The following is a 50622-nucleotide window of genomic DNA, read 5'->3' on the forward strand; positions in this document are numbered from 1 at the left end:
GTCAATAAGTCAGACCCCTGCACAGAATAACCCAGTGTGTGTTACTGAATATTTATAAGACAAAGTGAATGTGAGCTCATCATTCGTGTGACTCTATTAATGTAACATTCCCTGTACCCACAAGACTGCTAGCAGGCTGGACTGAAATCTGCAGAATAGATGTCATTATGTGGAATGCTTTATCTGTGCAGTCAAACCAAGGAGCATGGGAGGCAATGTGTTAACCCCTGTGTTGCCATCACACTAGTAATCACTGACTGTCAGTTATCAGAAACAGGAAGGGAAATGAGAGGCATACAGCTGGTACTGACACATAATTGTATTTGGACGATAAAACAACAATAAATCACTATCAACATATTCTAAAATTTCACCCCATCCCTTTTCCCAGATTGCTGTGACCCTAGCAGGTGTCTCTGCTCTCCACATCTAGCTCCAGCTATGTCTCTTGCTGTTGTCGATTCACATTAGTGGGCCAGCCTAGAAAGATGGCAGTTTACAGGCAGTGAGCCAATGGGGTTTTCAGCTGTGCAAAAGCCAGTGCCATTATAAAGCATAGATAAACTTGCTATCAGGGTACGCTCACAATACATACATTTCTGTATTTCTATACAGAACAGATATTAGATGATGAAGGAACCTTGTTTATAAAGACACTGCTGGGCGAGCTAGAGACATCAGGATTTGCTACCTCTGCTACTTTGCTTTCTCCGAAAGACTGGTTTTCAATCCCATCTACTTGCAGTTGGTCTTCTATCTGCCCAGCAGTGTGTCTCTCTAGATATTGGATTGCTTCAAGGCCCATCTTCTCTTCTCCTGAAGACTGGTCTTCTGCCTGACCAAGGTTCTCTTCCTTTAAACGTTGCTTTTCTCTATCCTCTAGAATATCTTCCAGTGCGGAATGATTTTCTGCATTTGGACCCTTTATCGCGTCCATGCCTATGGAAGGATCAGCTGCTGGGCCTTGGGCTGGTTTTGTTTTATTCACATCCACGTCGTCTACTTCGCTTGGAATTAAAACTCTTTCCATGGACTCCATGACTTCTTCTCTAAGTTCATCTTCAGATTCTTCAAAATTGCTTTTAAAAGATAAAATGTCATAGGAATTCAATTGTATTACTTAGAGATGAAAATGAGTTAAGTATATTTTGCATGCAGGCAGTACTAATTCTAACCTTTTGATTTTGATGCAAGATTTATATATTGACCACATGAATGGTGGTAAAGTCATGTATCTGGTGCAGACAAGTTTCTGGATTATGGCTTAGAAAGGTATTATTCTAAATGTGTGTACTCATATTATACCGTTATCCTTCTTACTTGAGATGCTCTATTCACCTTGGTTTATGGAGATTTGTCACCTGCAGTTAAATCTTCGCTATAATGGGCCACAAATCTTCCGAAAATGCTATCCCCTTCACTATCACTAAAATTAAATTGCATTACTCGCAGTGATTTAATCATGGGAAAAATGGGAAAATGCAAAGGAAGGCATTGCCCCACAATTAAGCCATGAATAATGTAATTTACTTGCTCTAGTTATCGAATGACAATTTCGCATTCAATTTGAGACCTGCAGCTGGCCAGGTTCCCACAGAATGCCCGCAAAGCGATCGGGATTCGGCCAAAATATACTCCATGTCCCCATTGTGTGGGAGGCCCGTGGGTATCCTTTATCTGCAGTGGGGTGGGTTACAAGCGGCCATTGAAGGGGGAAACATTAAAAAAAAAGGTCTATGCTTTACAATGTAAAAAATCAATTGGTGTGATGTCACTTCCAGTTTGTGGGGCATCACTTCCAGGCATCACAGTGCTCACTGCAGGAGTGGGGCAGAACCTCATGGGGATGAGAAAGTGGGTTAGTGGCTCCGGGTCAGGCTTAGGTAACATACATAGTAACATAGTAAGTTAGGTTGAAAAAAGACACATGTCCATCAAGTTCAAACATTTAAAGGAGAAGGAAACCCTGTAAGAAAAAACCCCGTACCCCCCATCCCACGTAGACCCCTCCTCCCCCAGGCTAAGTGCCCCCCGGGGGGAATGCCCTATACTTTATTCTTACCCCCTCGTCGCAGATTCTGACAGTGGAGTTCCACGCTGCCATCTTCTGGGTCTTTGGTAAGATGACTGGGAGATCGGCAATCTCCGTCAATTTCGGTGCATGCGCAGTTGTCGAAAACCCGGCAAATTGCTCCAACTGCGCATGCGCCGACATACCAATCTCCCAGTCAGCTTATCAAGGACCCAGACTCTATTTTAACCTGCTTAACTGCCAGTTGATCCAGAGGAAGGCAAAACACCCCATCTGAAGCCTCTCCAATTTGCCTCAGAGGGGGAAAAAATTCCTTCCTGACTCCAAAATGGCAATCGGACTAGTCCCTGGATCAACTTGTACTATGAGCTGTTTCCCATAACCCTGTATTCCCTCACTTGCTAAACACCATCCAACCCCTTCTTAAAGCTATCTAATGTATCAGCCTGTACCACTGATTCAGGGAGAGAATTCCACAACTTCACAGCTCTCACTGTAAAAAACCCTTCTCAATATTTTTCTTCTAATCAGAATGGGTGACCTTGTGTAAGGTAAGTGGGTATGCTTGGAAGCGGGTCTAAAAAACAGACTCATGCAGGTCTCTAGCCTGTGGCTGCAGTTTTACTTTGGGTGACAAATCTCCCTACGTGCCATTACCCCAAAAGAGAATGAAGAGCTTACATAAAGTTTCCCTGGACAGCCCTCCCTATTACATCACCAACGTCACCAGTTGGCCCCGCCCAACTTCACCTTGTACATTGCAGCGGACTCTGTTAGCCTTCGCCAAAACTGAGCATACTTCTTATCTGCATTCACTGTGCATGGTGGCACACCCGCTGCACTTTATCTCAACATGTGGAGTGAAGTAGGAATTATTTGTGGGGTGAACTGGTGTGGTTCAGGAAGGGGGCTTTCTACTACTACATTTCATCTAAACCATTTTGTTCCACTTTAGGTTAAAGTGGCTGCTAGTGATGAGTGAAACTGGCCTGTTTCACTTCACCACACCCGTGAAACCATAGACAAATTTGCAAAATATGAAAAAAAAAATGCATTGGATTCAAGGGGCATTTTTATCCTTGCATCAAGTGCAACAAAATGCCTTTTTTTTAAAAAAATTTCACCATGAATGTATATCAGCCAAAAAAATATGTTGATCTCTAGTGGCTGCTGTAGGCAAAACTATACAAACAGGGGTTAATTTACAGATGCTAAGTTGCACCAGGATAGTTACCAATAGCAATGAGTTTGATCTTTGCTTTCATTTTCCAACTTACAATATACTGTTCAAAGCAAAATGCTGATTGGTTGCTATTAGTAACTGCACTTGTGCAATTTAGCACCTATTCTAGTATATTAAACCTCTAGACTCAAAAACAAATGCTTCCAAAAGGTTTTCGCTACACTATTTTGAAACTCGGCAAAAAAACAATGCATCCTTTTCTAATACCACTGGGAAACGTTATATTTTAGCCACAACACAGGTGCATAGCAACCTTTTACTACAATGTGGTCTTATTATAATACATAACCCTTGGAATGTTACAGCAAAAGCACAATTATATGAAATTGGTCACTTGTATGTATGTAATAGGCACGGACATTTGTCAGGACACGGCTGCATTTATACATATTATGATGTGATATACAATATCTGGTAGTGAGAAGTCTAGAGCAGCTTGGCTTGCTGAGTAACCCTAAATACATTTCAACCCCCATGCAAACGGCTTCTTTGGTTCAACAGAGTAGTAGTGAATATCTCCACATTTTAAACTTAAACAGCATGCAGCAGTCAGCATTTTCAAGAGACTCTCACATGACCTGTGAGTTCTCCAGCGAATCCAGAATAGCCTTAAAAGAAATAGGGAAAGTATTCAGCAGTGTTGTTGTCCAGTTGACTTGTATCTATGTGGGTGTAGGACTAAACATTTACAGTTTCCCCCAGTCACTTTCAATTGAAATCGCCTGAAAGTGCTGGTAAGGTTTGCTTAGCACTTAAAAACATTTTAAAGATAATGAAAAAAGTTCACCAGTGTGTAAGGCTATAGTAAATTGAGCTGCACCGTTACTCTATTAGCTTTACCCCCTATATTTGCTCCGGATGAGACTTATTATCCTCAGGAGATGAGTGTAATACACTGTTATCAGTAGAATTTACAAAGGGTGACAGTGGTTCTTTTAACATTAAGTATAACTAATCAGAACAAATCCACAAGAGAGAATAAAGTGACAATAAAGAAGACAGTCATGGAGTAGTCAGTACATACTCACAATAAGGGAAGTGGCTGAAATTGCTAGTGGTAAAACCAACATATCACTATGTCGCCCAAAGTTGCCTCTGAAGGAAACGTCAGACGACTTAGCGATATGTTGGTTTCACCTCCAGTGATTTCAGTTATTTCCTTAGTGAAGTGGATCTGTCATACATGTTGTTTTAACAGTTGATTTTGGGCCTTTGTAAGATTTTTTTGGGCCTATGCCCAGGGGCGATCCTGGCCATTATGCCGCCTGAGGTGGCTTTCGTTCTGCCCCCCCTCCCCACAGCACTCACATTTGCAGCGCCGGAGGGGGATGGGGCAATTGCGCTCTCTGCACTAGAAGAGCTAAATTTCCGGGTTGAAAAAATGGAAATTCGGCTCTTAGTTACCAGGAGCGGCATTTTTGCTGCCCCTGGCAACCAGAGGGGCACTAATAAATTTTTCTACTTTTTACATTTGTTTCTTTATTATTAGAGATCCTCACATCTTTTTTGGATACAGTGTTTTTAGACTTTGCACCTTGGGACTGAGGTGAACTGTGAGTGTATTCTCCTTCATTATTTCTACCACAATTTTGTATTTTTGATTTAACATTTCTTTGTTGAGTGGTACCATAGATACTTGCTGTAATGTGGCAGTAGCACAAACCTTGTTTCTACACCCCTGCCTATGCCCTTTTACCCATTTGCCCAGAAAAGTGTGAACCTTGATGTCAACATCAAAGGTTAAAGATGGTTTCTGTAATCTGCAGATTTTGTGGTCGCCCCCGATTTTCCAATGTTACAGCATTCTCCCCAAAATGGTTGCCAATTTGTTTATGAAGATTTGAAATAAAGGAGCCGCTCAGAGAAGAAGTATTTAAGTTTGCTCAGCAGTTGTGTTAGACTTACCACCGCTACATACTGTATATCATCACCTGGATGAAGCTTTCACTGAAATCAAGGCACAACAAACACAGTCACACTGTTCTTACGTATCATCATCATCTGATCTTGGCTCAAGTCTCTCTTCATCCAGATCATCATCTGAATTTATATCAGCTTCAGAGTCCTGCCTCTCTGGCAGCCATGGTTTCAGCGTCCCATCTAAATGCGAAAACAAGTTTCTTTTATACCGGAGTGCACGTCAATGCAGCTCTATGACAATAACTCCGATTCATGTACAGGCAAACTCACACTCATTTTGGATGTAGGGAGTGGCAGTTCAGCAAAAAGCTGGAGGACCAAAGGTTGCATATATTCTGGCCAATACCTAATCTGAAGCCATGCATACAATTTACATTTTGTTTTTGGGTTATACATACACAAAAGACATGAACATCTTGTAAATGATATCCTTATAAACGGTGACTGGTGATGTCATCAGTTATAAACGGTGAGTAGCGATGTCATTTTTGTCACATGACTCACTGAAACATGTGTATTATAATAAATAAAGTACCCCCTGAGGATATTAGAAGTCACCTCGGAGTTCCATGACCTGTATATGGTCATGGAACTCCTTGGTGACTTATAATATCCTTATAATTTACAGGAAGGGGTCCTTTATTCACTATATATGCATGGATGGCTCTTACCGCACACATCTTCATTCACATCAGCTTCTCCCAAGGCCCTCAGTAAGGTTTCAGGTGCCACCTGGTTCCACTGCTTTCTGTTCCCTGCCAGTTCTTCAGCTTCCTCATAGAAAACAACATTTTCATTAGATAAAAAAAATTAAATAGACGCTTGTGATGAAAAAAACAACATTATACACATTATTTGTTGTACAGGTATGGGATCCGTTATCAGGGAACTCGTTACCCAGAAAGCTCTGAATTGCGGGAAGGCCATCTCCCATAGACTCCATTTTATCCAAATTTTTTAAAATGATTTCTTTTGTCTCTGTAATAATAAAACAGTATCTTGTACTTGATCCCAACTAAAATATAATTAAACCTTATTGAAAGCAAAATCAGCCTATTGGGTTTATTTAATGTTTATATGATTTTATAGTAGACGTAAGGTGTGAAGATCCAAATTGCAGAAAGATCTGTTATCCAGAAAACCCAGGTCCCGAGAATTCTCGATAACAGGTCCCATACCTATAATGTAATGCCTGGAGCAGAACATTCATTTCAAACTATGTGAGCCAGTGAAGAAGTGGGTTTGGAAGACACCATTTTTATTAAACAGACCCCTCTCTATGCAGGTCCCTATAGTTACACAACTGCTTTAGACTAAAGGCTAGAGGGTGTTCTAGTAGCCATGATACAAAACTTTATGTATGATACAACACTTTTTAAAGTAAGGGAAGTGGTTGGGAAAGTGCCGACTAGCCAGGTGGTGTTAGCAGGTACTTTCAGCTTGATAAAGGAACTAAAATGTTCTGAAAGCTTGCTTTGTTTATCTTAGTTAGCCAATAAATGTATCACTTTTATACCAGCTTTATTTTTTTATCCTGTGACTGGCCAACACGATACCACAACTTTACCAGGAACTTTCTATAATCCTATATCATACCTCCCAACATTCTAAAATAGAAAGAGGAACCATAAGATTGGCCACACGTAGCACCTCAATTTTGGACCATGCCCGTTTTTGTGACCACACCCCCTAATTACCATGTTCCTTTTACAAAATTTGGCAGGATATGAAAGATTGAACACATTTCTGTGGTTTTGTTATGTGTTATTACAGTTTAGCTAATGAAGGTGTATTGGCCTTCAGGGTAAGGGCACACGGGCAGAACTGCCTTTCCTTCCGCCGGCTATAATGAAAAATCGTCCAGCGGGATGGCACTTGTGGAGCTTCGGAGTTTCCTTGTGAGCGATTTTTCATTATAGCCGGCGGCTAAGGTAGGGGAAGGCAGTTCGGGGAGATTGTTGCCCTGAAGAAGAGTCGGTTTGTCGCCGGAGCGACTAATCTCCCCGAATCTGCCCGTGTGCCCTTACCTTTAAGTGGCAAGTCACAGAGTTTCTCCAAGAAATCTGCTTATCTTAAATTGTTACAATTGTTTATTTGCTTATCTTAAATTGTTACAAAATTATCTAAGTGCACCTGGCACATATTCTGGGCTCTTTGCCAAAAGCCAATTACGTTTAAGAAACTTTATATTTTTATCTGGCTGTTCAGTGCAGGAGATCAAAGAGAAAGTCAGGAAATTTCAGTAACAATTCGGCACTGCAGGTTGAGCTGTCAAAATCAAGACTGCCGCAAAAAACAGGACATTCGGGAGATATGCTATATTCACTGAAACAAAACTACAAATGGCCTTAACTGGAGTTTTTGTTTGCCGACCTCTGGATCAATAAAAAAAACAACCTTGATAGAGCAATGACCTTTTACAGCCACAGGCTCTATGTAACTAGGCAACGTGTGACTGCTGTGCACTTATAATGATATAATAGCAGTATTCTGGGAAGTATTCTGGGGAGTAACAACCAATCAAAATATTCCTTTCATTGTTTTATTTGTAGCTGGTGAAACATAGCTAGTTACTGATTGGTTGCCATGGATTTACTGTCCAAGTGCAGGTTTGCCCAGCTGTTTCCAGTGGTACAAATTGTGGCACAGGGAATTGGCACAGAGGAAACAAGGAAAACTATATAGTCAACTCTTCATTAGCCTTTTTAAAGGGCATTGGAAATGGTGACGTTGAGAGTGATATTCTGAGACAATTTGCAACTGGTTTTCATTTTTTATTATTTGTGGTTTTTGAGTTGTTTATACCTTTTTATTTAGCAGCTCTTTAGTTTACAATCTGGTTGCTAGGGTCCAAAATACCCCAGCAACCATGCACTGTTTTGAATAAGAGACTGGAATATGAATAGGAGAGGCCTGAAGAGAAAGATGAGTAATAAAAAGTAGCAATAACAATACATTTGTAGCCTTACAGAGCATTTATTTTTAGATGGGGTCAGTGACCCCCATTTGAAAGCTGGAAAGAGTCAGAAGAAGAAGGCAAATAATTAAAAAACTATAAATAATAAAGACCAATTTAAAAGTTGCTTAGAACTGGCCATTCTATAACATACTAAAGATGTCCAACATTGGCCCTGATATTTGTGCCAAATGTCATTTGGTTGGTGGAGACTCCTCTGCACAGTATAACTAATAAACATGGGCAAAAGTGTAAAGCCTCGACAAAATACTGCCACTCACAATAGAAAAAATATGTAAGATATTAGTTTTGTGTGACATGCCTCAATAAGTGTTGTGGAAAGTAGGGATGCACCGAATCCAGGATTCGGTTCGGGATTCGGCCAGGATTCTGCCTTTTTTAGCAGGATTCAGATTTGGCGACTCCTTCTGCCCGCCCGAACTGAATCCGAATTTGCATATGCAAATTAGGGGAGGGAAAACTCGTGACTTTTTGTCAGAAAACAAGGAAGTAAAAAATGTTCCCCTTCCCACCCCTAATTTGCATATGCAATTTCTGATTCAGGATATGCAAATTAGGGTTCTGGTTCAGTATTCGGCCAAATCTTTCACAAAGGATTCGGGGGTTCTGCCTAATCCAAAATAGTGGATTTGGTGCATCCCTAATGGAAAGAGAATAGAATTCAATATACCAGGCAGACCCGGACTGGCAATCTGTCAGATCGGACTAATGCCCGAGGGGCCGTTTTGTATTTTGTTCAAGTGGGCCGCTGCAGTGTCTCTGCCGCACTATTGACTCGCCCCTTCACTGACACTCGGCACGTAAAGATGGTTTCCTACAGCAAGCGTGACAAGCCCCCCCCTTGCAGCCCAGGAGGTGAAGTTGTGAACTGAAGCTGACCCAAGTCGCCCAGGCAGGGAGGTAGAAGCGTGTCTGGCAGCTGCACAGAGAAGGCAGCCAGGCACGTAACAACAGGGGAGGCAGACGCCGCAACCTCGGGCGGGGAACAGGGGGGCTCTATTTTGAAAGGCTCGGGAGAAGTATAGGAGACTTTATACAGGGGTTCCATGTGTTGGGGCGAGCGCCCTCAATCCATCTCCACCCACACACACAGATGGCACACAGCAAGCAGTGGCAGCGCGTATACTCCGGGACTCAACCATTGGCGCATGCGCAGCGCAGCCTTTCCTGCATCATGCGTGCAAGCTCAGCCCAGCCTCACCTTTCCTACAGACAGCTGCTTCCTTTTTATAAAAAAAAAACTTTATTTGGTGTATGGCTACCTAGGGTTACAGATGTCAGTGGAACATATAACCGTATTGGTAATGACCATATCTTTAAATAAAAATAAAACATACTGAGAGTAAAATAACATTTAAAATAATTACACAAAAAAGAAAAATACAAGAAAATAATTAGCACCTTACTAGAGCACTAGGCAATGTTGGGTTGAAGGTAAGGGCGGGTAGATGGCCTACCTTTCATTTGAGGTTGTTGAGTGATAAAATTCTCAGTTTTCCCACACCTCATCATATTTAGGTCTCGTTATTTTGTTTATTTTATCACTCATGTATTATAAGGGATAATGTACCCCCTACTGTAAATGATAAGGATATTAGGAGTCACTGAGGGGTTGTTCTGTGACCATATAAAGGCACAAGGCTGCAGGCTGAGTTATACAGGGAACTCTGAGTATCACTCATGTATTATAAGGGATAATGTACCCCCTACTGTAAATGATAAGGATATTAGAAGTCACTGAGGGGTTGTTCTGTGACCATATAAAGGCACAAGGCTGCAGGCTGAGTTATACAGGGAACTCTGAGTATCACTCATGTATTATAAGGGATAATGTACCCCCTACTGTAAATGATAAGGATATTAGAAGTCACTGAGGGGTTGTTCTGTGACCATATAAAGGCACATGGGTATAGAATATTTAACATATTTTACATGAATTACACTTAAGTGAGAAATGCAGCTCTTTATGCACATTATGTTTTGCAGTTTTACTATATATATATATATATATATGAGTAGATGAGTACAAGACCATCGCACGTGTACGTGGGCTGCTTTGATTTTTTTGGCCGGGCTGCTTATAACTCCCAGTCCGGCCCTGATACCAGGGAACCCTGATAGAATGGCTGACAGCCCAAGATTGCTATGAAAGACAAACAGAGGCAAAGGGCATTGATTGTTTGCTATTGGCAGTTGTCAAATAAACTTTGTGCAGAGTTTACAAACTATAAGCAGAGGATGAACTAATTTCCAAGGCAAAGGCAGGACAGAGCTGAGGATCACTTAAATACAGGTATGGGATCCGTTATCCGAAAACCTGTTATCCAGAAAGCTCAGAATTAAAGAAAGGCCATCTCCCTTAGACTCCATTTTATCCAAATAAGCCAGTTTATTAAAAACGATTTCCCTTTTCTCCGTTATAATAAAACAGTAGCTTGTACTTGATCCCAACTATAATATAATTCTTATTGGAAGCAAAACCAGCCTATTGGGTTTATTTAATGTTTACATGATTTTCTAGTAGACTTAAGGTATGAAGTTATGGAAATTATGGAAAGATCCATTATCCGTAAAACCCCAGGTCCCGAGCATTCTGGATAACAGATCCCAATACCTATACTACCATGTGTATTAGGGCACTATGCCATTCCCTGCTTCTTTCTATATTATATGGCAGATCTCTGAAGAGCCGCTAACTGAAGGGCAAACATAAACATTATCAATCTGAACATGTTTTGCCAAACTAATATTTGCACCTTGTTAAATAAAAGGATTCATTTATCTAAAGTGACAGTTTCAGAGTCCTCATTCTATTAAACCATCCCTACCCAGCGTGTTAGAATAGGGGAAATAAAATACATTGGCTGTGGTTCTGAATACTACACTGTTTTATTAAGAGCCACTGGGGTATCCATTACATTAACTTTCTGCTATCCTGTACAGTACAAACGTCAAGTCTCGGGTATTATGTTCCCTTTATAAATAGGTGAGGGCAGTATCACAGGCTGAAGAAGTTATGTGAGATTATAACTTATTTATTGGTAGAGGAGTAGTGATCTACATATGACAATTGTTCCAGAACAATTATAGATGTTCCGATAAAACAAGCAACATTACAATACATTAAATGGCATTCCTTTTAATAGGGACTGAATGAATTCTCACCACTCTGCCCATCAGCCATTGTATTGCATGTCGACGAGAAGTCAGCATCCCCCAGAAAACGTAGAAGTGTTTGGGGTGCTCCTGGGACCCACTGCTTCCTCTGGTCCACTGCCTTGTGATCAAGGGTGCCGTCATCTTCAGCTATAGAGAAGCAAAATATACACTGAAAATAGCAGTAATTAATACTATAGGCATCATCTCATACTACTACTACTACTGCTATCCCACAGCCACACTCCCTTCCCAGAGACTATTATCCCACTGCTACTATAGGCATCATCTCTCCCTACTATACCTGCTATCCCACAGCCACAGTCCCTTCCCAGAGACTATTATCCCCACTGTTACTATAGACACCGTCTCTCCCTACTATACCTGCTATCCCACAGTCCCTTCCCAGAGACTATTATCCCACTGTTACTATAGGCACCATCTCTCCCTACTATACCTGCTATCCCACAGTCACACTCCCTTCCCAGAGACTATTATCCCACTGCTACTATAGGCATCATCTCTCCCTACTATACCTGCTATCCCACAGCCACAGTCCCTTCCCAGAGACTATTATCCCACTGTTACTATAGACACCATCTCTCCCTACTATACCTGCTATCCCACAGTCACAGTCCCTTCCCAGAGACTATTATCCCACTGTTACTATAGGCACCATCTCTCCCTACTATACCTGCTATCCCACAGCCACACTTCCTTCCCAGAGACTATTATCCCACTATTACTATAGGCACCATCAATCCCTACTATGCCTGCTATCCCACAGTCCCTTCCCAGAGACTATTATCCCACTGTTACTATAGGCACCATCTCTCCCTACTATACCTGCTATCCCACAGTCACACTCCCTTCCTAGAGACTATTATCCCACTGTTACTATAGGCACCATCTCTCCCTACTATACCTGCTATCCCAGTCACACTCCCTTCCCAGAGACTATTATCCCACTGTTACTATAGGCACCATCTCTCCCTACTATACCTGCTATCCCACAGTCACACTCCCTTCCCAGAGACTATTATCCCACTGTTACTATAGGCACCATCTCTCCCTACTATACCTGCTATCCCACAGTCACACTCCCTTCCCAGAGACTATTATCCACTGTTACTATAGGCACCATCTCTCCCTACTATACCTGCTATCCCACAGTCACACTCCCTTCCCAGAGACTATTATCCCACTGTTTCTATAGGCACCATCTCTCCCTACTATACCTGCTATCCCACAGTCCCTTCCCTGAGACTATTATCCCACTGTTTCTATAGGCACCATCTCTCCCTACTATACCTGCTATCCCACAGTCACACTCCCTTCCCAGGGAGTATTATCCCACTTCTACTATAGGCACCATCTCTCCCTACTATACCTTCTATCCCTTCTCAGACACTGTTATCCCCACTGCTACTACAGGCACCATCTCGCTGATGCACTTTTTGTAGCAATTTTGCATCTCCAGGGAACTGACAAAATTAGCAAGAACAAATTATATCTTTTTTAGTGAATATTTCACAGTCTGGCTGTAAATCTAAATCATCTTATAAATTAGTCTCAAATAATCTAGAATCTTCTACCTGATTCCACATCTTCGATGCTTCCTCTGTGATCGTTGCACACTTTTTGCCAGTTGGTGCCCTCTAGTTTCTTCCCAAGCTCAAATGTCAATGTATTATTTAGAAGGTCAGTCTCCTGTGAAACCCAAGAGCATTATATCTTCAGACAGCACAACAGACTATTCCTAGAAAGCCTATCTAAGTTAATTTAAAAATGAACAACCCCTTTAAGGCTTTTTATGCTCTACATTCACACATATAACCTGCTCACATATACAAATCCAACATCAAAAATCATCTGCCTAAAGAAATCCTACCTCTTCCTCTTGATTTGTACCCTCATCTGCAGGGGGGCCATTCAAATTGATCTCAAACTTTACTCCACCCTGCAAAACAAATAAGGTATTAAATATGCAAGATATGGTTTGCCTTATTACCCTAGGAAAAAAAATTGTCAGTGCAAACAAAGTCACCTAAAATACTGTACATACTAAATGTAAAATGGCAAACAGTTGTTAGAAGGAACACCAAAATTTTATGTTCTTTCAATAACAAAACACAAGGAAGGAACCAAACAGATTAAGAATTGATTTCTGGAATACTGCTGTTTATTATACTGGCTGATAATTTGCTTACAGAGTTACAGTTTATCTTTCCTGTGGATTTGTTTTATTGGAATATCGAGAGCTCAGAGTGTTTATCTTTTTTTTAGCTTTATTTCCAACATTCCCAGCATTTTTATGAAGGTATTACTGGCTCAGATTGCAATATTTAGACTTTCCTAAAAAAAAAGGTCCCTTGTAGCCTTATCCCATATTCCTTTTATCCAACAATATAATCCCAATACAAGAAAGCTTAGCGGCCAGGGGTCTGGGGGGGGGAGGGGACTAGCTGAACAGGGAGATAAATGGCAGCCTCCATAACAGAGACAGCTCACTAGATTTTTTTTTATAACTTTGTAATAAGCACAATTCTGCATGAAAATGTTTAAGTTTAGTGGCCTTATTTGGGTTGCTGAGAGGTAACAGACTTTAGCAAACATTGCATCTTCTTTGTCATCATCATTGTCACCTTTTATTACATTAACCTGTAAATCCACAAATCAGTGGTGTAACTAGTTGTTACTGGGCCCCATAGCAAATTCAATTTAGGGCCCCAAAATATTTATAAGTTGGCCTATTTTACCAAGATATATTAAAATTGCTAATTAATTAGGGTCTCACTGGGCCCCCTACACTCCTGGGCCCCCCTGCAACCGCAGGGTCTGCTTCCTCTATAGTTACGCCCCTGCCACAAACTAATTGTAAATATAGAAAAAGCCACTGTTATTTAAAAATACCGGATTGCACTATTGCACTAGATTTTAATCTTACTGCCAGAAAAGAGGGACTAGTCAGATAATGTCACTTTCTTTTCAAAGGCTGGCCTTACACAGAAAGATCTGCAGAACTTTTCGGGCTGAATATCAGAAAGAGCCCTGATTACATATTGACTTACAACAAAGTTGTTTTGGGCCCATAAACAAGCCATTATATTGACATCTTGACACCAATGTCTGACTGTATACTAGTACAGGGATAGAATCCATTATCTGGAAAACCATTATCCAGAAAGCTCCAAATTATGGGAAGGCCAATAGAATCTATTTTTATCAGTTCAAATTTGTAAAAAATATTTCCTTTTTCTCTGTAATAATAAAACAGTACCCTGTAATTGATCCCAACTAAGATATAATTAATCCTTATTGGAAGCAAAACAATCTTATTGTTTTTATTTAATGTTTACATTTTTTACTTAGTAGACTTAAGGTATGGAGATCTAAATTTTAGAAAGACCTGTTATCTGCTGTCCTGAGCATTCTGGAAAACAAATCCCATACCTGTTGAATATTGATTGCATTGTCTTCTTAGTCTTATAGTGCAAAATGCAATTTGAGTGTTTTGCCCACCACTTTATTAAAATCTCCAAATAATCCCATTTTCTGTCAATGGGAAATTCGACAGTGTTTTTTTATATGATCCCACAGCAAGCAATGGTGAGTGGTAGGGGGTAATTTCCAAAATACCCCACTAATATTCGACTTAGGGTCGAATATCGAGGGTTTATTAACCCTCGATATTCGACCGTCGAAGTTAAATCCTTCAACTTCGAATATCGAAGTCAAAGGATTTAGCGCTATTCGTTGGATCGAACGATCGAAGGAATAATCAACCGATCGAACGATTAAATCCTTCGAAATGAACGATTTTAATCCATCGATCGAACGATTTTCCTTCGATCAGAAATTGGCTATAAAGCCTATTGGGACCTTCCCATAGGATAACATTGATGCTTGGTAGGTTTTAGGTGGCGAAGTAGTGGGTCGAAGTTTTTTTTAAAGAGACAGTACTTTGACTATCGAATGGTCGAATAGTCAAACGATTTTTAGCTCGAATCGTAGTCGTAGTCGAAGGTCGAAGTAGCCAATTCAATGGTCGAAGTAGCCAAAAAAATACTTCGAAATTCAAAGTATTTTTTATTCTATTCCTTCACTCGAGCTAAGCAAATGTGCCCCACAGTGTACTGTATATAAAAGGACATAACATAAGGTTTATGGACTGACCTTAATTTTAAATTTCTTTTCCAGCTCTCTTCGTTCCTCTCTGTTTTGCTTTAAAATGTGATTTAAATATTGAATTTCCTAAAATGTGAAACAAATTTGGTCAAATGAGGAAACATTCCTTATACTATACTATACTTATAAAACATACTTTTATGGGAATGTAGGGATTATTCATAAAAGGAGGGGAGCATAAACTCCTATTGGGGGCACACAGAAAGGCCACACTGCAGCCCACTACACTTACCTCACACAAGGACCCTGTGGGCTGTAATTTGCCACTGTCTAGTTTAATCAAAGGTAATCAACACACCCATACAAAAAATGTCGTGTGGCTCTTGTGCATGGGTGAGAGTAAAGGCAACTAGGTCAGCTGATATATGTGCCCACTATGAGTAGAAATAACTGTAAAGAATAAATAAGTGGAATAATGGAATAACATAAAGATATATACAGGGAGTTTGTATTTTATTCTAAAGGAGAAGAAAACAAACTGCCGCCAGTAACTGTGGCATCCTAGCCATTACTATGTTGAAGCACCAAGCAATACCTCAGCTGGCTCTTTACTGTCAGGCTGAACGCAGGGTCCTTCCCCTTTGTGGACTCCTTGCTGTACCAGATAAGTCCCTTCTACAAGTCTCGGAGCTTCCTAAAAATGAATGACAGCAGATCATCTCAGGGTGGGGGTACAACAAAGTATGAATGTATGAATGTACCTAGAACCTAGTGCAAGTGATCCTCTTTCTGTTGTGTGATAAACTTTGTTATGAATGTTAAAAATACATATATACCTGCTGTAGTCCTGCTTTGGCTTTGTTTCCCCTCACTTCATTGTGATACTGCTGACGAATGAGCTCCAGCTGCTTCAGATACTCCTGTTACACAGACAAGACACAATCATATGTTCTGACACAAGCATTTACTTGTATTCAACATTTTACAACAGAACAGCAATGCTCCTACGCAACAGCACTGGAATTTTAAGGGCCAGGGCCAAATTTGCCTTTGTTGTTACCGGTATTTAACTATAATAGAGTATCTGTTACTTATCCCAGACAGTACATTTTCTGCATAATAGGGAAGCTTTGCTTTTTAAGTGCCTTGATACCACATTAATTAAGAATCACAGTACAGATCTGAATTGTTTACCCAGAATTCTAGGATACAAGAGTTAACTGGGTAGTATCCATCTAATGTGGAGCACCAAACATTAAATCTTAAAATTTGTTCAGGAATTGACTGTTCCATAACTAAACCTAGAATTCACTTACCCTATTCTCAATATTCTTAATCTGCTGTTTCTGTGGAGGTTTGTTTATTTGCACCTCCGGTGGAAGTTCTGGTCTCAACGCTGCTTTATAGAAGTAGTCAGCTGAGGATGGACGCAGGCCCTACAACAATATTAAGGGGGTTATTTACTAAAATCCAAATTTATCTCAGTATGCTAATAAAAAAAAAGCTCAACCAAACTCCCATCCCCTATTTTTGCCTTATTTATTAATAAAATAAAATAATTGGATCAGTAAAAAACTCTGTAAAATCAAGTGAAAACCCAAATTGTGAGATTTTCTGAGACTTTTCTATTTTTGGGGGGTTTTATGCCCGAAAACCCAGAATTTATCAGATGATCAGGCTAAAACCAGCACAAACCACAATATCTTTAAATTGGGATAGGGACATCTCTCATTGACTTGTACTAGACCTCAACAGGACTGAGATGGCAGATTGTCGGATTCTGGCTATTTGCAGCATCAGAGTTTAATAAATCTCCAAAAATTTGAGTTTTTTTAACCAACAAACAGCAATAGAGAACTGCTGGAGAGCCATACAACAACTGAAAACACACACAAGCTGTGCGGACCACCCTTAAAACTACTCCAAAATACTGCATAGTTGGTACCTAACACCAGAAAAATTGGCCCAAATCTACCCAAAAACATCACCACTCTGCTGGAGAAACTGCAAAAATAAAGGGTCCATGTTACACATCTGGTGGAACTGTCCTAAACTACAAGAATTTTGGAAATCAGTGTTCTGTATTATTACTAATTCCCTCTACATCAATCTCTCACAAGCCCCAAGTGTGGCCATACTTGGCATATTTCCAGAACAGGGAGATACGATGAAGGAGAAAATCCTAACCCACATCCTAATAGCAGCAAGGAGACTAATTGCCAGAACTTGAAAGAAACTGGAGATAAGCTAAGAATTTATGTAAAAAAAAAAGCAGGACCAGATAAATTTGAGGTTTAGAAAACCTTGTAAAATATACAAATATACAATATATGACGTCCCAGCACCCCAAGCACAGAAGGCTATAAAAGCAATTACAAATCCAGTGCATTGAGCAATGCAAACTGGCATTTTTTTAATACACCATACAATGTTTTTTCCCCCAGAATTACTATATCCTTTTGGCTATGGAGGAAGTTGTTAAGTTGCAGTAGTGACTTCTCTGTTTTAGTTTATTGTCCCGCAAGACCATCATACCAAATCAGACTGAGTTTCTGAGCAAATCATGAGACAACAGAACTGTGTATGGCTGCTTACTCATGTTACGGACTCACCAATTGCTTCTCGACCTTTATCTTATATAGCTGGGCCTCCTGTCTCCTCTGTAAAAATTCTGCAGGCCTGGAATGGAACAATGCAGGTAAACATCCAGTAGCCAGAGAACAAATGCAAGTGGCTATGGCAATATAATTAGCATCATTAATAGGATATATATGCCATAAGAAATGGTTAATAATATATTCTACTGGTTGCATAATTTTATATAATTCTATGTTTGATAAAAGCCACAGTAACACACATAGTTATTAAGATATACATTTTAGTAAAATCGGTTTTACTTTGGATATAGCCAGCCCAGTGCGGACACAGAAATAGAGTTATAAACTGGCACAGCAATGAAACAGCGACGGAGGGAATAAGATTTCGTTTGGCGGAAGAGGGAGACGGGGCTGCGCAGTGCGGGGGCTGGGGTGCGGCAAGAAAAAAACATGTCAGGGAGAGACAGAGGAGCAATGCTGGGAAGTGGGGAGCAACTGGCAGGCAATGGCGACGACCGTGGACTGGGGGATACGACATGCGCATCGCCTAGAAGTGATGAGCAGAGCGGCCAGGAGAGATAGCCAGGGAGGAGAAATCAACTGCTGCAGAATGGATAGTTGCCTTTTCTTAAGAAGAGCGGAAGTGGAGTAAGTTATTTTTTAATAAAGGCTTTGCAACTTAAAAGTTTAATTTGTGTTGGTGTTTATTTTTTGACATATACTAACAAATTTTTAAAAGTTTTTTTTGATGTTACTGATCCTTTAAGACCAGGGTCTGATGCCCACTGATAGAGCTCTTCTTATGAAATTCTTTTTTTTTTAACGAAAAAAATCTTACCCTTGGTTTTGCTGTTGCATGGCTTTCTGTTTGTAATAATCTTCAACTCGGTGGTTGATGAGAGGCACATTATTAGGCATCTGCTCATAACCTCTTCTCTGTATGTTGTTCAGCTGGGCATAGTAGTGATCATACTGCCCCTGGATCTTGGCCACTGCTGCCCGCCCTCCAATATCTGGTTTTGGTTCCCAGTAATTCTGGGCATGAAAAAAAAATGCTTACTTTATTAATGCCAAGTCCTGTCGTGCTACAATGTTGTTAGGCCATTTATGTAATATTCTAAATAGTATTCATTTTCATCAAGGGTAAAACTATCCCACTTGTGTACAGTATATTTTATTGAAACAGGTACAGAGTCACTTTTAATCAATTGCAGGATTCCATGAGTACATCCAAAATTTGCATTCAGATAGTTGAGTGTCTTTGAAGATTAAAAACATATTAAACATTAATTAGGTAATCACCTTGACTGCATGATGCTGAACAACAGAAGGAGGTTTCCATTCGTTCCTCTTGGGTAATTCGTCCCTCCTAGGACGCACAGCTACTTTAGGTTTAGGAGAGTTGATTTCACGTATTTTGCACCTCTCAGCTTTTGCAACATCTGCTTTGGCAACTTATCGATGAAACAGACGTTATTCCCAATGCAAGAATGTAAGATAAGTCTACAGACTAAATGTAGTTGGACTGTAGTATTCTACTGTGATCACATATGGCTAATATGATAATGTAGGTTTAATCTTTGGTGAGTGCCCCTCTAAGCTCATAGTAAAACATTGGTGTTGGCGGGTGGCCATTCACACACACTAGCTGCATGGCCACTGAAACTCCCAAATCAGACCCAGCTGAATTGGCATACTGCAAACTCTTATATAGAAGCACCCGACCCACCCATATCAGATGTCAACAGAGACAGCATAGGCGCAGGTTTATAAGAGATTGCAGCTGCGATGTTGAGTCAGGGGGAGTTTTGAGTTGAAGGGGCCCATGCGGACCACTATCTCAGCATATATCAGTGGCTCCCAAACTCTCCCAGTCTTTGCTGGGAGAAACCAAGATGGTGACCCCTTGCCACTGCTCCAGGTCCCACAATGGGGCCAACCCCAGATTTTGGAAGCCACTGATGTATTCTAAGAGAGTGAATTAGAAATACTGGGATTTATATATGAAGTAATGCACTAACAGTTCAAACCCGGCCTAATAAATCAAAGAAATCAATCAGAAGGCTGAATTACCTGTTCACCTGTTTGAAATCAAAGATCTATTCGGTTGCTCTAGCGTACTAGACCTGCAAGCAACTTTTATAACATTGCTACTCATTAGTGCCTCATTTGTAGATTACCATCCACCCAAACCAATGTTGCTGGCACCTTTATTAGCCCCCTGCCCCTTTCTGCCCAGCACACAGAACAATTGCACAACATGACAACCATTCATCATAAACATTTTGTTGACTCCCTAATGTGGAAATTATAATGGCAACAGCTGTCGTTTATACTGCAGTATATCAGTTTAACACAATTATACCATATACTGCTGAGCATATTAAAACAATATTTAATGTCAAATTTATATCTATTACATCCTTTAGGCTGAACAGGAAATTGCAGTTGAAAACAATGAGAAACTTGTACACATTACCAGGTGATTGTTTAGGTCTATAAGGATATCTGGCTGGATTTGATGATGATGGCTTTTTCCTGTGTATGACAGTATGGCTGAACTCCTCTTCAATGAGCTAGAAGACAGGCAAGTGTTAAATTACTTTTATCATCTCCCTGCCCACTATATTCTACCAAACAAAACAGCCATTGAAATTAATCTCTCTCTCCCATTCTACTTTAACTAAAGGTCCCCATAGACGCAAAGATTTTTCTTTGGTGAACGACCGATTTTAGTGAAATCTGACCAATCCGTCAAATTATTGTGAAGTTAGTGGGAATCTAACGATCGTACATCTTATACCTGACAAACAAACACAACAATCATAAGAGCCACTTGTAGATATATTTAGGGGTGATCTTCTCATCATCATCCTGCCACTTCTGTATTCTCAACGGTTTATAGAATTTAACATATGTCCAAACAATACCGCACACCCCTTAAAGAAGAACTAAACTTAATATTAAATAATTACATTGAATATGACTTAAATTTGCATATTTTATATATTGAATTGAAAGTTTCAGCTTCTCAATAACAGCAATGATCCAAAACTTCAAACTTGTCACAGGGGGTCACCATCTTGGAAAGTGTCTGCAACACTCACATGCTCAGGGGGCTCTGAGCAGCTGTTGAGAAGCTAAGCTTAGGGGTCATCATAAATTATCAAGCAGAAAATGAGGTTGGTCTGTAATATAAGCTGATGCTACAAGGCTTATAATTAAATTCTGATGCTAATTGAACTGGTTTCTGTGCTGCCATGTAGTAATTATCTGTATTAATGACTAATCAGCCTTATACTGTGTCATTTATATTCTATGTGTACTGTATATTGTGAGTGGGTCCCTAAGCTCAGTAGGTGACAGCAGCACAGAGCATGTGCAGTGAATCAGCAGAAAAGAAGATGGGGAGCTACTGGGGCATCTTTGGAGACACAGATCTTCCCTGCTAAAAGGTTGTTGTTGCCTTGGGCTGGTACAGAAGCACAAAACATAATGTACACCATGTCTAGCCTACATCTTTATCATATTAAATTTTGATTATTGCCACATTTTCTTAGCTGGCTTCCTCAACCTCAGATTATTTGCTGTACATCTGCTGAAACAATTCCCTTACTAAATACCTTGTCTCCTAACTTCCTACTATTTTCTTCTGTGGTCAGGAGCAATCTCTACACTTTACCTTTAGTATCTAGCTAACCTTGGTTCTTCATTCTACAAAGACTTCTCCTGGGGAGCACCCAAGCTACCCCTTTGCTACATACTAACCTCTGGACTCAGATGTTTATTAATACGTTTCTCTAGAAATGGTTTCTTTAAGATAGAGTTGATGGAAGGTCTGTCCCGAGAGGATATTTTAAAAAGCTGAGATACTAGAGTCCTCAAGTCATAAGAATACTTGTTAGGGAGTGGCTCATAGCGTCCTCTACCGATCTTCAGCACTAGTTGGCGCAGGCTGCCAGCTTCAAACTTTAAGAAGTAAAGAAAATGGAAATATCTTTTAATATCTTGTGATTTATTTTATGGGTGCATGCAAAGTACATTTGATTGATTGTAACAGGTGATGATGCCTATGGCAGGATTCATGGCATTAACAGCATTTTCCCTGAGTTCCTAACTTTGAAACATAAAGAAATTGTATATTTATTTATATTGTATAATATCAACTCATTATTTAACTAGTAGATTTACAGCATATATCAATGATCTGGTAATAGAACATACCTTTGTGTCCTAACAGCATTCACAAACCACAAAAGAAATAAGTTACCAGCCATGATACATTAATACAGGTATAGGATCCCTTATCCGGAAACCCGATATCCAGAAATCTGTCTCCCTTAGACTCCATTTTATCCAAATAATCCAAATTTTTAAAAACGATTTCCTTTTTCTGTGTAATAATAAAACAGTATCTTGTACTTGATCCCAACTAAGATATAATTAATCCTTATTGGAAGCAAGACCAGCCTATTGGGTTTATTTAATGTTTAAATGAATTTCTAGTGGACTTAAGGCTTGAAGACCCAAATTACGGAAAGATCCGTTATCCGGAAAACTCCAGGTCCCGAGCATTCTGGATAACAAGGTCCCATACTTGTACTGATATGGGATACTGATACTAAAAGGGACTAAAATTTCCAAACTTACCGGATGCTTGAGGGAGCATAACTCATAGAGCACACATCCTAACGACCAAATATCCCTGTAAAACAAGCAAGTCAAACTGATTAGTGTAACTATAAAAAGACCAGCTAAATTTGATAGTTCACTAATTTCCTGTACACCGTAAAGTCAAGTGATGTCATAGAACCTCTGTGTTTTTAGCCAACCCCCCCCTAAAATTAAAAACTTAAAACGTAGTACAAAAGGGAACCCAACAGTAGAAAGTTCCACCTTTCCAAGCTTGTGGTTACCAGACACTAAAAGGGTAATGGTACGAGGTTAGTCGCTTGAGCTAAATCTGTACTATAATGGGTGACTAAAAATGCTTTGGCACTAGCAATAATTTAACTCACCGGTGGGGAAACATCCACATTGTTTCAAGTTTCTCAAGTTGCCCGGAGTTTCCTTGTGAGGCAACTTCTGACTGCTTCAGAAAAAATGAAGCAACTCGTATGTTTCCCCACCAGTGATTTACATTATAGCCAATAGAAAGGAAACTAAATCATATGCCGGCAACCTAGTGGCACAAAAAGCTTAGGTTTGGGCACTTTCATTTGGAGGGGGGTTGAACTTGATGGACTTTGTCTTTTTTCAACCCAATTTAACTATGTAACTATGTAACTATGTAACTATGTAACTTCTGCAGTTACAATTTAATTTTTGCTGATGCCATTTCTAAGGCTTCTTCTGTACCTGTTGTAGAATTTCAGTACCAGGCCCCCATGAAATCCACCTAACAGCTTCCGCTTTACACATTGCAAGAGGTACCAGGAGATGGGTTTCCTGGGGTATTTGATTAGACTACAGAATCCTATTGCTTTGCCTCTGCATCTTTATTTTGTGTTCATCAGTCTATTTCATTTCTTCTTTTTCTGTTTAATCTGAGTAGATCCCAGAGTCACAAAATAATATATATAAAACACAAAACCCCATATATTGTATTATGATTATTAATGGGAAACACCATTCCTGTAACTGCATTTATCTGGACTTCAACTTTCCCCATGCACGTATGGAGACACACTAAACACAAGTTGCGTGTGCTGCATTAGGACAAAAGGGAAGCATGACCTACGTTTTGTTGTTATATGGCTTATTCTCACAGATTTCAGGCGAAAGGTAATACGGAGTTCCCACGCAGGTTCGTGCCAGTTCCATTGTGCTACACAAAATGTGAAAACAAATCACACATGAGATTATCACTACGTTGGAAGATTAAAAGCACAAATGCAAGAGTTCTGAAAATACAAACCGACTCTAGTAATTAAAGTTACAAATTATTAGGGATGCACCGAATCCACTATTTTGGATTCGGCCGAACCCCTAATCCTTCATGAAAGATTCGGCCAAATACCGAACCGAATCCGAATCCTAATTTGCATATGCAAATTTGGGGTGGGAAGGGGAATACATCTTTTACTTCCTTGTTTTGTGACAAAAAGTCACTCAATTTCTGCCCGCCCCTAATTTGCATATGCAAATTAGGATTTGAATTCGGTTCAGCTAGGCAGAAGGATTCGGCCGAATCCGAATCCCGGTGAAAATGGCAGAATCCTGGCCGAATCCCGGACTGAATCCTGGATTCTGTGCAGCAGAATCCTGGCCAAATCCCGAACCGAATCCTGGATTCGGTGCATCCCTACAAATTATTTACCTTAACATAGCACACTCTAATATTTTTAGGGCTACATAGAATCCAGGGTTTTGGTTTGGGTGGAATTTCAACCCTCTTTTTTATGCAGGATTACAGTTTAGCCTAATCCTTGATGTATAGTCAAACTGAACCCAAATCCTTAAAGTCACGTGACTTTAAAGTGCTGGACAGCTATATGCAGATGATCTTATTTTTCTCTAAAAATGTAATATGCAAATTAGAGTTCAGGTTCAATATTCAGCAACACAACTTTCTAGAGGATTTGGTATTAGGCCTAATCCAAAAATTAAGAATTCAGAGCATCCCTGAATACTTGAGTGATAGTTTCCTTATAAACACAGCCAGACTGGCTATTTATAAAGTCACAAAGGATTAATATCAGGATTTCCATACCTGTTCAGCATTCTTGCTATGCCAAAGTCTCCCAGTTTTGCCAGTGTTCCATTACTGGAAAGGAAAATGTTCTGCAAGCAAACACAAACATGGTCATGTTCCTTCTTGCAAGAGCTTTGTTTTAGCCGGTGGTCAGTAGGCTCAAGATCTCTACCTGTGCTTTGATGTCTCGGTGAAGGACTTTCCGATCATGAATGTGTTTCAGTCCCAAGGAAATCTGCACAAACCAGCTTAGGATCTGCATGGTAAAACCCCAAACAGGTAAAGGCATTTATACTATATAAATATGCATATGTATTTCAACTTTGCTCAAATACATTTCAATGTCCTTTATTTTAAGCTGTATTTAGCACTATACAGGTATGGGACCTGTTATCCAGAATGCTTGGGACCTGGGGTTTTCCAGATAATGGATCTTTCTGTAATTTGGATCTTCATACCTTAAGTCTACTAGAAAATCATGTAAACATTAAATTAACATGATAGGCTGGTTTTGCTTCCAATAAGGATTCATGATATCTTATATTGGATCAAGTACAAGGTACTGTTTTATTATTACAAAGAAATCATTTATAAAAATTTGGATTATTTGTATAAAATGGAGTCTATGGAAGATGGCCTTTCCGTAATTAGGAGCTTTCTGGATAACGGGTTTCCGGATAATGGATCCCATACCTGTATATATATCAAAATATGATTTTATTAAATTTTTCAAACACTTGCTGTTCTTCTTGCACATGAACCAGAACCTGCAACAATTTGTCTAGTGGGTTTTCCCTTACAGCCACAGATATGCAAAGGCTCAGAATGAAGCTTTCTAGGTAAAAGCTAGGCCATCATTCATTGTCCCATCCAACTTGTCTCCCCTCTATAAGAGGTGAGTGAATGCAGGGACCATACTAAAATTATATGGTGAAGCAAAAAGCTACAGCCTCACACTAATCTCTGGGTCTTCTACACCAGGGGTCCCAACTGCCGGGCCGCGGACAGTCTTGAACTGGGCCACCAGCGCGCCCAAATTGGACGCCGAACCCCACCCCCGGTCCACGGGCCAAAAAAGGTTAGGGACCGCTGAACACAACATCATTTTGACTTACAAAGCAGAATAATATAGGGGATAGAGCTCCTCCTACTGTATATTATAGGATGTTGCAAGTCACTGAGGAGTTCCATGGCCATTTCATATACTTTATCATTTTTTTTTTTAAAGAATAATTTTTATTGAATTTTACAACATAAAGAAGAGAGAGTAGAAAATAAGTTAGGAAAGGGATAGAGAAAGAAAGAAGGGGGAGGGGAAGTGTGGCTGAAAATTGTCAATCATTGGTCAGTTGAGGTGGCAGGTGACTCGATCCAAGGATTCCATATATTCACAAACTTCTTTGGGCTTCCTCGGGCAAGGTATGTGAGTTTATATAATTCCAATTGCGAATTGATTAGTCCAATCCAATCCTTTATCATTTGTAGGTACATTATCACCTCTAATACATAACTAGAGGTTTGGATAATAACAGTATCATGAATCTTCAGTGCTTATGGAGTTAGAATGACAAAAGAGAAAGACTGATTGGTTGGTAGGGGTTGTTGCACTCTGGATATTACAATCCTGGTCATTTTGAGCTACATCACGTGCCTTTGGTCCAATAATTGTACCAAATGTTAAACAAGAAAACATTGTCCCACCCGGTACATTTTTCCCAAGAATTCCAGCATAACAGTGGATTCCTCTAAGTTGCATACCTGTTCTTCCTCAAAGAGCACTCCTCTTTGTTTGTTTATCCTCTTCATCAAATCCCCACCATCACAGTATTCCATCACAATGTACAGCTTATTCCTTTCTGTATTTCAATAACATGATATTATTAAAGGGTAGGAGCATCCTACAATTAACTAATTTTAAAATTAAACTGAATGAACTAAAATTACCATCATGTAGGCATTCAATTAATTTTTTATTTGTGTTGTTCAGCCTCAGTCTCTTACCTGACATTTAAAAAGCTACATGGTTGCCACGTTCAGTGACACCTGGCAACCTGAAAAGTAATGAATCACCTAAGGTTAGATTTTTTTTTATTAATATTATTTTTATTACAAATATGTTTGTGCAGGCCTTCTCCCGTTTATGTTCCCAGTCTGTCATTCTGGTTGCTATGGTAAATGGGACCCTAGCAGAATATTTACAGATGACCTGAAAAATATATCCCTTATTTTTCATATGGTCTGGTATATTAACCCTACAGTGTAAATTATAAATTGGACATGTGAGGAACATTACAAATAAACATAAAAGACTAGTTGTATTGTGATATATATATATAACAGTAACATCTAGTTCACACACACTACGGGCATTTTCATTGGGAGCCAATTCACCTTGCTGTATGTGTATATACATACAAGGGTAGAAAATACAAACTTCTTGAATCAGATTTTGGACTCCAGCAATGCAAGGTGGAGCTACTAACCACTCAGTGTGGCTATAACTATATTTGGCTCAGGTACCAACGGCATCACTCCAATCTAGAGTGTGTTGTTTTTGTGGGTCTCTGTTTGTGTGCCAAGGTTGCTGTAATTAGCCATGGGTCCCCCTACACCTACCTGACCACAACTCTGGCTTGTCCAGTCCACCCGACCCCCCACACCCCATTTTACAAGAAGCTCCACCCTCTTCACAGTCATCAGGGTCCCTTTATTCCACCAGGCCCCTGACCGCATTTCTGCCTCTGCCCCTCTGATGTGTGTTCATGTGGATGTCAGTGACTGGTCAATGAAGAACAAATATGACATCTAGTGGTGTTTTCATTTCTTTCCTTGCAAAAAGATTCACTCACCTTCAATGGAAGAGAAAAAGGTGACAACATTGGGGTGCTTCATCTTGGCCAGTAAAATAACTTCCTTATGGGAAGCATCCTTCTCTTTCTTTGGCATCTAAAGACAGTGACAAAGAGGAACCTGATTAGTTTCATACTGGTGTTTATCTAAAGACTGTCCAATATACTTACCAATCAACTGCTGATGATGACTACAGTTTGCAAAACATCCTGAGAAAGTAAAGTTAGAAGTATAATACACAGGATTGTTACCTTTGACAAGTTGATCTCTTTGATGACACATTGCGTGTTATCCAATTTTCCCTTTGCCAAATATGCTTTCCCAAATGCTCCTTCCCCAATCAACCGTACAATGTCATACTTGTCCATTGTGCTTCTGTACATGCCCTACCTGTATTACAGCAGAGACACAAGTACAAAGCATGGTTATAATCCTTGGGAAAAATGTACCATTTTCTGAAGATATTGGGACTGATATACAAACATGTGCAAAATATTGGCACAGTTATTTATTGGGTTTTTTTCATGCAGGCTAATTAGGGGTACAAACAATAAACATGTGCTGGGACAATGTGCATAGGGGTTTTTTTGCCCAAAAAAAGACAATAATAAGCAACTTTCCAATAAGAATTTATTAAAAATGATTAGTGCTTTAAAAGTTATTTGTAAATGTAATTGCTATTGAAAGCAGCATCTGCTTAACTCCTGTTGTTACTTTTTAAACAATGTTGCAAAAGTCTTAGTTCCCCAGAAGCAAAGACAGGTCTGTTAATCAGCTGCCTTGTCTTACATTGTATCAACAGTCTGAGACACCAGGGCAGAGAATAGAAAGGGACAGACACTGCTTTCAATAGCAATACATATACAAATAACAAACACCATAGAAAAATTGTAATGAATTTATATTGTGAAGATTCTTAGAATTATGTTTTCTTTTATTAGGAAAAACATAATATTTTGGGTTGACTTGCCCTTTAACAACTGGTTTGTGGCATTGGCAGCATTGGCTTGAGCAGATAACACCTTAAAGAGAATGTCAGCCCAAGAAATAAGCATTTACCTAATTAAAAAAAAATAATTCTATGTAACACTAATATTCATTTATTATTTTTTTCTATGGTTAAGTGATTTGTATATATATTGCTATTGAAAGCAGTGTCTGTCCCTTTCTATTCTCTGCCCTGGTGTCTCAGACTGTTGATACAATGTAAGACAAGGCAGCTGATTAACAGACCTGTCTTTGCTGCTGGGGAACTAAGACTCTTGCAACATTGTTTAAAAAGTAAAAACCAGGAGTTAAGCTAATGCTGCTTTCAATAGCAATTGTTATTACAAATCATTTTAAAAGCACTGAGTATTTGTAATAAATGTATATTGGAAAGTTGCTTAGAATTATGTTTTATTTCATTAGGCAAATTTATATTTTGGGGTTGATTTTTCCTTTACATTTCACTCATATTAAAATAGACAACGGGATGCATTAGCACTAGGTGCCAGAGACTTAAGCACAACCCCTTGGTATGGCATTTTATCAAGGGTAAAGATGCTTTTGTTTTGCACTGTGCCTTGTCAGTAAATCAGAACTATTATCTTATTCTGTGTCTTAAAGGGATTCTGTCATGATTTTTGTGAGGTATTTTTTTTTTCTAAATTACACTGTTTACACTGCAAATAATTCACTCTACGATATAAAATTTCATTCCTGAGCCATATTGTAATATTGGTGTGTAGGTGCCATCTCAGGTAATTTTGCCTCGTCATGTGCTTTCAGAAAGAGCCAGCACTTTAGGATGGAACTGCTTTCTGGCAGGCTGCAGGCTGTCTCCTAGTCAATGTAACTGAATGTGACACAGTGGGACTTTGCTTTTTACTATTGAGTGCTGTTCTACCAGGCAGCTGTTATCTGGTTACCTTCCCATTGTTCTTTTGTTTGGCTGCTGGGGGGAAGGGAGGGAGGTGATATCACTCCAACTTGCAGTACAGCAGTAAAGAGTGACTGAAGTTTATCAAAGCACAAGTCACATGACTGAGGGCAGCTGGGAAACTGACAATATGTCTAGCCCCATGTCAGATTTCAAAATTAAGTATAAAAAAATCAGTTTGCTCTTTTGAGAAACTGAATTCAGTGCAGAATTCTGCTGGAGCAGCACCATTAACTGGGGAAACCATTGTTAGGGCAAGGCCAGATGTTTTTACGTTACGTTTTTAAAAAAATAACAGCCAGGCGTAAATACGCTACTGAAACCACATGCGACCGTCAACATGCATTTTTCATGCGTTTTTCAGCACGTAGGATTCTTTTCCCAACATGCACTTCTCATTGAATTTGGACGCCATATTTAAAATACGCTGCGTATTTACGCAAAGTGTGGTTTCAAACATGCAGATCCCATAGAGTCTATTGATTTGGTAGTTTCTTGACGTATTGGCGTTTCTGCTAAAAAACGCCAATACTGGCATCCTGTGGCGGATTTCAGCTTGCAAGCGCCCTGTGTGAATTGCCATAGTGCGTTTTCCGTTAGTTTCAGTGGTAGCACAGTTTTATGCATATTTACGCCTGGCTGATCTTACGCAACGTAAAACGCCTCAAAAATGCCACGTCTGACCTTGCCCTTAGATGTTTTCATTGTATTCATCAGCCATGACCAGCCTATAGTCCTCCAGCTGTTTTAAAGGAGAAGCAAATCTTTAATAAAAAACCCTACGCCCCTGCCCTATATAGACCCCGCCCCCCAGCCTAGCTGCCCCCCCCCCGGCAAATGCCCCTATCTCTTTACATATGCCTCCGTGGAGATTTTGTCCAGCGGAGTTCTCAAGCGCCATCTTCAGCCGCTTCGGTAATCTTCGGAATGAGACCGGCGCTTCTGCAATTTTCGTGAGTTTCAGTGCATGTGCAGTTGTCACGAAGCAGAAAGTTGCTCCAACTGCGCATGTGCCGATACACCGGTCTCTTTCCGAAGATTAGCGAAAAGAAGAAGATGGCGCCCGTGAACTCCGCTGGACAGAATCTGCATGGAGGGGTGGGTAAAGACGGAGGGACATTTGCCCATGGGGGCAGCTAGGCTGGGGGGGAGGGGTCTATCTAGGGTAGGGGGGTAGGGCTTTTTTTGATTAAAAGGTTGTTTCTCCTTTAAACCACAACTCCCAGCATTCCGCCAACAGCTGAAGTATCTCTGGGGAGGATGAGAGTTGTAGTTGAGAAACAGCTGGAGAATTGGATGCTCCTGATTGGTGTTATCTCTTGATCACTGGATGAGAGCTGCAGCCTTCCTGTTTTACTTAGGAGATCCAGTGGCACCTGAGCTCTCGTTTTCCATCCACACAGCAATTCTATCTCTTTACACATCCCTCCGTGCAGATTCTGTCCAGCGGAGTTCACAGGCGCCATCTTCAGCCGATTCGGTAATCTTCGGAATGAGACCGGCGCTTCTGCAATTTTCGTGAGTTTGAGCGCATGCGCAGTTGTCACGAAGCAGAAAGTTGCTCCAACTGCGCATGTGCCGCTTCGCCGGTCTCATTCCGAAGATTAGCGAAGAGAAGAAGATGGCGCCTGTGAACTCCGATGGACAGAATCTGCACGGAGGGGTGGGTAACGACTGAGGGACATTTGCCCGGGGGCAGCTAGGCTGGGGGGGAGGGGTCTATCTAGGGTAGGGGGGTAGAGCTTTTTTTGATTAAGGGGTTGTTTCTCCTTTAAACCACAACTCCCAGCATTCCGCCAACAGCTGAAGTATCTCTGGGGAGGATGAGAGTTGTAGTTGAGCAACAGCTGGAGAATTGGATGCTCCTGATTCATGTTATCCCTTGATCACTGGATGAGAGCTGCAGCCTTCCTGTTTTACTTAGGAGATCCAGTGGCACCTGAGCTCTCGTTTTCCATCCACAAAGCAATTCTATCCCCTCTAGAAGGCTGTAAGTGGCACCTCCGGGACATCTCTCTCCACTTTCCTCTGAGCACAAATGCCTTTCTGGGAAGTTCAGCCTACAGCCCATTACTTGTTTGACTACAACTCCCAGTCACTTGTAAGGCGCTCATATATGTTGCAGCAGAACAACTCCCATCATGCCTCGAGGGGAGAGAATATAAGACTTCTGAGGGGCGGTCAGTATATCATAAAGTTCCAGCTGTAACTAAACTACATGTCCCACAGGTGCCCAGAGTGCGACTGTTGTAGTTATTGTCGTTCAGAAACATAAAGAATAGCGGCTACAGTGACAAACACATTGGTAGAGATCATTTATTTGCTCTGCTCCTCCGCCCCTTAGTTGCCATGGTTACAGAACGCAAACAGTTACGAGAATCCCCGTTGCGCTTCTGAAGGCGACATCACCCCCACGGTGACTGATACCCACTATGTTACTAAGCAAAACATTTACCCCCAGTGCCGCCTGCTCATACTCACTGCACTTTTACCGGCTCCCCGACTGTCAGCCAGAGCGATGAGTCTACCGGCGACAAGTTCTTTGGGCTTAAGCTTTCTGCGCATGTGCATTGTGGGACTTGTAGTCCTGTACCTCCCCCGCTCCTTCACCTGATACCTCACTCCTCACTCTCATTATGCCCAGGGCAGTCACACACTAGAGGAAAGGGAGGAACTGGCTGCTGTGGAAATGCAAATGGCTTCAGACACAGGAGCTCAGAAGCAATCATCTTTTATTCTGTGGAATAGCTTAGGGTTTCTGTGATGCTGAGGCTTATAGTTCAGTTAGGCATTTAGGGTTGCCACCTTTGCCAGAAGGGGGCGGGGCAGATAGCATTGGGGTGGGGCAATGATGTTGGGGTGGGCATGATGACATCAGAGGAAGGCACAATGATGTCAGTGGTGTTATGACACCGGGTGGGGTCAGCGCATCACTTTAGATGCAAATGCAGTGTCGGACTGGCCCTCGGGGATACCAGGAAAAGTCCCGGTGGGCCCAGGTGTCAGTGGTCCCTCATGCTGCTAGACATTTGACCTGTTTCATGGTCATTCCCTGTTTCTATGAGAACAAAGAGGCTAAATAAATGGAATAACAGCTTATAGTATGTACAGTGGCATAACTACCAGGGGAGCAGAGAGTGCAATTGGGCCAGGATCCGCACCCCCTCAGGGCCCCCCAGCAGCTCGCGTGCCACTGGATTCCGGCCCAAAATAGCGTACGGAGGGGGCCCGGCTGCGCGTCCCGCCCCCCTCTAGTTACATTACTGAGTATGTATAACTAAAAGAGACTAGGAGAATACAGGTTGAATGAGGAAAGGAAGAATAATAGTATTGAGAGTGGGCCCCTGGTCTAAAAGTTCTTGGTGGGCCCCTGGTCTAATATTTTTGGATGGGCCCCTGGTGTCCCAGTCCGACACTGTGCCGGACACACTGACAAATGGCTCGATTTGTGTTCAGTTTTCTGAATGTTTTGGGATCCATTATACAGAAATCGGTTATCAGGAAAGCTCAGAAATGCTAATTCAGAAAAACAATTGCTTATTTTTGATTGATTGGACATTGGTCTTTTTTTCAACCCAGCTTAAAGGAACAGTTCAGTATAAAAATAAAAACTGGGTAAATAGATAGGCTGTGCAAAATAAAAAATGTTTCTAATATAGTTAGTTAGGCAAAAATGTAATGTATAAAGGCTGGAGTGACTGGTTGTGTAACACAATAGCCAGAACACTACTTCCTGCTTTTCAGCTCTCTTGGTTTCCACTGACTGGTTACCAGGCAGTAACCAATCAGAGACTTGAGGGGGGGGGGCATATGGATCATATCGGTTGCTTTTGAATCTGAGCTGAATGCTCAATTGCAAACTCACTGAACAGTTATGTCCCATGTGGCCCCCCTTCAAGTTGCTGACAAATTTTAAGTTATAGAGCTGAAAAGCAGGAAGCAGTATTCTGGCTATTATGTTAGACATCCGGTCGCTCCAGCCTTTATACATTACATTTTTGCCTATCTAACTATATTAGAAACATTTTTTGTTTTGCACAGCCTATTTACCCAGTTTTTATTTTCACACTGAACTGTTCCTTTAACTATGTAACTATGATTTGCTTTTTTTCTGTAATAAGAAATTAACTGTACTTGAAAATAACAACCATGTTAAGTTGAGTATCTTAGTATTAAAAGGGGACCTGTCACCCAGACACAAAAATCTGTATAATAAAAGTCCTTTTCAAATTAAACATGAAATCCAATTCTTTTTTTTATTAAAGCAATCATAGCTGTAAACTCATTTACAAATCTCAGCTGTCAATCAAATACTGTCTGCCCCTCCTCTATGCCTTAGGCATAGAGGTGGGGCAGACAATTACTTTCACTTTCCATTCAGCACTTCCTAGATGTCACTGCTCTCCCCACATTCCCCCGTTCTCTTTACCATTTAATTGTGTAGCCAGTGCATGGGGATGGACATCCGGTCCCCCATTCTGGTGCACAGACAAGATTCTGAGATGATGCAAGGCTCGCCACAAAATGGCTCCTGCTTGCTTGCTATAATTATGAGTTCCCAGACTGATGGAAACAAGATTCAAATAATTTATCTAGTGTCATTAAAGTTCATTTTGCTTGACTAATGTGATAAAATAGGATTTTGAATAATTTTTTTGGGTGACGGGTTCTCTTTAAATGTTCTTTATTTATTGGCAAGATTATTGTTTGGGTTTCATAAAGCTGAAAACCGAACAGTAAGTTGAGACCCGAACAGGCCTTAGAAAATAAAAAAATATTCAGGTCAAAACTGAACAGGTGGCAACCCTATAGGCATTCCAGGCTTCTGTGAGTTGTAGTATAACATGATCTGGAGGATAAATAGTTTTTTATACAGATCCATAGGAAATACCAATGGCAGAATACAAACACTGGAGATTAATTGCCCGTGGCCACCAATCAACATTAGATTTAAAGCAGGGGTCCTCAAACTTTTCAAACAGGGGGCCAGTTCCTCTTAGACTATTTTTGATGCCCCCAGTGCATCATTAGGGTGGGGATCAGGAGGGTGTCTGTGGAAAAGGAAATTAGGCGGCTCCCATTGTGGGTGAAAAGAGAGTACAAACCAGCACCTTGTATGCTGGACCTCAATGTGTCACATAAGCGTTGATTCCAAAATGGTCTTCAAAAAAGAGTAAACTGCCACTTTAGCAAGTAAAGGAATGCATTATGGCATTGTGCATAATTTTTTTTTATATGATGGCAGTTGCTTAGACTGGACACAAGTAAATGTGGGGCACTCGTGTTCAGAGACTTGCAATTAAATGATTAGCACTTTAGTGCAGTTATCCCGAACCGGTGGCTCCCCAGCAACATGTTGCTCACCAACCACTTGGATGTTGCTCCCAGTGACATCAAATCAGGTGCTTCTATTTGAATTCCTGGCTTGGATACAAGGTTTGGTTGCATAAAAACTATGTGTACTGCCAAACAGAGCTTCCTGTAGACTGCCAGTCCTCATAGGGGTTACCAAATCTCAGCCCTTATTTGGCATCTCCGGGGACTTTTTGATGTTTGTGTTGCTCCCTGGCACTTTTACATGTGGCACATAAAAACGTTTGGAGTCCCCTGCTTTAGTGCAATGTCAAAATTCCTTGCCTAATTTCAGTGCAAGTGTAGGATAGTCACATTTTTTGGTTAAAACTAAAGCACCAATAATTTGTTTGTAAATTAAATCTCCGTAAACTGCTTTTATTAATTTACAAGTTAATAGCCTTTTTGTTCAGATCATACTTCCTCTTGACCACTTGTGTGTGGTGTGAAACCAATGTATCTGAAAGCAGAGGTCATCCTGGGTCTGCTACAGATCTAATGCTGGCCCTTAACCCCTCCTAACATCACTAATAGGGCCCATCAGTTTGGGAACTGCCATCTTAGATGTTCTGCCAAAACTGCAAACTGGAGAGGTGCTGAATAAAAAGCTAAAGAACAAAAACCACAACCAATTGTCTCAGAATTTCACTTTAAACATCATACGAGAAGGTCATTCTTTGGTGAACAGTTCCTTTAAACATCTGTGCATTGTATGATAGAGACATCTCTCTAACTAAGGCGGGTTGATTGATAAAATGGTCATATTTTCCAGCACTTTATACTTCTAAAGGGTACAATGGTGAAATAAGGTAAATAAATACAAGCATACAAAGACATTGGTTTACAAAGAAACCTTTTATGGGTGTCATGTAGTTATTCAACAGAAAATAAGAGAGACTTTTGCAAAAGCTACCATTTACTTGCTCCCCTGTGACCCAAGAACCATTTAGACAGTAATGGCTGCTGTAGTATTTATCTCGGCTTGCTTTTGCACACTGAAACATTTATTATATTGTATACAGCCATGTTTTATTCTAAGCTTCTAATAAAAGCAAATTAAAAATTATCGGTACCTAGTTTGGTTCATATTCATTAAAATGTCTCATGCATATGCTACATTTGTTACATGCAGATGTACTTGAATATTAGTGTCCAAGATGGCCGAGAAGCAATAGGTTTTAAAAAGCTCAAAATAAATATAATATACATTAGAGCAATTCTGGATGCCTTAGCAGTAAGAATTCAAGTGCTTTCATGCAGTTGCACTTTATACAGGTCTTATCAATATCTGCCTGTTTCACATCCTCCTCGTCAGTGACTTCCCCCCTAAATTTCTCTTACACACAGTCACTCCACGAAAACAGGAACCCTACTTGAACTTGCTTAGAATCCAGAAAAGGTCAGCCCTTGCTCCCTAATTTTAATTCCCCTAACTGGGACACAAACCTATTAAAATCATAAGAGAGAGGACATCAGTTATCAGTCATAATTACAACAGTTATAAGCAGATTAGAAAGGTACAATTTATATAAAAGGCTATACAATTATACATGCTCTATGTCTTGTAGTGCGTTGTTTCTCCTAAATATATAGGCACTTGGGCAGTTTTCTAGGTCCTCAAGCTGAGATATGCCAGAAACACAAGGGTCATGATCCCTTAACATGCCAGGCAAGCACAGTGATTTGCGTTCAAGGCGACTGGAACGTCTCACTGGAGTCAGAAATTTCAAGTCTTTGATGGTGGAATCGCCATCATCTAATTGCATTTTAGTTTTTATTCTGTAGAAGACAAGAAAGAAAAACACAATGGTAAGCATCATGAAGTGATTGGTGCAAATCAGTTTTACATAAAGGTGTGCAAAAGCCACAGCCAAGGGTTTTCTTAAAGGGGAACTATCGCAAAGAAATTGCCCCTTATCCTGTAATTACCCCTCGTTGCAGAGTAACCACAGCGCAGCTCACGGACGCCATCTTCTTCTCTTCGAAAAGTAGGCGCCGTATCGGCGCATGCACAGTTGAAGCAATGTTCCGGACAACTGTGCATGCGCCGAAAGTGACGAAAGAACACCCGAAGATCACAGAAGAGAAGATGGCGCCCGTCAGCTCCACTTACTCTGCAAAGAGGGGTAATTACAGGATTAGGGGCAATTACTGGAGTTATTACCTGTGTGCGTGGGAGCAGGGACTATGTAGGGTAGGGTTATGGGTTTTATTATATGGGGGTTGAATTTTCCTTTAAATTTTGACTATTTGGGGACACAAAAGGGGTCACATACTTGCACTCTGCAACTCCTTAAGTTGTGTATCTAAAGGACATGCAAGTTGGGGGTATGGATGTGTATGTGCCTCCCCTCAGCAATACAGCACTGACCAATGGAGTCACCATTATATTTGTGGGCAAAACGGCAGTCTCTGAACTCCAAGATGAACCACAGAGAACTAAGGCAATCTGTAAAGACTAGAATGAAGTGGGCAAAGTACAAACACTGCCAATTGCGGCCTTTTTATGCACCTTGCATACTGGTATGTAAAAGTCTCCTAAAATCTTATGTATATATAGTACAAGGATAATGTGCCCCGTGCCTCCTAATCAAGTAATTCCTGATAATCTACGAATATAGCAATGGAATATCATGAGAAATACAAAACAAACATGGCCACTGTAGGAGGCAACTGAAACATTTTTTTTTAATGGATGCAGTCATTTTATGTATGGGATCATAACTTACTTTTGCAGGTGAGGGGTGGAACGAACATTAAACCTTATAACTGTAGAGGATTCTGTTTTTTGTGGTGTTGGGTGATTATTTGGTAGCTCCTCTTCCATATCTGAAGGCCTGGTCTCCTCCTTTATTGCAACATGCCTTGCTCCTCTTTGTTTAACTTTTCTCTCCGACTTAACTCTGGCCACTTCTAGTTCACTTTGTTCATTTTCGGATTTTATCTCTGCCACGACAGCTTCTTCTTTTGCAGGTTCTTCTGTACAGTCTTCCACTGTACAGCCTTCTGCTATGAATTAAAAAAAAAAAAAAGTGAAATAGTGAATGGTTTAATCCAGTAAACAAAGCATCAAGCCATTGTGACAGAAAGCATAGGAATTGTTCCAGGGACCATGGGAAAAAGTGAATGTTTTGTGGGAGAAACTTTTGTTCCTCTAAACAAATCATGTTACAAACAAGATTTCAGTTTTCATTATAACAGCAGTATCTTTGCAGAGCCTCAGAATTTGGACCTTTGAATTTGGTCTTAGTATGATGTAGGGATTGATATTCTAAGACAATTTGCAGTTGGTTTCCATTTTTTATTTGTATTTTAGGTTGTTTCGCTTTTATTCTGCAGCTCTCCAGTTTACAATTTCAGCAATATGGTTGCTATGATCGAAATTACGCTTGTAACCATGCATTGGTTTGAATAAGAGACTAGACTATGAATAGGAGAGGTCCTGAATATATAGTGGATTAATCAAGTAGTTATGACAATAGATTTGTAGCCTTACTGAGCATATGTTTTTTAGATTGGGTCTGTGACACCCATTTAAAAGCTGGAAAGAGTCAGAAGGCAGCAATTTAAAAAATTATAAAAAAAAACAAAAAACAAATTCTATACTGTACTAAAAGTACGAACTAAAAGGTGAACGACTCCATTAAGAAAACATTTAAATCTGTCACACTGCAATGGATCTTAACTCATATTCAAATACTCTGGCTGTGCTCATAGACTGGGAAGGCTCATAGGGGCAAATTCACTAAAGTGTGAAGCGCTGAACGCTAGCACAAATTCGCCAGCGTGAGGTCATTTAGTTACTTTGCCGATTTACTAACGGGTGCTGGCGTAAATTTGCTAGCGAAGTGGACCTACTCTAGCGCTACATCGCACCCTTACGCCAAACGAAGTTGCGCTATGGCGAAGGGACGTAACTACGCTAATTCACTAACTTGCGCATTTTACTGAACGTTACCTCTTGCGCCAGACTTGCCTTCACCACCTCAGACCAGGCGAAGGGCAATAGAGTAGATAGGGATTGCTTCAAAAAAAGTTGACATTTTTTCTAAGTCCCAAAAAACGAGTATTTTCCTTTTTTAAGTGTTTTTTTGGGGGGTACCCTCCTACCCCCCTACATTTCCTAACATATGGCACCTAAACTATAAAGTGGGCACATGTGTAGAGCAATATAACACCTCTATTTTATCTTATGAAGCTTTCCCAGGCTTATGTAGTTTAATGTATTTGTTGCTACATATACATCCATTGTACTTTAACTTAGCGACATATGCAAATTAGGCATCGCTAGCGTAACTTCGCTTTCCTTGACGAATTAACGCTAGTGCAACTTCGCTACCGTTCGCCTCCCTGAGCGCAACTTTGGATTTTAGTGAATTAGCTGCGCCCTGACGAAACATCGCCTGGCGAAGCCTCCGCTAGCGCAACTCCGCAGGTTAGTGAATTTGCCCCATAGACTGTATCAGGTTTCACCTTTGATTATTTATATTACCCTTTGTTATAATTTTAACTATAACATGATGTTAGGCATGCTTTATAGACTCAATCTCTGTTCCTTTGAGCCCAAGGAACAACAAATTGGGGTTGGTCTCTGAAGTCCTCTCTGGGAGAACAGCAATAAAAACACCCAACCTGCAGCTGATTCTCACTCACTACTTATAAAGGGTGCTACCAGGCTGAAACATCTCAGGAACAGGGTTCCGGAACAAAACCTGAAGCAACCCTTTGAGTAACAAAGCAATTATAACACCCACGTGCATTAAGCCTTACCATTATGAAAAACCTTGCTTGTCATTTTGAACAGAAAAAGATAATGGAACACTAAACCTCAAAACATGTCCTTTATGTGGATGAAAACTACACTTGTCCCACTCAGTCTAATTAATTTTACATGCAAACCCTTCTCCTTTTCACAAATCCACTTGCTACATTGCTGAAGAACACATGAGAATGTCTTATATTGCTGGGGCAGTGTCTGTGGACAGTCCTAGTGAGGATATATCTACTGGATCAAATAAGTTGTGCAGTACCCCATAGGTGACACCCTCCAAAAGTCAATATGGTAAAGTGACCCTGTAGGCAGAGTGTACGCTTTTGATAGAGCACTGTTTTTCCCCCCAAAAGCGTGTCCCAAGTGTGTGAAAGAAAACGTATTCCTTTACAATTGATCTTTCACACAATGATGAAGTGCTAAACCACTTTGTATTTTCCACTTGGATCAGGCACTAAGCAGTATATTAACCAACCTGCCATGGGTCAGAAGTTATATACAAAGTCCAAGAAACTGCAGCACACTGTAAAGATTAATCAACTTTGTATCATGGTGATTTTAAAAGCAACGTTTCGGGCATAAATGGGCCCTTTATCAAGCCTGGTAAAAGGGCCCAGCGGAGCCCGAAAAATTGCTTTTTTTGTCTACTTTTTGCGTGAGCCAATAAAATCACCATGATACAAATCGGATTCATCTTTACAGTGTGCTGCAGTTTCTTGGACTTCACAATTGATCTTTGGTATAAAGTAGAAGGTATAAAGTAATACATAAACATTTGCATTCTATTACAAAATGAACTTTAGGCTTTGTAAAAAATATTAGGAGAATATACCAGATTCGGCCTTTAGACTTTCCACTGCGTCCGCAAGAATAGTTCTCAGGTCATCTAGGGGCTTTAAGCAGAAAAACAGAATATAATGAGAAAATCTTCCTGCACTCAAATACTAAACAAAAAACAAACACACAAATGAATAATGAGAAGCAGTAAATTTTAGGCTTAAACAAGACAGGGGACCTTGTTGCATTTAAATGCTACGGGTCTGGCCACATGGGCAGATTTGGGGAGATTAGTCGCCAGGCGACAAATCTCTTTTTCGAGGCGACTAATCTCCCTGCCCCTGCCTTCTGCCGGCTAAAATGTAAATCACCTGGGGGCAGGAACACGGAGTGCTTTGTTTTCCGATGTCGTCCGAAGTTTCCTCATGAAACAAAGCGTTCTGTGTGCCTGCTACCCCATATTTGTCACCTGGTGACTAATCTCCCCAAATCTGCCTGTGTTGCCAGATCCTAAAAGAAAGCCACTTAAAATAATTTTCAGAGTTTCCCTATGCCTACAGCCAGACAGTGTCAACGGCAGACCCCAGCTACATGCACAGGAAGTTTTATTATCTTTCAAGCTGACCTGTGCTCCAGCTGCAACAGCTTCCTCGCAGATAACAATGACTTTTGCCAACTCTCCCTGACGCTTCTCCAGGAGAGCAAGACATTCCCAGTATTTGGAAAGCTTTTTTGCTTCTGGAATATTCTGGATCTGTTTCTCCAATATGTCAAGAACTTCTTCTTTTGGGCAGCCCTTTGTACGGATAAAATAAAACAGAAGCAACATAAATAAAACAAACAATATTTATATGAAACAATAGGCACTTTGGGTTTGATAATAAAGCAATTGTTATGGTTAGAATGCAGATTGGCGCATTCAAAGTTTCAATAAAGGCTCACACTTTTGTAAAAAGAGAAAGGACACAGACTAACAAATTTCCATATTGACAGAGGGGGATGAGTGAAGCGGATTTCTAATACAAAGTGACAGTGAAGCACAGATCACAGCCATAAGGAGAAAAGAGGACACAGAAGTTAACTAGATACCTCATCAATTAATTTCTGGCAATCTGCAAATATTTTGTCAACTTTCAGTGTGAATAGTTCCTGTTCATCCTCTTCTGCCATAGTTTCCCAAAACAACTTGCGGGGGGGTTCTTCTATGGATTTTTTTGATTCACTCTTGATTTCTGCAGCAACCTTTCTTGGTGGTTCAGGCTCACTCTTACAGCATACAACTTCTTTTTGCACTTTATATGTAGAAGATTTGAACGTTGATATAGGAGGCCTCTTCATAACTTTCCCTTTCTCCTCCCTCCATTTCGCTAAACAAGCCCTGTTACAGAGAATAAAAATGTCAATAAGGCAACGTAGATAGTTCAGTACGAAACAAATGTACAAAATATTTAATAATCTGACATTAAAGGGTGCATGAACTAATAGATTCCTTCATCAGCAGACTGGATCTAGAACAGGAAGCGTTGTGTTTTCATCCCTAGCCGTTAGGACACATACATTTATTTCTCTGAGAGGATCATTAAAATGCTAATGCTGCTCCAAGATTATGATAAATATTTGTATTTACCATTTAGTTTCTAGATGAAATTGCACTTAAAGCGGCAAATTTTGTCACCAAAAACACGGACTGCAATCACTCAAATGCTCCAGTTTAAGGGTTAGGAATTCTCAAAACCAGGAAACACCTCAGCAATAACAGTAGCTGGTGATAGCTATAGGTTTTATTTTTCCAAATAAAAGAAAAAGTAAAGATGTAGGTCTAGGGTCTATAATCCAGAATGCTAGGGGCCAGTGTTTTTTCCTATAATATGGAGCAATATGTCTTAAAAATACTTAAAGGGGTTGTTCACCTTTGAGATAACTTTTAGTATGATATAGAGAGTGATATTCTGAGACAATTTGCAATTTGTTTTTATTTATGAAGGTTTTTGAATTATTTAGCAGCTCTTCAATTTGCATCTTAACCAATCTAGTAACTAGGGTCCAAATTAGCCTAGCAACCATGCATTGTTTTGAATAAGACTGGAATATGAATAAGAGAGGCCTGAATAGAAGGATTAGTAATAAAAAGTTACAATAACAATACATTTGTAGCTTTACAGAGCATTTGTTATTTTAGAAGGGAGTCAGTAACGCCCATTTGAAAGCGGCAAAGAGTCAGATAAAATAAACAACGAAAACCAACTGAAAAGTTGCTTAGAATTGGCTGTTTTAGAACATAATATAAGTTACCTTAAAGGTGAACCACCCCTTTAAAGAAACATTTCAGAAACCTGGCCTATTTACTAGAATTCCTATCTACCCTTTTGCAAGCTGGTTACAGAAAGTAACATTTTTAAAACCTACTTTTGTTCTTCTGCAGTCTTAGTTTGTCTTGTGGATGGAACGGTCATGGGCTGTTTAGCAGGTCTGTTCTGCTGTGGACCTGGCAGTGGCTTCACAGAACTTGTTAGTGTTTTCCCTTTATTCTGCACAGCTGCTTTATGACCCAAAGAACCACTGTTTATAGTTTTATCAGCAGTTGGTCTTGTAGGCAAGGCTTTGTTTGTGGGATTTCTTGAAAGAACTGCACTGGTGTGCCTCCTTGCTGTATATGGCTCAGTCTTCTTCTGGTTTACAGCACTGGTTGAAGCCCTTACTTGAGTCCTGCTCTGGGCGGTAGTTGGTGGTTTCTTTACAATGGTGTTTGCATATGCAGATTTCACAACGTGTTTTGTGGAAACATTTATAGTTTTTGGTCTTGCACCTGCATTGTGAGGCGCCGTAGACACTGGTTTCATCACTCCTTTAAAATTTGTGTCGTCTGTGTTTAAAGGGGTCTTCCTAAAAGAGTTAATTTTGGATTGGATGACTTTACCACGATATGCCCCAAGTACAGGCTTCTGCAGCGGGACATTAGCAGCTGGCTTGCTGGACGTCTCACTTTTCAGCTCCCTCTCTTTAACGTTTTTGTTTTTTAAGAATGTTTTACTTAGCGACTGTCCTTTCCTTGGATCTGTACTGACCGCAGAATCAGAGTTCACTTTTTTGATTCCAGTATCAATTTTAGAACGGGCATCTTTGAAAGGGTTTTTTACATGCAAGGCATTATCTTTATTTTTAACGGATGGCACAGAGACGTTTTCTTTGCCAGTCTGTAATGAAATTACAAAAGATGTTGAAACCTTAATTGATCTGTAACAGCTCAATTGATAAAAAAAGCATGTGAACACAACAGGACAGTGCACTTTTTAAAAAGAGAAAAGCTGACTTGCAGTAATAGTTAGGTACCCCCTGGTCACCAACTGCTTAAATTTCCTCCCCACATATCAAACACACACATACCTGTTTGTGCTCAGCTGGTTTAAGATTTTCTGTTTTGTTTTTAAGATTCATCAGAGTTTGTCTCTCTGTCAGTGGGGACCTTTTGGTGAAAAACACTCAAATTAAACACCTACAGAAGCAAATGCATACTAAGAATGGTTGGTCCACTTCCTACAAGGTTTTATTTAGTAGTTCAACTCTGAGGTTCATTCCAGAAATTCAGTCTTTGCTTAATTTGTCCACATAGAAGTTTTCCATGAAACCCATTTCTACAGACAATTACAAACAGACCAAACATAGGTAAGGAAGAAAAAAATGAATATAAGTCCATAAATAGTCACAGATGTGATTTGAACAAAATTACTTTTGATGAGAGTTCTGCATCCTAGTCCCCCAAACTTTTATTCGTTATCTTCACCCATCTTATCCTGGGTTCAACAATTTAAAGGACAACAAACACCAATGTCACTGGGGGTGGCATACCTCTTTAGATTAGACGCATGCCTCTTCCATTAGAGCACGGCTCCACAATCTTCAGGGAACCCTTGCAACACCCTGAGCTGGCACATTAGTAGAATAGTAAAGTTGGGAATAACTATACTGGCCATGCACTGGCCCAGAGAAAGGAATCACTGGGAAATATCAAAGATTGTGGCGAGGCACTCTAATGGAGGGAACCGTGCTTTTGGTACTTTTTTTTTTTTTTGATAGAGAAGAGAAACAGAAAAATTGGATCCCAGGTAAGTGATTAGAGCCACTGGAGGGTGCCTATAAATTGGCAATTTTTAGTGCTTTAAAAATTGTGGGAGGTTGCTTTATTATGCAATCCTTAAAACCTCGACTAGTGTGCAGATAAATAAGACTATTCATTCTGATGTGTCAGTTTCTGCCAAAAATGCACTGGCCCAGGGGTACTTTATGTCTCTGCACCACACCACCATACTTTTTTGTTGCCCCTGCACGGCCCTGGGATGCTCAAGTGATGGAAGATTATGATGGTACAGAACTAAGAAGAAAGTACCTTGGACCAGTGCTGTATGGAAGAAGAGCGCCAACCTGGAGTCTGAATTAAGCGACTAAAATCCCTGGTTGGCACCTTCCAGTTTTCTTGCCCCTTAAATTTTATAAGAATTCATTATGCTCAAATTACTTGGGTCTCCTACAACTATGAAAATAACAATAATACGTATTATAAAAATACTGTCAAATAATATTTCCTATAGTTCTAGTTTGCAAATTACAAAAAATAAGCAATATATGAAGTCCAAGGCAAGCTATTACTTTGCAAGTTACATAGTACACATACCTGTCCTCAGCAGGCCCAACCAGATTATCGTGGTTCGGGGTGGCCATTTTTTTAGATAAGTATTCCTCCACTTTTTTTCTCCGTTGCTCTACAATTAAAAAACAATGCAGTGACAAAAGTATTCATACCTATACCAGCAATCTATTTACATACACGATTTACATGGTGAGGGCTATGTTAGAATAACCATTTTGTACTACAGATTAAAGGGATCCTGTTATCGGAAAACATGTCATCAGTGAATAGTGCTACTCCAGCAGAATTATGCACTGAAATCCATTTCTCAAAAGAGCAAACAGATTTTTTTTATATTCAATTTTGAAATCTGACATGGGGCTAGACATAGTGTCAATTTCCCAGCTGCTCCCAGTCATGTGACTTGTGCCTGCACTTTAGGAGAGAAATGCTTTCTGGCAGGCTGCTGTTTTTCCTTCTCAATGTAACTGAATGTGTCTCAGTGGTACATGGGTTTTTACTATTGAGTTCTGTACTTGGATCTACCAAGGAGCGGTTATCTTGTGTTAGGGAACTGCTATCTGGTTACCTTCCCATTGTTCTTTTGTTTGGCTGCTGGGGGGGGAAGGGAGGGGGGTGATATCACTCCAACTTGCAGTACAGCAGTAAAGAGTGATTGAAGTTTATCAGAGCACAAGTCACATGACTTGGGGCAGCTGGGGAAATTGACAATATGTCTAGCCCCCATGTCAGATTTCAAAATTGAATATAAAAAAATATATTTGCTCTTTTGAGAAATGGATTCCAGGGCAGAATTCTGGTGGAGCAGCACTATTAACTGATTCATTTTGAAAAATGTTTCCCCCATTACTGTATCCCTTTAAAGAAACAGTAAATCAGTAAAAGTAATTAATATATAATGTACGGATATGCTGCACTGAAACTCTTCAGATATAAACAAGCTGCTGTGAAGCCATGGGGGCAGCCATTCAAGCTGAAAAATTAGAAAATGCACAGGATACACAGCAGATAACAGATAAACTCTATAGGATACAATGGGATTATTCAGAATATATGTTATCTACTGTGTATACTGTGCTTGATGGCTACACAGCAGCTTGCCTATATAAACTATAATTGTGTTTCTGAACCAAACACAGTTTTTAATTTTTAGTGTTACTGTTCCTTTAATCTGAAGAAAAAATCTGCCAATAAATTGGGTGCCCCCAGTGACGAAATTTTTTTTCTTGTGGCCCAGTCAGGGCTTGTATTCCATAAAAATAGGACAACTCAGCATACTTTTAGAGTATATATAGATAGATATCTTTAGATATCCAAGGATAACCTGTGCCTCCCTGTTAAAGGGGTCGTTCACCTTCAAACAACTAGTTGGTTTCAGATAGATCACCAGAAATAACGACTTTTTCCAATTACTTTCTATTTTCTTTGTGTCACCATTTTTCTAATATTGAAGTGTAAAGTGTCATTTTTCACCTTCTAAACTAGCTCGGGGGGGGGGTCGCCGAGCCTATAAACTGCTCTAAATTGATACATTTAGTTGATACATTTCTTATCTTTGTCTTGAATCCCTGAATTTGATGACAGGCAGCTGTTAGAATTGATACAATAGTTGCTAATACTCCAGAGATGCTGCTGAGAAATGTATCAACTAAATGTTGCAAAATTGTAACCGTTTAGGATCTGCACCTGAATTACTGAGCTGCCAGACTCAAACACCATCATTCATCTTAAAACTTAGATTTTGGAAAAACAGTAAAAAAAAAAAAATAATGTATTTTTTTCTGGGGAACAATCTGAAAACAACTGAACTGAAAAAGAAGTGTTTGGAAGGTGAACAACCCCTTCAAGGTGCATGCAGAGTGTAGAAAACTGGCCAAAAGGCTTATTCTGCACATGCGCCAGGCCAGGGCACAGTTGGATAAAAAATGGACCCCATGTGAATTACGGAAATGTGCACCAGCCCAAAACATTAGCGATTGGCTCAAATATACTGGCAATGCCACCCTGTGTTTTAACTTTTAATTCTCCTTTTCAGAGAAAGCAAATTACCCAACTCATGGAAATCACACTCTGGAAATTACTAGAGACTCCACAGATAAGGGAGCGGCTTTAACTACACCCAAGGCTCAAAATTGACTGCACTAGGCCAACAGATCCATCAGATTCTCATAAAACTGAATGGGGTACATGTTGGTGCTACTATGTCTGGGGAGAAAAAGCTACTAAATCAAATGTGCAGCAAGAACTAAAGAGTAACGGACATGTTTGCACCAGCTTTTCATATGCAGCTGCTCCGGTGGTCAGTGATCAGTCCATATAGTGGGTAAGTTCTTGGGGCCAGATTATAACAAAATTCTGATGACATCATTATAGGTCACTGGGCTTTTAGGTGCAAAAGTTAGAACTACATAAACAAGCAACATTAAATATATAAGGTACCAATTTAGAGGGATAGAAGTATTATATTGACATTCTAGCATTATCTCTCAATTCGGGAAGAGCTACACTGAGAGTAGCCTGACATTTATGGAATAATTTAAAAAATAAAAAGTATTAAAATTTGCACCGGGTCTACAAACCCAGAGCAACCGTTCAGTGGGTAGTATGCCCTTTACTGACAACCTGTATAAAAGCTTCTGAGTTACCAGACATGGTGCCAACTTACTACTCTCATTACATTACCCCCTCAGGATGGATTTTGATGACTTAGGACTATGTTTTTGTAATGTTATGAGCTGCATGGGCCAAACTAAAAGCTGGATTGTGGGCAGGGTTACATTTAGTGGAGAAAAAAAATAATACACTGAAGGGGAGCCAATTTGTTAGGTACTCCACGTCTAACCTGGTTAGCCACACATCTTTTAAAGGATAAGTAAACCTTAAAAATAAGTGAATTTAAAATTGATGAGGGTGCTATTCTAAGCACTTTTGCAATGTACATTCATTATTTTTAATTTCAAGATATTAAAGGATGCATGTACTGTTAATATGAATGAATTTTGTTAACAACGGCACCCACTGGTCATTTTCCAACCACTCTGACCCCCAGTAGTCAAGGAAGAAGAAGAAAGAGGCTGGTGTGATGGGGGTCAGAGTGGTTGGAAAATGACCAGCAGGTGGCGCTGTTAACAAAATTAATTCATATTAACAGGACATGCATCCTTTAATATTTTGGAATTAAAAATAAATAATGAATGCACATTGCAGAAGTGCTTAGAAAAGCACCCTCATCAATTTTACATTCACTTATTTAAAGGTTTACCTATCCTTTAAACACACTAGCATACATGCAAAGTATGCAGTGTCCATTTTCTAGTGTGCTCACTAGCATACTCTGTGCCTACTGAAGCTTGGCACATGCATAGAATAGAAATAATCTGAAGTTCCCTCTTGTACATGTACCTGCCCAGGACATTGCAGAGGATGCCAGGGGAGATGCTGGCAGGTGCATGTTTAGGGGTGTGGCAGATAGCATTGGGGGGTGGAGCAGTAATCTTTTGGTGGGCATCATGACATCAGAGGCAGTCACAATGATGTCGTGGAGCTATGATGCTGGATCAGGGTTATTACATCACTTATATGCAAATGGCTGGATTTCTGTCCAGTTTTCGCAATGTTTTAAGTGGGACAGAAAGTTTTGAACAGACAGCCCTTAGACAAACTGAGACGTCCAGTTGAAACCCTACCTCTATCTATTCTGCCTGATGAGTAAGACCAATACTTTAACTACGGGTATGGGATCTATTATACAGAAATCAGTTATCCAGAAAGCTCTGAAATACAGCAATGCTCATTTTGTTAAACGATTTCTTATTTTTAATTGATTTGCTTATTTCGGTTTCTTTAATAACAAGAAATTAACTGCACTTCATCGTAACCAAGCCATGTCAAGGGGAGTATCTTGGTAATGAATTGGTTTTCATTCGGCCCCACTATTGTTTGGTTTTCACGAGGCTGAAAACCGAACAGAACGTTGAGACCCGAACAGGCCTTAGAAAACTGAACAGGTGGCAACCCTATGCATGTTGTGTAACATAGCTTAAAGCCGCGCCAGGCCCAGAATGTAGTTTGTGACAAATGCTGCTGTAAGATGCCATATAGACAGTCATTATTTATTGGGCTGGTGTGGGGGGTGATTGGGCCTCTGTGTAGCTGAAATGACAGGGACCTATTTTGAATCACAGTCTGGGCGTGGCCAGTGCATTTTTTAAAAGAGGATGGAAGGTTATCAATCAGAATCACTGGGGTGACTAACAAATTGCTCCCACCTCCCCCAATTTTACTTTTGTTCTCCATTAAAGGCTAAAGACCTGATTCAAAAGGAAGGTGCATGGCTGCCACAAAATCATGTGCAGTCTGTACAGTTACCATTTCATTTATTGTAACATGTACTTGTTTTTACTGGGGCAGCTGTGGAACTCTGAGGAGCTGTCAATCAGAATTCTTAGCAATCGCCCTGCAGCTGCGTAGGGGCCCAGGACTACAAGGAACCCAATGCACAATAAGTCACCTGCTTTACGTTACTTGTGCCAGTGCGTGCTCGCTTAACGCCATGCCCACCAGATAATCCGCCCATGTATTCTCTGACTAACCCCTTACCTCTGTACTGAGGCTGCTGCCTCTTACTCGCTGCCAGAGGTTTCACCAAACCAGCCATCGCTGCTCCTTGCCTTCTTATGCTGTATGTATTCTCCTTCAGTTTGAAAAACGCGCATCCACCGCCCCACCCCCCGTGAAGACATACGCTCATTCGATTCGTCAGAGGTTTTGCCGTTCTCCAATCGCGCGCGCTCTCTGGGGAAAGGGAGGCAGCGATTGGCCGCATAACCGGGAACTCTGTTTGTTATTATGTTTGAGAGAATCTTTTGAAAGTATCACGTGGGCACGTAACGTCTGTAACTGCAATAGACTGGCTGGAGCTATGCCCGGGCAGCTTCCTCTGAGAGCTCATTGTACTGAAGGAGGGGTCGCAACGTATTTCTTCATAGAGAATTTTAGTGAAACAGTATAGTTTCGTGTTTTATAAAAGTGTTACATCTATACTAGCACCGTAGTGTGCTGATGATAAGTGAAATAAAGAGTGCCAGTCATTGGCTAACTAATCAGGAGCCGTCTGTTATATATTTCTGCACTGCGCATGCGTCCCGTTCAACAGGCACAGAGTACGCCTGGGCCAGTGGAATAAAATGGCTGCCCAGCACTCAGAGATAGTACCCTGTGCCAGTCACTTTAGATCTTTGTTCTCCAATGAGCACCACCTTTTAGATTAGTTTCCTAATTTTCCCACATAATCTGGCAATATGTCCCCATCACACACTCCCAGGAGGTATATGCGGCAAAGTCGGGCACTGACTAGGGTTGCCACCTTATCTGGAAAAAAATACCAGCTTTCCTAAATTTTTATCTTTTTTTCCCTATTAATAACATTGGGATCAACCATCATTTTTACCGGCCAGGTGGCAACCCTCGCACTGACTGATTATAAGTTGCATGAAAAAAAACATATTTTTCCTAAAGTTTACATGTAGGGTTGCCACCTGGCCGGTAAAAATGATGGTT

At 40.3% G+C, this 50622-nt stretch overlaps 2 protein-coding genes across 5 annotated transcripts; both read right to left on the bottom strand.

Moving 5' to 3' along the window:
- Positions 1-304: 304 nt before the first annotated feature.
- Positions 305-32350, bottom strand: nek5.L (NIMA-related kinase 5 L homeolog). Of its 2 annotated transcripts, XM_018247611.2 has the most exons (23): positions 32000-32342; positions 27849-27987; positions 27597-27693; positions 26506-26603; positions 24920-25003; positions 24766-24836; positions 23794-23880; positions 22704-22758; positions 21822-22022; positions 20533-20629; positions 19356-19507; positions 18892-19088; positions 18069-18135; positions 16773-16892; positions 16293-16376; positions 16052-16150; positions 15505-15582; positions 13220-13288; positions 12924-13038; positions 11338-11478; positions 5867-5965; positions 5264-5375; positions 305-1079 (listed from the first exon to the last, which is right to left on the bottom strand). In XM_018247611.2, the coding sequence occupies exons 2-23, from the start codon at positions 27978-27980 to the stop codon at positions 608-610; spliced, it is 2727 nt and encodes a 908-aa protein (XP_018103100.1). In that variant the 5' UTR covers positions 27981-27987; positions 32000-32342; the 3' UTR covers positions 305-607. The 2 variants fall into 2 exon arrangements, with proteins under 2 accessions (XP_018103100.1, XP_018103102.1); XM_018247613.2 differs by lacking the exon at positions 15505-15582 and having other exon boundaries at positions 32000-32350.
- A 3356-nt stretch (positions 32351-35706) lies between these two features.
- Positions 35707-49818, bottom strand: ckap2.L (cytoskeleton associated protein 2 L homeolog). Of its 3 annotated transcripts, none has more exons than XM_018247615.2 (9): positions 49663-49818; positions 45088-45175; positions 43803-43881; positions 42825-43612; positions 41508-41796; positions 41044-41214; positions 40474-40534; positions 37600-37876; positions 35707-36649 (listed from the first exon to the last, which is right to left on the bottom strand). In XM_018247615.2, exons 1-9 carry the CDS (start codon positions 49811-49813, stop codon positions 36415-36417), a joined length of 2139 nt encoding a protein of 712 aa, XP_018103104.2. In that variant the 5' UTR covers positions 49814-49818; the 3' UTR covers positions 35707-36414. The 3 variants fall into 3 exon arrangements, with proteins under 3 accessions (XP_018103104.2, XP_018103103.2, XP_041438550.1); XM_018247614.2 differs by having other exon boundaries at positions 37600-37879; XM_041582616.1 differs by having other exon boundaries at positions 36526-36649; positions 37596-37879.
- Positions 49819-50622: the final 804 nt, after the last annotated feature.

The sequence above is a fragment of the Xenopus laevis genome, chromosome 2L (assembly GCF_017654675.1).
Source record: "Xenopus laevis strain J_2021 chromosome 2L, Xenopus_laevis_v10.1, whole genome shotgun sequence".
In the NCBI taxonomy this organism is placed as follows: domain Eukaryota; kingdom Metazoa; phylum Chordata; class Amphibia; order Anura; family Pipidae; genus Xenopus; species Xenopus laevis.

Bases quoted from the DNA above. Each gene is read 5' to 3' on its own strand.
- ckap2.L (XM_018247614.2), bottom strand. From the start codon at position 49,813: ATGAGCGTATGTCTTCACGGGGGGTGGGGCGGTGGATGCGCGTTTTTC. The intron at 43,613-43,802 runs GTATGTGTGTGT...ATTTCATTACAG, and splicing joins AACCAGCTGAGCACAAACAG to ACTGGCAAAGAAAACGTCTC. The intron at 36,650-37,599 runs GTAAGTTATGAT...TGTCTTCTACAG, and splicing joins TCCACCCCTCACCTGCAAAA to AATAAAAACTAAAATGCAAT.
- nek5.L (XM_018247611.2), bottom strand. From the start codon at position 27,980: ATGTACAGAAGCACAATGGACAAGTATGACATTGTACGGTTGATTGGG. The intron at 16,893-18,068 runs GTGAGTCCGTAA...ATATTGTTGTAG, and splicing joins TAAAGGTCGAGAAGCAATTG to GGCCTGCGTCCATCCTCAGC. The intron at 5,376-5,866 runs GTAAGAGCCATC...TTTCGCATTTAG, and splicing joins TGTGAATGAAGATGTGTGCG to ATGGGACGCTGAAACCATGG.